This window comes from Triticum urartu, chromosome 7, assembly GCF_003073215.2.
Source record: "Triticum urartu cultivar G1812 chromosome 7, Tu2.1, whole genome shotgun sequence".
In the NCBI taxonomy this organism is placed as follows: domain Eukaryota; kingdom Viridiplantae; phylum Streptophyta; class Magnoliopsida; order Poales; family Poaceae; genus Triticum; species Triticum urartu.
This window is the reverse complement of record NC_053028.1, coordinates 616325670-616397758: the sequence shown is the minus strand read 5'-3', so window position 1 is coordinate 616397758 and position 72089 is coordinate 616325670. Positions and strand designations below refer to the sequence as shown.

At 45.4% G+C, this 72089-nt stretch overlaps 1 protein-coding gene, 1 long non-coding RNA gene and 1 pseudogene across 2 annotated transcripts; 1 reads left to right on the top strand and 2 right to left on the bottom strand.

Annotated features, from left to right (window-relative positions):
* Positions 1–36117: 36117 nt before the first annotated feature.
* Positions 36118–37064, bottom strand: LOC125518115. The gene is made up of 3 exons (XR_007287951.1): positions 37025–37064; positions 36451–36512; positions 36118–36345 (listed from the first exon to the last, which is right to left on the bottom strand). It is a non-coding gene; the product is annotated as an uncharacterized LOC125518115 (long non-coding RNA).
* A 19073-nt stretch (positions 37065–56137) lies between these two features.
* On the top strand, positions 56138–60794 carry LOC125518111 (putative cysteine-rich receptor-like protein kinase 20). The gene is made up of 8 exons (XM_048683048.1): positions 56138–56724; positions 57072–57127; positions 57852–57937; positions 58940–59121; positions 59234–59435; positions 59633–59870; positions 59987–60140; positions 60282–60794. The coding sequence occupies exons 1-8, from the start codon at positions 56278–56280 to the stop codon at positions 60618–60620; spliced, it is 1704 nt and encodes a 567-aa protein (XP_048539005.1). The 5' UTR covers positions 56138–56277; the 3' UTR covers positions 60621–60794.
* Positions 60795–61592: 798 nt separating this feature from the next.
* On the bottom strand, positions 61593–64081 carry LOC125519184 (annotated as a pseudogene).
* Positions 64082–72089: the final 8008 nt, after the last annotated feature.

Sequence of the window (72089 nt, the reverse complement as noted above, 5' to 3'; positions counted from 1 at the left end):
TCTCAAGGATACTATCTACCAGATTTGTGGACGCCGAGATGAGCACTGGGAGATGATCAACAACAGGAAGGATGGATCAATTGCAACTTTTATTCAGGAGTTAAACCAGCACATTCGACGTCAGGAGATCCAGATGTGCGCCGACATGATAGATCTGAAGAAGGCGAGGATAAGAATCACGGAACTGGAGGAAGAACTCAAGGCTACACGTGAAGATTATGAAGAGGAAATCGAAGTACTAGTGGATAAGAATGCCGACCTAACAATGAAGCTAGCAATATTCATGGGAGGCCCTACACCAGTAGAAGAAGACGAAGAACCCAAGGAGATTCGCCCGGAAGACTACATCATCATCGACGACACCGACTCGGATCCAGATGATAGCGATGATGACTATGTTGATGAAGCTGGAGCAGATATCATGGAGTCTGCAACCGAAGAATATTTCTAGTAGACCACCCCATCAGTAGTAGTAGTCCACCATGTAAATATAATAGTCCGAGCACTTATGCGATAGTTAGATCGATTGTATGTGCTTGTTTGATTGAATGAAGTGAATTGTTTGCTTTTGCCTCATGTGCATATGGGTAGTGTTTTCTCTCTAGACCCCTCTCTATTCTTAAATCTCATCTTTTCTAAACCTGCAGATGCCTCCGAGACGTGACCCCGGATTTACCTTCCCACCGGAGCTCACTCAGTTGATCCAGTAGCAGAACACATTGATGCAGTTGCTAGTCCAAAATCAGAATCAGGGGAACAACAACAACAACCCACCACCACCACCTGTTGATCACTTAGCCCATTTTCTTAGGCTAAATCCGCCGGTGCTTTCCAGTAGAACCGAGCCTATAGTAGCAGATGATTGGCTCCGCAAGACAACAAGGGAGTTGACCACGGCAGGATGCACAGATGTGGAAAAGCTGAAGTTTGCCGCACATCAGCTTGACGGACCCGCAGCATCATGGTGGGAGAATTTCACCGCCACTTTCCCTATCAACACTGTCACATGGGACCAGTTCCAGCAGGCTTTCCGTACTGCCCATGTTTCAGCAGGAGCTATGGCCATGAAGAAGCGTGAGTTTCGCAACTTGCGCCAAGGAGGACGAACAGTTGGCCAGTATGTGGAGGACTTTAGTAAGCTAGCACGTTATGCCCCAGATGACGTTGCTACGGATGCAGCTAAGCAGGAGAAGTTTCTGGAAGGACTGAATGATGAGTTGAGTATGCAGTTGATGGTAGCAACCTTCAAACAACTACTAGGAGTTGGTAGATCATGCTCTTATGATTGAAGGGAAGCAGCAGCAGATTGAGAATCGCAAGAGGAAGTATGGACAAAGGAAGTACAATTCCGGAGCTCATCAAAAGCCATGTTTTACCCCTAGACTGGGAGGACATTTTCAGCATACCCATGGAGGAGGTAGCTCGCACAATCATAATGGCCCCAAGAATGGTAATGGGAATGGAGGAAGCAACGGCCAGAACCGTACCAACCCATCAACCCCAGCCAAGAGAGACCTGAGCCAAGTCACTTGCTTTAAGTGCCAGAAGACCGGACATTATGCCAATGAATGTCCTGAATCTCAGAATGGAAATGGCAATGGAAGCTTGGGGCCGTGGAGGAGGTTGAAGAGCAGCCGGATGCAGTAATCGGTAAGTTTTTGGTTAAGTCATTTACTGCAATCGTACTTTTCGATACTGGTGCATCGCATTCATACATATCAAGGGGATTTGTGGATAAGTATAACCTGCCCACCAAAGTTCTTAGAACACCCATGTTAGTGAGCTCACCAGGAGCGGAGTATATGGCTAGTAAGGGATGTTTTCAAGTGCCATTGAGTATAGGTAGGCATGTGTTTCCCTCGGATTTAATCATTTTGGAATCACAAGGTTTGGATGTAATTCTGGGTATGGATTGGCTATCGATGTATGGAGGGAACATCGATTGCACCAGTAAGTCAATTTTGCATACCACCCCAGAAGGGAGAAGGATCAAGTATGTATCCCGGCATGTGCCAAAGAGGACTCAAGTAAATTCGTTAACAGGAGTTGTGCAGGAGGAAGTACCGGTAGTGAAGGATTTCCCTGATGTATTTCCAAAGGAGTTGCCAGGCATGCCACCGAATAGAGATATTGAGTTTTTGATTGAGCTTTTGCCAGGCACAGGACCAATATCTAAGAGACCATATAGGATGCCCGCAAAGGATTTGGAAGAGATTAAGAAGCAGATTAAGGAGTTACTGGATAAAGGATATATCCGCCCAAGTTCTTCGCCTTGGGGATCGCCAGTACTTCTAGTGGAGAAAAAGGATGGATCATTAAGGATGGTTGTTGATTATCGAGGATTGAATGAAGTAACCATCAAGAACAAGTACCCACTACCGATGATCAATGATCTGTTTGATCGATTGCAAGGAGATAAGGTATTTTCCAAGATCGACCTGCGATCAGGATACCATCAGTTGAAGATTCGAGAACAGGATATACCTAAGACGGCTTTTACCACCAGGTATGGGCTGTACGAGTATACCGTTATGTCATTTGGTCTGACTAATGCACCTGCATATTTTATGAACATGATGAACAAAGTGTTTATGGAGTTTTTGGATAAGTTCGTCGTAGTGTTCATTGATGATATCCTGGTTTACTCAAAAAATGAAGAGGAGCATAAGGAGCATTTGCGTTTGGTACTTGGTAAACTCAGAGAACATCGGTTATATGCCAAGTTTAGCAAATGTGAATTTTGGTTGAAGGAAGTTGGATTTCTCGGACACGTTATATCCGGAGAAGGTATAGCAGTAGATCCCACCAAGGTTGACACTGTGACAAATTGGGACGCGCCAACAACAGTTGGAGAGATCCGGAGTTTTCTTGGACTTGCAGGATACTACTGGAGATTCATTGAAAATTTCTCGAAGATTGCGAAGCCTATGACGAATTTGTTGAAGAAGGATACCAAGTTCATATGGACCGAGGAATGTGAGGCCAGTTTCCAGGAGTTGAAAAAACGTTTGGTTACATCACCAGTGTTGATTTTGCCAGATCAGACCAAGGATTATGAGGTGTATTGCGACGCTTCACGTCGAGGACTTAGAGCAGTGTTATGCAGGAAGGAAGAGTTGTTTCATATGCCTCACGACAGCTTAAGCCTCATGAGTTAAATTATGCTACGCATGATTTGGAGTTAGCAGCCGTAGTGCATGCGTTGAAGACTTGGAGACATTTTCTCATTGGAAACCATTGTGAGGTGTACACGGATCACAAGAGTTTGAAGTATATTTTCACGCAGAAAGAGTTGAATCTTAGGCAAAGGAGATGGTTGGAGCTCATTAAGGATTATGATATGAGATTGCATTATCACCCCGGAAAGGCTAACGTAGTAGCCGATGCACTGAGCAGTAAAAGTCATGTCAACACCCTAATGACGGGAGAATTACCAGGGGAGTTAGCCGAAAATCTTCATGAGCTATATTTGGAGATAGTCCCGAGAGGCTATGTAGCAGCATTGGAGATTCAGTCTACTTTGATGGATAAGATCATAGAAGCTCAAAGGACTGACAAGGAGATCGCTTCTATTAAGGAGAAAATGAGCAAAGGAAAAGCTAAAGGATTTCGTGAGGATGAGCACGATACCTTATGGTTTGAAGACCGTGTTTATGTGCCCAACGACCCGGAGATCAGGAAGTTGATTCTGCAAGGGGCCCATGATTCACCATATTCGATTCTGTCGGCGTTTTGGGAACGGGGGTCCCCAGACTTGCCTGCCTGCGGCCTGTGGCGTGGCTCAGGTGGGGGACCAGTGCGGCCCATCTTCATCAGCCCAAGCTCAAGACCCTCGCGAGGTGCCAAGCCTCGCGGGGCGGACGACAGGAAGCTTCCTCAAGAGCGGCCTCATCAGGCAGGCTGGCGAGGAGGCGGAGAGATCAATGCAAGGGTACCTCGCGAGGATCCAATGACGCAAGCCATGACGATCAAGGCCAGGCGGGCGCTGACCTGCGCAGGGTCCTTGTTTCCCCTTTGGTGCAAAGGGGGTAAGCACAGGCCAAGGTATCAGGCAAAGGTTACCATTCCGGTGCAACAAGACCAAGACCAGCCGGATGGCCGGACGGAGGTCACCGTGGAGCCCAAGACGGCGTCATCACCAGTGCTTTTGGCAGCCGAAGACCACCTTTGGTCAGGATAACTTGTACTAGATGTTCCCCTTCAAAATGGCCAATTGTTGGCGCCCTTCCTGCTCAATTATTCGGGGAGAGGCCCAGGGCCTCTATAAATAGAGCTAGCCTCCACAAAGGAAGAGAGGAGAGAAGAAGGAGGGGAAAACCCAGTAGAGACTAAGTAGAACACACCGCACCAGCTCAAGAACACCCCTCGCGAGGTTGTTCTTCCCCTGTACTGTCCATCATCAGCCCCAGAGGCAATCCACCACACCACACACTGGAGTAGGGTAGTACACCACAACGGTGGCCCGAACCAGTATAAACCTCGTGTCTCTTGTGTTGTTCATCGTTTTCATCTTAGTTCACACGAGAGGATCAGACGTAGATCGGTAGGGGAGAGATCTCTGCGCGCACCCCAGTGTTCGAACCTCAAGGGTCTGCCGGAACCCGAAATCTGACATTTGGCCTGCCAGGTAGGGGTGCGCCGGAGTTCCCTCCCGACGGCCCGCTCTCCATCAACACCGTGTTTCATCCTCATGGCGGACAACGCTCCGCCCGCTCTGGCAGCGGACGCCAGCGCTGGGGCCAGGGGGATCCAGGCCTTGGCCCCCGCCTTGCGACAGGTGCAGTGGCCGCGCAAGTTCAAGCCCGAGATGCCGCCGCGCTACGGCGGCGCGACGAACCCGCTAGTTTTCCTGCTGGCGTATGAGGACGCCGTCCTCAAGGCCGGGGGCGACGACCAGGTGATAGCCAACTGGTTGCCCATGGCCCTCACCGGTGTCCCGCGCATGTGGCTCCTCCACCTACCGACAGCTTCTGTGACCTCTTGGGAGGAGCTACGCGACCTCTTCCTCGCCCGTTTCGTCGCGCCAACGCCACCCGTCGTCGCGGCTCTCCTGGGTGGTTCCCAAGCACCACCCTCGAGCCACCACGTCAAGCCATTCACCCATCAGATCAGCGCTGCATCCAAGCGCCAAGAGGGCCCCCGGGGCTGGGCGGCGCCCGAGGCCGATCTGACTTTCGGCGTGGATGATCACCCTTTCAACCCCTCCGGTTCGGGCGCACTCCCGATGCTGTGCACCCCCACCATCTGCCAAGTGGCCGTCAACAGGACCCTCATCGAAGGTGGTGTCGGCCTCAACATGCTCTCGGTGGAGGCCTTCAGCCTCCTTCACGTGCCACCGGAGCGGCTCCAGCCTAGCAGGCCCTTCTCAGGCGTCAGAGCCGGTTCCACCGCCTCCTTGGGGCAGATCCGCCTCCCAGTGACCTTCGGCACCTACGACAACTTCCGGACAGAGCTGATCGACTTCGACATCCCCCCCATTGGCCTCCCCTACAACACCATCCTCGGCTACCCGGCCTTGGCCCAGTTCATGGTGGCAACTCACCGGCGTACAACCTCATGAAGATGCCCGGGAGCAGCGGCGTCCTCACCGTGCCAGGAGACGCGAGGGATGCGCTGCAGGTGCTCCAACTCGCCTTCAAGGCAGCCGCGGTGGCACAACCCACCAGCACCGATGCCCTTGAGCCCAAGGGGGCTGCGCCGGCTAAAAAGAAGCAACTGTTCACCCAGGACAAGGCGGAAACAAAGCAAGTATCGGTCGACGAGGACGGGTCCACCGGCGCCACCTTCACCATAGGGGCCACCCTCGAGCCCGAACAGGAGAAGGCCCTGATCGGATTCCTGCGTGCGAACAAGAAGGTGTTCGCGTGGGAACCTGATCAGTTAGCAGGAGTCCCGAGAGGTGTGATCGAGCATCACCTCAACGTGTGCCCCAACGTACGCCCCGTGAAGCAGAAGGCAAGGAGGCAGTCTACTGAGAAACAGGCTTTCATCGTTCAAGAGACCCGGAAACTGGAAGCGGCAGGGGTTATCCGCGAGGTCCGCTACCCCGATTGGCTGGCTAATCCTGTTGTCGTGCCAAAGAAGGGGGGAAGGAGCGCATATGTGTCGACTTCACCAACCTTAACAAAGCCTGCCCGCATGACCCATTTCCGCTCCCCCGCATTGACCAGATAGTCGACTCCACCGCAGAGTGTGACCTATTGTGCTTCCTGGATGCCTTCTCGGGCTATCACCAGATCAAGATGGCGGTGGAAGACGTGGAGAAGACTGCTTTCCTAACCCCGTGTGGGGTGTACTGCTATACGTGCATACCATTTGGGTTGCGCAATGCAGGCGCAACCTTTCAGCGGCTGATGCACATTGCTTTAGGCCGGCAGCTCGGGAGGAACGCTGAGGCTTACGTCGATGACATCGTGGTGAAGTCTCGGGAGGCAAAAACCCTGATACAGGACCTGGAGGAAACCTTCGCGAGCCTCAACGAAGTGGATCTACGGCTCAACCCGGAGAAATGCGTGTTTGGAGTCCCCTCGGGCAAGCTCCTGGGCTTCCTAGTATCCCACAGAGGCATAGAGGCCAACCCGGAGAAGGTCAAGGCGGTCGAGGACATGAGCCCGCCGAAGACCCTCAGGGAGATGCAGAAGCTCACCGGGTGTGTAACCGCGCTAGGGCGCTTCATATCCAAGCTAGGGGAGCGAGCACTGCCCTTCTTCAAGCTTATGAAGAAGAAAGGCCCCTTCGAATGGACTAAAGAGGCCGACAAGGCGTTCCAAGAACTCAAGAGGTACCTTACCAGCCCATCAGTGATGGTAGCCCCTCACCCTCAGGAGCCCCAGGTGCTCTACCTGGCGGCCACGCCCTACTCCACTAGCGCAGCTCTGGTGGCGGTCAGGGAGGAGCGCCGGGCCAAGGCCGCATCGACTGACCAGGCTAAAGCAGAGCGAGGCCAGGAGGGCCTCGCGAGGACCGCGACCACAACCAGAGAGGGGCAGCCGCAGCAGGAGGGCGCACCCGGGGCAGGGGAGGCCCCTTCAAACGATCAAGAGCTGGGGGCTCCGTTGCCTCAGGAGACGCCTCGACCCCTGGAGGACGCAAGCTGCGTCAGCACCCTCAACCTCGTCGAGCACCCCGTGTATTTTGTCAGCATAGTGCTACGGGACGCGAGGGCGTGGTACCCCATGCCTCAAAAGCTCCTCCTCGCGCTATTGGTGGCCTCACGCAAGCTACGGCACTACTTCCAAGGCCACCCCATCAAGGTCGTCTCGGCATACCCCTTGGAGAGGGTACTCAGGAGCCCCAACTCAGCTGGAAGGGTCGCTGAATGGAACATCGAACTAAGAGCATTTCAGCTGGAATTCAGTATGACCAGGGTCATCAAGGGAGCCGCACTTGCGGATTTCGTGGCAGAATGGGCAGAAGCACCGGGTCTTGAGGCAGGCGAAGACCGGTCACTTTCCCAGGAAGCGAAGCGCCGGACGGCTGGGTCATGTACTTCGATGGGGCGTTCTCCCGACATGGCGCGGGAGCTGGCGCGGTGCTCGTATCCCCCACTCAGGACAAACTCTATTACGCCGTGCAACTCTGCTTCTAGCACGGAGAGAAGGTCTCCAACAATATAGCAGAGTACGAAGGCCTGATAGCACGCTTGAAAGCCGCGATCGCCTTAGGGGTAAAGCGCCTCACCATCAAGGGCGATTCACAGCTCCTCGTCAACTTCTCCAACAAGGTATACGAGCCAAAGGATGAGCACATGGAAGCTTACCTCGCTGAAGTCCGCAGGTTGGAGAAACAGTTCTGGGGGCTGGAGCTGCAGCATGTGCCTCGCGGCACCAATCAGGAGGCCGACGACATTGCCAAGAGGGCGTCTAGGCGGCTGCCACAGGAACCTGGCGTCTTCGAGGAGCTGCTCTTCAAGCCCTCGGCGGTGCCGTCGCTATCGGGCACAACGCAACCAAGGGAGGAGCCTCCTCAGCCGCCTGCCTCGGGAGCTCCGGTCTGCGGCCCGGCCTCAGGGGCACGCCTGCTCCTGGCGTTGGAGCCTCAGGAGGGATGTTGGATCCCAGAGCTCAAGGACTACCTGATGCAAGGGATTCTGCCGGAGAACAAGGAGGAGGCGGAGCGTGTGGCACGGCAGGCCACGGCTTATTGCATCCAGGATGGCGAGCTCTATAGGAAGCGGCCAAATGACGTGTCCCTACGTTGCATTTCCAGGGAGCAAGGAAAGGAACTGCTGGCAGACATACACAGCGAAGACTGAGGGCACCACTCGTCGTCGCGAACCCTCGTCGGCAAGGCGTTCCCCAGCGGGTTCTACTGGCCCACAACACTCAATGACGCCGTTGAGCTGGTGAAGGCTTGCGAGGCCTGCCAGTTTCACGCTAAACAGATCCATCAGCTTGCGGGGGGTCTGCAGACCATACCCCTCTCATGGTCGTTCGCAGTGTGGGGGTGGACATTCTGGGCCCGTTCCCTCGGGTGCCAGGGGGCTATCGCTACCTCTACGTCGCTGTGGACAAGTTCACCAAGTGGGCCGAGGTGGAAGCTGTCCGCACAATCCCGGCAGGTTCGGCAGTCAAGTTCATCAAGGGCCTCATGAGCCGGTTTGGGGTGCCTAACCGCATCATCACTGACAACGGTTCGCAATTCACCAGTAATCTCTTCAAAACGTATTGTGCTAACCTTGGAACGCAGATATGCTACACTTCGGTAGCACACCCCCGGAGCAATGGCTAGGCTAAACGAGCCAACGCCGAGGTCCTGAGGGGCCTCAAGGCCAGGACCTTCAAGAAGAAGCTGGAGGCCTGTGGCAGGGGCTGGTTCGACGAGCTCCAGTCCGTGCTGTGGTCAATCTGCACGACAGCGACCAAGCCGACAGGCGAGACCCCGTTCTTCCTCGTCTATGGAGCAGAGGCTGTTCTCCCTCACGCGGTCAGGTGTCGCTCCGCACAGGTCCTGGCATTCGACGAGGCTCAGCAGGACGCCATGCGGGGGACGGATCTCATGCTGGGGGAGGAACACCATCGGGAAGCCGCACTGTGGGCGGCAAGGTATCAACAGGCGCTACGACGATACCACTGCCGCAACATCCGCACCAGGACCCTTGAGGTAGGAGATCTCGTGCTCAGACGGGTTCTCTCCAGGGAGGGGCTGCACAAGCTCTCTCCCATGTGGGAGGGCCCGTTCAAGGTTGTTCATGTTTCCAGGCCTGGCTCCGCACGCTTGGAGACTCCGGAGGGAGTACCCATCCAGAACGCATGGAACATTCAACATCTCCGGAGGTTCTACCCCTGAGCGAGGCCTAGCGCCTAAGAAAGGCCCGGTGCCTGTGAAGAAGGCCAATGCATGTGAAGCTATCGCGTTTTGGGAAAGGCCCGGTGCTTGTGAAGAAGGCCAATGCCTGTGAAGCTATCGCGTTTTGGGAAAGGCCCGGTGCCTGTGAAGAAGGCCAATGCCTGTTAAGCTATCGCGTTTTGGGAAAGGCCCGATGCCTGTAAAGAAGGCAAACGCCTGTGAAGCTCGCCGCCCGTGACACTCTCACCTAATAATGAGCGGGGCTATACACGCCCCAGAGTCTCCGGAGTGCCGCCCTTGGGCCTTGGGAGCTCCCGCCCACGCCCAATGGCAGCACTTAGCTCCGCGCTGGTGAGAAGACGTCGAAGACTAGAATAGGTGCCGGACGCGGCTTTTTCATTTGCTTCCTGCAGTTGGCGTGTTTATTCCCGTTTGAAGTCTTATTGGAGTTGTTGGCGTTCCTGGCTTGTGACTCTCTGTCTTTTTCATCCACTCGCCTCGTTTTCTCTCGCACAAGTCTCGCGAGGGATGTTCGCGGGCGCCCTCATGAGCGTCTTCTGCCCCAATCGTCTAGAGCTTTCCTGTCTGAGTCCTCTGCGGGAGCACCCCTCCCAGTCCATGCCTCACGGGCATCGCGACACAAACGCAGGACCTAGGCTGATCGCCCCCGCTGCCGGGACCAAAGGTTACCCCTCTAACTAATCCTTGCAGGGCATGAAGCGCATGGCGAGGCCTCAGCCTCCGGAGGCGAGGGCCGCATCAAGCTCCACCAAGCTCAAATGACTCCCACACATGGACACGTAGCACGGAAACATAGCGCAGAATGGCAAAAGCAACGCGACACTTGACAGCCACAGTTCTAACACGCCCCCACGGGGCCCTGTACTTCCTTCTTCTTACGCAGGAAAGGAAGGAAACAAAATGGACATGACATGTCCAACACCAACCTACAGCAAAAGCTCGAGCTGCTCCTGGGGTTCAGGCGGACGCCTCCTCTCGCTTCACAAGGGCATGGCGGCGGGTGGACCCGCTGCCTTCACCCAGGCGGGTGCGACGGCGCGGGGGCTGGTCGCGGCCACCGCTGGAGGAGCTGCTGCCTGAGGGAGAGTCGCTGAAACTTGGCGAGCCCCGAGCACCGCCGCCGGCACGCCTGGCGCTGTCTTCATCCTAGTCGGTGCCGGGGCTGGGCAGGCGGCCGCGGTCACCATCTTTGGGGCAGCACCCAGCGCGGCGACCATCTTCTCCAAATACCCTCACGTAGAGGGTGGCGTCACCATCGAACTTGAAGTGCAGGGTGCACTGCTGACCCAGGCCGCGTGTGCGAGCAAACGTTTGCCAGCCGCGAGTCAGGGCCCCATTTCCGGAAGGGGAGACCTCCAGCGAAGACCAGAAGGCCCTGCTGCAGCAACCGTCCGCCTGGAGCCAGAAGCCGCACCGAGCGCTGGCCGGCAGCTCACCTACAAAGAAGCGGGGGAACTGGAGCCAGGTGCTGGTCGGGTCCGCCGACCACACGACGAACTCCGACAACACCTCCACCGAGCGAAAGCGCGGCCTGGGGGGCGCGTGGTCACGACATGCCTCCCCTCGGTAGCCGAGCGCTCACCACCGCGCAGGGAACCGCCTCCGTGGCCACGGGAAGCCGCTGCGGGGACCGCAGGATGCTTTCGAGGACGACCCCGGCCGCGCCTGGCCGGGGGGAGTCGGGCCCTGCCTGGCAAGCCTTTCCCTTCTCTGCGGCCGAGAATCTCTTCGGAGCCATGAGAACGGCGAGTGGCCAAGAAGAAGAAGGGAGTAGCAGAAATAGGTGAACTGAGGAAGCTCACACGGCCCCGTACTTATAGTCGGGGAAGGCCAACCACCAAGCACCATGACCTCAGGTAATCATGACCCATATCTCTGCATGCAGGGACCGTCGAGTCGTGTGGTTGCCGAGGCGTCGTGGGAAGCACAGACGCCCACGCCCAATCAACCGCCACGCGGCGCCCAAGGCCGCAGGTTGTTAGGGCCCGCGACGCTTCGTGCTTGCCCCTTCGCTTCTCTGCTAAGCCAAGCCCGCGCGCGCCTTGTGCCCGGGGGCTACTGTCGGCGTTCTGGGAACGGGGGTCCCCAGACTTGCCTGCCTGCGGCCTGCGGCGTGGCTCGGGTGGGGGCCCAGCGCGGCCCATCTTCATCAGCCAAAGCTCAAGACCCTCGCGAGGGGCCAAGCCTCATGAGGCGGACGACAGGAAACTTCCTCAAGAGCGGCCTAATCAGGCAGGCTCGCGAGGAGGCGGAGAGATCAATGCAAGGGTACCTCGTGAGGATCCCATGACGCAAGCCATGACGATCAAGGCCAGGCGGGCGCTAGGCGGGCGCTGGCCTGCGCAGGGTCCTTGTTTCCCCTTTGGTGCAAAGGGGGCAAGCACAGGCCAAGGTATCAGGCAAAGGTTACCATTCCGGTGCAACAAGACCAAGACCAGCCGGATGGCCGGACGGAGGTCACCGTGGAGCCCAAGACGGCGTCATCACCAGTGCTTTTGGCAGCCGAAGACCACCTTTGGTCAGGATAACTTGTACTAGATGTTCCCCTTCAAAATGGCCAATTGTTGGCGCCCTTCCCGCTCAATTATTCGGGGAGAGGCCCAGGGCCTCTATAAATAGAGCTAGCCTCCACAAAGGGAAGAGAGGAGAGAAGAAGGAGGGAAAACCCAGTAGAGACTAAGTAGAACACACCGCACCAGCTCAAGAACACCCCTCGCGAGGCTCTTCTTCCCTTGTACTCTCCATCATCAGCCCCAGAGGCAATCCACCACACCACACACTGGAGTAGGGTATTACACCACAACGGTGGCCCGAACCAGTATAAACCTCGTGTCTCTTGTGTTGTTCATCATTTTCATCTTAGTTCACACGAGAGGATCGGACGTAGATCGGTAGGGGAGAGATCTCCTCGCGCACCCAAGTGTTCGAACCTCAAGGGTCTGCCGGAACTCGAAATCCGATAGATTCACCCAGGAAATACCAAGATGTATTTGGATTTGAAGGATACTTTCTGGTGGACCGGAATGAAGAAGGATATTGCGGAGTATGTAGCAGTTTGTGACGCATGTCAGAGAGTAAAGGCAGAGCATCAGAAGCCAGCATGATTGCTACAGCCATTGCCGATACCCGAATGGAAGTGGGATAAGTTAGGCATGGATTTTATTACAGGATTGCCCAGAACTTGTTCAGGCTATGACTCGATTTGGGTTGTAGTCGATCGTTTGACAAAGGTAGCTCATTTCATTCCAGTGAAGACTACTTACACTAGTGCCAAGTTGGCAAAGATATACATGACCAGGCTCATATGTCTGCATGGAGTTCCAAGGAGCATTGTATCAGATAGAGGAACCCAATTTACCTCAAAGTTTTGGAATCAGTTGCATGAAACTTTGGGTACCAGGCTAGAGTTCAATACAACTTTCCATCCGCAGACAGATGGACAGACCGAGAGAGTCAATCAGATTTTGGAGGATATGCTGAGAGCTTGTGCGCTAGATTATGGATCTAGTTGGGACGACAATTTGCCATACGCAGAGTTCTCTTATAACAACAGTTATCAATCCAGTTTGAAGATGGCCCCTTTCAAAGCCTTGTACGGAAGGAGGTGCAGGACCCCATTGTCGTGGGATGAAGTTGGAGACCGCCAGTTGTTTGGACCGGATTTGATTAAAGAGTCTGAACAGAAGGTGAAATTGATTCACGATAGGCTCAAGGTAGCCCAGTCCAGGTAGAAGAGCTACACAGATTCTAAACGCAAGGAGACAGTTTACGAAGTCGGAGACCGAGTCTATCTTCGAGTATCTCCACTTCGAGGAGTTAAGCGCTTTGGAGTTAAGGGAAAGTTAGCGCCACGTTTTTGTGGGACCATACAAAGTTTTGGAACGTATGGGAGAAGTAGCTTATAAGTTGGAATTGCCCGAAGGATTGTCAGGAGTTCACGACGTGTTCCACGTTCCACAGTTGAAGAAGTGCCACGCAGAGATGGCTGATATACCGCTGAGAGATACAGTGCCGCTAGAAGCGATTCAGTTGGACAGTGATTTGACCTACGAGGAGAAACCAGTTAAGATTCTCGAGTATGCCAGCCGAGTCACCCGCAGCAAGGTTATCAAGTTTTGCAAAGTTCAATAGATCCACCACACGAAGGATGAAGCCACCTGGGAACGAGAGGAAGAATTGCTGAAGGACCACCCTCACCTATTTTCTAGCCAACCCGAATCTCGAGGGCGAGATTCATCTTAAGGGGGGTAGGTTTGTAACATCCCAAATTATCAATTTGGAATGTTATACAATAGATCATCTTTGCATATCATATTTTATTGCATTTTGGTTGATCCTAGAAATTTCACGCAACTCAAGGACCCTCGGAGAGAGTTGGGGATTTCGTTATTTTCATATTTGAGTTTTCTCAAATTTTGAAAATAGGATCATTTGATTTTATTTATTTTATCTTCAATTATTTCTATTATAAAAACATGAGAGAGGGAATAAAATGACTTTCCCAAAATAAAGAAATATTGAGGATTTAATAAAAAAAATCAAATAAGAGTTTATTTTGGTTTTATTTGCTATTTTATTTGAATTTAGGAAAAATGCGCGTTTTTCAAAATTGTATTTAGGCCCCAAATAAATGTTCATCCTGTGCGGCTTGATTTTAGAAGCCGGGGAAGATTTTTGGAGTCCGTTTAGTATTTCTTTTCTTTTTTCTAAGCATAATTATTTAAAAAAAAGTCTGAACTGACCTACGGGCCGTATCCGGCCAGGACTCCCTGGCCGGGGCTTTATATAGCGCGCCCCGGGTGCCCAAGTAGCCCAAGCCGCCGCCCCAACCTTAACCCTAAGTCGCCCGCTGCCGCCCCGCCAACGCCGGAGCCCGCCGCTGACGAGGTCGACCCCGTCGCCGCCGGTTTTTTTAGAAAACCGTTGGTTTTCACTGATTTATTTTTGGTTTTTTTAGTTTCATTTTTTAGATAGATTGGGTTTTTCTCGGTTTAGTTAATTAGCGAGCGTTCGCTCGTTCCTTCCTTTTTACGAACGCGTTCATCGTTTAGATCCAGATAACGAATGTTCGTTCATTAATCTGTTCGTCGTTTTTCTTTTTCTTGGATTTATTCCGTGATTTTTCTGATCGCGATTTCTGATCCGATTTTCGTTCTAGTTTAACTTTTTGCTCGTTTTCGGAATCAGGCGATTCAAGCGCCTAGAGTTTCGTCTTGAAACCCTCTTTCCGTTTAACCAACTAAAACCAGTTTGTGCCTCTATAAAATTTGACCTAGATCCAGATTAGTAAACAAAGTTTGTTTGTTTTGCCGTTTGTCTTTCGTTGCTTCGTTCGATTTGATTCTTTTTGCCAACCGGAGTTCTTAAGTTGAACTTTCTGGTTAGATCTCTTATTTGAGTTTTACCTGTGCATTAGTTTAATACTTATTGTATGCTTGTTTGTTTGCGATAGAGTACCCAGAGTGCGCCGCTTGCTACTTCGAATTGCTAGGTTTTGCGGATCATCAGCAAGGCAAGTAACACTTTGATCATACTTCCTATTACCTAGTTTTTGTTGAATTAGATCAATCCTCACACACTGCATGACTAGGATCTAATTAAATTGTGGGTTTGGGAAGTAGATGAGGTAGCACCTATTACTTGTTATTATCAAACCTTGGGAGTTACTTCTACGCGTTGCTTATATTGCTATGCTATGCTAGTAGACGTGGGCAGCCACAAGTTACTATGGGCTCTAGCATAGTTGATTAAGTCGTGCGAACTCTTAAAGTGGTAGACTAGCAGATGTAGGGGAAAGTAGGTGTAATGGTCTACCCGATCGTAAGGTGCTAGCGCTTCTGAAAGACTATGTCTCGGTCATCCGTTTCTCAAACACCATGTAGTGCAAGAATCCCAACGGAGGAGATCGAGTCTTGTGGGGAAAAGTGTGCAAACCTCTGCAGAGTGTATAAACTAATCATGGTTAGCCATGTCCCCGGTTATGGACATCTTGAGTATCTAGTACTTGGATTATCATGTGAATCTCATCATGTTACTCTAATTAATTTTGTTGGGTTTTTAATGATGATGCTTAATTGGGATTGAGAGGGTGTCTACACTCTCAATGTTTAACAACCACCATGATAGTTAAATAAAATGTATTCCTTTGCAGTAGGGAAAAATTGGCTTTACGGCAAACTGTAACCATAGAGCTTTCCACCAGCCAAATATGCATGTAGTATAGCCTTATTCTTTCATTGCTCTCTATGTGTTACCTTGCCAGCATATTCCATGTGCTGACCCGTTTTGGGCTGCAACGTTCATGTAGCAGACTTTTCAGACGACGAGTAAGGTGCCTTTAGGTCGTGGTTCTATACTCAGTGATGCCGTTGGAGTTGATGGACTCATTTATCTTCCAAGCCTTCCACTGTTATTGTTATTAGATGGCCTTAAGCCATATTTATTGTAATAAGTTCTCTTTTGAGACACTCGATGTAATAAGTGTGTGATTGCTACTCTGTTATAAATCCTTCAAGTACTGTGTGGTGTCGGGATTATTGATCCAGGGATGACACTGGAGCACAGAGGTTGGACCGTTTGAGGTCTGGTCGCTACAAACTAGCATCAACTACAAGGAGTAATTAACACTACTAGCAACCTACTAGCACCAATCCCGGACTAGAAGACAAGAATTGGATACAAGAGATGAACTAGGGTTTTGAGAGGAGATGGTGCTGATGAAGATGTTGATGGAGATTGCCCTCTCCCGTTTAGAGGAGCGTTGGTGATGACGATGGCGATGATTTCCCCCTCCCGGGGGGAAGTTTCCCCGGCAGAACAGCTCTGCCGGAGCCCTAGATTGGATCTGCCAAGGTTCCACCTCGTGGCGGCGGAGTTTCGTCCGAGGAGATGGCTTTTGATTTTTTTTCTCATCGAAAGACTTCATATAGTAGAAGATGGACATCGGAGGGCCACCAGGGGGCCCACCAGGTAGGGGGCGCACCCAGGGGGAAGGGCGCGCCCCCACCCTCGTGGGCAGGGTGTGGCCCCCCTGGTGAACTTCTTGCGCTCGGTATTTTTATATATTCTGAAAACGTCTTCCGTGAAGTTTCAGGACTTTTGGAGCTGTGCAGAATAGGTCTCTAATATTTGCTCCTTTTCCAGCCCAGAATCCCAGCTGCCGGCATTCTCCCTCTTTATGTAAACCTTGTAAAATAAGAGAGAATAGGCATAAGTATTGTGACATAATGTGTAATAACAGCCCATAATGCAATAAATATCGATATAAAAGCATGATGCAAAATGGACGTATCAACTCCCCTAAGCTTAGACCTCGCTTGTCCTCAAGCGAAAGTCGAAATCGAAAAATATGTCCACATGTTTAGAGATAGAGGTGTCGATAAAAATAAAATACGGACATGAGGGCATCATGATCATTCTTAGAACAACGACTTATATAATTCTTGTCATATGATTTCTTATGCTAGAGTAATAATTCAATCACAATTTCAAGTATGAATCGTAAACTTCATTGAAAACTAACAAACTATAATCTCAGTCATTGGAGCAATTGCAATTTATCATAACATAGGAAAGAGTCAATGTATAAGAGCTTTTCAGCAAGTCCACATACTCAACTATCATATAGTCTTTCACAATTGCTGACACTCACGCAATACTTATGGGTATGGAGTTTTAATCGGACACAAAGAAATATAGGGGCTTATAGTTTTGCCTCCCAATGTTTTACCTCAAGGGTAATGTCAACAATAATAGTTCATGAAAACTCACATCCAATTAGCCATATATACCAGGATCTTTCCAACATACCGTGCTTGCCAAAGGATAAAATGTAAAAAGGAAGGGTGAAGATCACCATGACTCTTATACAAGGTAGGATATAAAAGTAAAAGATAGGCCCTTCGCAAAGGGAAGCAGAGGTTGTCATGCACTTTTACGGTTGGATGCATAAAATCTTAATGCGAAAGAACGTCACTTTATTTGCCACTTGTGATATGGACCTTTATTATGCAGTCTGTCGCTTTTATTTCTTCCATATCACACGATCGTATAAAGCTTATTTTCTCCCACACTAATAAGTCATACATATTTAGAGAGCAATTTTTATTGCTTGCACCGATGACAACTTACTTGGAGGATCTTACTCAATCCATAGGTAGGTATGGTGGACTCTCATGGCAAAACTGGTTTAAGGGTATTTGGAAGCACACGTAGTATCTCTACTCGGTGCGATGAATTTGGCTAGCATGAGGGGGAAACGCAAGCTCAACCATGTTGGATGATCCATGACAATATAATTTATCTTAGATGTAAGAAAACATAACCCATTACGTTGTCTTCCTTGTTCAACGTCAACTCTTTAGCATGTCATATTTTAATGAGTGCACACAATCATAAAAGATGTCCAAGATAGTATATTTATATGTGAAGACCTCTCTTTCTTTATTACTTCCTATTAATTGCAACGATGACCAAAACTATGTTTGTCAACTCTCAACAACTTTTATTCATCATACTTTTTCTATGTGAGCTCATTACTCTCCATAAGATCCATATGATCTCTTTGTTTCCTTTTTATTCTTTTTCTTTTCTTTTATTCACTTAGGATCATGGCAAAATAATCAAGCCCTTGACTCAACACTAATCTTTATTATATATAGCTCACGGACTCGATTACATAGAGAAATTATAAAGCAAAACTCACAACTAGATCATACTAAGAACTTTTATTCTACTAGATCAAGATATTACCAAAAGGACCGAACTAAGAAAAACGGTAACGATAAAAGTGATGGTGATACGATACCGGGGCACTCCCCCAAGCTTGGTAGTTGCCAAGGGGAGTGCCCATACCCATGTGATTATGCCTCCTTTGTTGGTGAAGTAGGTGGAGTTGTTGATGATTGCGTAGGCTTCTTCCTTAATTTGCGCTTGAGGACAGAATTTTGGTCCCTTAGGTCCTCGATCTCCTGTTCCAGGCTCAGTATCTTTTTGCATAGTTCCTGCTTGTTTTCCTGCAAGAGGCGAAAAGGGATAAACTCGATCTTAGGTTTATTTACTCTATCCGGGAGGCTTGACTTTTTGAACTCCACATGCATGTCCCCAGGTTGAGGTAGTGGGACTTCATCTTCATTTGAGCTCATCTCCTCCTTTCCCTTGGGTTCATAGTCCTCTTCTTCTTCCGTAGTCCAACCACAATTCTCCACATCCCCATAGACCTTAGGATCTGCAAAGTAATCAGCCACATAGCTTTCTCCTTCTGAATCCTGGGACGACATGTTGCTCTGTCTGTAGTAGGACAGCTCAAAACAAAGACAAGAGATATTTGTGTGATATGGGAGTCAAAACCTCCGGGAGATTATATAATGAATTTTTACCGACCAAAATACGTAACATGTAAGAAAACGGAGACCGGAAAGCGCACGAGGTGCCCACGAGGTAGGGGGCGCGCCCAGTAGGGTAGGGCGCGCCCTCCACCCTCGTGGAGGCCTCGTGTCCTTCCTGGACTGCTTCTTATTTTTCTATTTTTCTAAATATTCCAAAACGGAGAAATATTGCCTTAAATACTGTTTTGGAGTCGGTTTACTTACCGTACCACATACCTATTCCTTTTCGGAGTCTGAAACATTCCGGAAAGTGTCCCATATGTATTCATCTAGGGTTATGGTTTCAATAACATTGGTTTCAACATTTATGGGATTACCAGAGATATAATATTTGATTCTTTGACCGTTCACCACCTTCGGATTTGTGCCTTCGAAGTTGTTGATTTTTATGGCACCGGAACGATAGTCCTCCTTGATAACGTAAGGACCTTCCCATTTAGAGAGAAGTTTTCCTGCAAAAAATCTTAAATGAGAGTTGTATAGCAATACATAATCACCTACATTAAACTCACACTTTTGTATCCTTTTACCATGCCATCTTTTACCTTTTTCTTTAAACAATGATACGTCTCCAACGTATCTATAATTTTTGATTGCTCCATGCTATATTATCTACTATTTTCGACATTATTGGGCTTTATTATCCACTTTTATATTATTTTTGGGACTAACCTATTAACCAGAGGCCCAGCCCAGAATTGCTGTTTTTGCCTGTTTTAGGGTTTAGAAGAAAAGGAGTATCAAATGGAGTCCAACCGGAATGAAACCTTCGGGAACGTGATTTTCTCAATGAACAAGACCAGAGAGACTTGGACCCTGCGTCAAGAAAAGAAACAGGAGGCCACGAGGTAGGGGGGCGCGCCCACCCCCACCAGGCGCGCCCTCCACCCTCGTGGGCCCCCTGTTGCTCCACCGACGTATTCCTTCCTCCTATATATACCTACGTACCCCCAAACGATCAGATACGGAGCCAAAAACCTAATTCCACCGCCGCAAATTTTTGTATCCACGAGATCCCATCTTGGGGCCTGTTCCGAAGCTCCGCCGGAGGGGGCTTCTACATCAACACCATAGCCCCTCTGATGAAGTGTGAGTAGTTTACCTCAGACCTACGGGTCCATAGTTAGTTGCCAGATGGCTTCTTCTCTCTTTTTGGATCTCAATACAATGTTCTCCCCCTCTCTTGTGGAGAACCATTCGATGTAATCTTATTTTTGCGGTGTGTTTGTTGAGACCGATGAATTGTGGGTTTATGATCAAGTCTATCTATGAATAATATTTGAATCTTCTCTGAATTCTTTTATGTATGATTGGTTATCTTTGCAAGTCTCTTCGAATTATCAGTTTGGTTTGGCCTACTAGATTGATCTTTCTTGCAATGGGAGAAGTGCTTAGCTTTGGGTTCAATCTTGTGGTGTCCTTTCCCGGTGACAATAAGGGCAGCAAGGCACGTATTGTATTGTTTCCATCGAGGATAACAAGATGGGGTTTTCTTCATATTGCATGAGTCTATCCCTCTACATCATGTCATCTTGCTTAAGGCGTTACTCTGTTTTAACTTAATACTCTAGATGCATGCTAGATAGCGGTCGATGAGTGGAGTAATAGTAGTAGATGCAGGCAGGAGTCGGTCTACTTGTCTCGGACGTGATGCCTATATACATGATCATACCTAGATATTCTCATAACTATGCTCAATTCTGTTAATTTCTCAATAGTAATTTGTTCACCCACCGTAGAATACTTATGCTCTCGAGAGAAGCCACTAGTGAAACCTATGGCCCCCGGGTCTATCTTTATCATATTGATCTCCTACTACTTAGTTATTTCCTTTGCTATTTACTTTGCCTTTATTTTACTTTGCATCTTTATCATAAAAATACCAAAAATATTATCTTATCATATCTATCAGATCTCACTCTCGTAAGTGGCCTTATAGGGATTTGACAACCCCTATTTGCGTTGGTTGCGAGGATTTATTTGTTTTATGCAGGTGCGAGGGACTCGCACGTAGCCTCCTACTGGATTGATACCTTGGTTCTCAAAAACTGAGGGAAATACTTACGCTAATTTGCTGCATCATCCCTTCCTCTTCGGGGAAAACCAACGCAGTGCTCAAGAGGTAGCAAGAAGGATTTCTGGCGCCGTTGCCGGGGAGGTCTACGCAAAAGTCAACATACCAAGTACCCATCACATACCATTATCTCCCACATTACATTATTTGCCAGTTGCCTCTCGTTTTCCTCTCCCCCACTTCACCCTTGCCGTTTTATTCACCCTCTCTCTCTCTATCTTCCCTCTCTATTTGCCTCTTTTTGTCTGCTTGCTTTTTGTTTGCTTGTGTGTTAGTTTGCTTGCTTGTCATGATGGCTCAAGATAATACTAAATTGTGTGACTTCACCAATACCAACAACAATGATTTTATTAGCGATCTGATTGCTCCTCTTACTGATGCTGAATCTTGTGAAATTAATACTGCTTTGCTAAATCATGTCATGAAAGATCCGTTTTACGGCCTTCCTAGTGAAGATGCCGCTACCCATCTAAATAGCTTCATTGATTTGTGTGACATGCAAAAGAAGAAATACGTGGATAACAATATTGTTAAATTGAAGCTATTTCCTTTTTCACTTAGAGATCGTGCTAAAGCTTGGTTTTCATCTTTGCCTAAAAATAGTATCGATTCATGAAACAAGTGCAACGATGCTTTTATCTCTAAGTATTTTCCTCCCGCTAAGATCATCTCTCTTAGAAACGATATTATGAATCTTAAGCAACTTGATCATGAACATGTTGCACAAGCTTGGGAGAGAATGAAACCAATGATACGTAATTGCCCTACTCATGCTTTAAATTTGTGGATGATTGTTCAAAATTTTTATGCCAGATTGAATTTTGCTTCTAGAAATCTTTTAGATTCGGCCGTGGGGGCACTTCTATGGAAATCACTTTAGGAGAAGCTACTAAACTCCTAGATAATATTATGGTTAATTATTCTCAATGGCACACTGAAAGATCTACTAATAAAAAGGTGCATGTGATAGAAGAAATTAATTTTTTGAGCGGAAAGATGGATGAACTTATGAAATTATTTGCTAATAAGGGTGTTTCTTCTGATCCTAATGATATGCCCTTGTCTACTTTGATTTAGAATAATAATGAATCTATGGATGTGGATTTTGTTGGTAGGAACAATTTTGGTAACAACGCGTATAGAGGAAATTTTAATCCTAGGCCTTATCCTAGTAATCCCTCTAATAATTATGGTAATTCCTACAACAATTCTTATGGAAATTATAATAAGATTCCCTCTGATTTTGAATCTAATATTAAAGAATTTATTACTTCGCAAAAGAATTTTAATGCTATGATTGAAGAAAAATTGCTTAAGATTGATGATTTGGCTAGGAACATTGATAGAATTTCTCTTGATGTTGATTCTTTGAAACGTAGATCTATTCCACCTAAGCATGATATCAATGAGTCTCTCAAAGCCATGAGAATTTTGATTGATGAGTGCAAAGAAAGAACCGCTAGGATGCGTGCTAAGAAAGATGCCTTTATAAGAGCGTGTTCTTCTAGTTCCTATGAAAATAAAGATGAAGATCTAAAAGTTATTGATGTGTCCCCTATTAAATCTTTGTTTTTTAATATGAATCTTGATAATGATGGGACTGAATATGATCCACCTTTACCTAGAAGGCGTTCCAAGAATTCGGAATTTGTTGATCTTGATGCTAAATTTGATAAAAGTGGGATTGAAGAAATTAAAACCCTAGATGTTGCTAAACCCACTATTATGGATTTCAAGGAATTTAACTATGAAAATTGATCTTTGATTGATTGTATTTCCTTGTTGCAATCCATGCTAAATTCTCCTCATGCTTATAGTCAAAATAAAGCGTTTACTAAACATATCAATGATGCGTTGATGCAATCTTATGAAGAAAAACTTGAATTGGAAGTTTCTATCCCTAGAAAACTTTATGATGAGTGGGAACTAACTATTAAAATTAAAATTAAAGATCATGAATCCTATGCTTTATGTGATTTGGGTGCTAGTGTTTCCACGATTCCGAAGACTTTGTGTGATTTGTTAGGATTCCGTGATTTTGATGATTGCTCTCTAAACTTGCACCTTGCGGATTCCACTATTAAGAAACCTATGGGAATAATTAATGATGTTCTTATTATGTGCCCGTAGATTTTATTGTTCTTGACATAGATTGTAATCCTGCATGTCCTATTATTCTTGGTAGACCTTTCCTTAGAACGATTGGTGCAATTATTGATATGAAGGAAGGACATATTAGATTCAAATTTCCATTAAGGAAAGGCATGGAACACTTTCCTAGAAAGAAAATTAAATTACCTTATGAATCTATTATGAGAGCCACTTATGGATTGCCTACCAAAGATGGCAATACCTAGATCTATTCACTACAGGAATCAGCTACTTTGCCGTCTGCCACGGCGGACGGCAAAGGCATGAACGGCGGACGGCAAAAGGCTCCGGCAAAGTAGGCTTCGGTAAACAGCTACTTTGCCGTCTGCTACTGATGGCAAAGTCTTTGCCGTCCGCCGCAGACGGCAAAGAGAGCGCGGCAGACGGCAAAGAAGGCGGACGGCAATAATTGCGCTGTCAGTCCGTTAAGTGGCTAACGGCAGGCCTTTGCCGTCCGCCGCTGACGGCAAACTTTCTAGTGTCTTTGCCGTCCGCCGTATGATGTCATCTACACGTCACTACATGGCAGGTTCTTTGCCGTCTGCCACTGATGGCAAAGTCTTTGCCGTCTGCCACTGTAGGCAAACTGACCAAACGGGTCAGCTCCCAGGAAGCATAGCTGGATGCCACGTGTCTTCTTTGCCGTCCGCGGCAGACGGCAAAGAGCCCGTTGCCGTCGGTGGCAGACGGCAAAGAGCCTGCATATTGGCTCTTTTATCTGTTTTTTATTAAATCCAACAATTTTCATCACAAATATAGATGACATATATAGATATATTTCAAAAGGCCATTACAGAGCAAACATATAAGATATCCAACACATAACTTCATCATCCAACCATATATATTACATGCATAGTTCCATCATACATAACAAGTTCAACATAGAGGCATCCAACCATATATAGTACAATAGTTTCATCCAACGATACATGCATAGTTCAACGATACAAAAGAAACAGAGAAAGGGATAAGGAGCACTCCATCTATGCAAGCTTTCGTCAAGTGAATGAACTCTGCAAAATGAAAAATAAGAAAGTTAGAACAAGAAGAGTAGAACAAGAAGAAGAGTAGAACAAGAAGAAGACTAGAGCAAGAAGAGTAGAACAAGAAGAAGACTAGAACAAGAAGAGTATGTCATTTATGAGCTAACTTACGTGAAATGGATCATATATGAGCTAACTAAGTTGAAATGGGTCGTTTATGAGCTAGCTAAGGTGAAATGGATCATTTATGAGCTAACTTAGTTGAAATGGGTCGTTTATGAGCTAACTAAGGTCAAATGGATCGTTTTTCAGGTAACTAAGGTGAAATGGATCTTTTTTAGCTAACTTAGATGAAATGGATCATTTATGAGCTAACTTAGTTGAAATGGATCGTTTTTTAGCTAACTTAGGTGAAATAGATCATTTATGAGCTAATTTAGTTGAAATGGATCTTTTTGAGCTAACTTAGGTGAAATGGATCATGTAAGAGCTAATTTAGGTGAAATGGATCGTTTTTTAGGTAACCTAGGTGAAATGGATCGTTTATGAGCTAAATTAGTTGAAATGGATCGTTTATGAGATAACCTAGGTAAGATTGGTCATTTTGGAGTTAACCTAGGTGAAATGGGTCATTTTAAAGCTAACGTAGGTAAAATGGATCATTTAGGAGCTAATCTAGGTAAAATGGGTCATTTTTTAGCTAACTTGGATGAACTGGATCATTTATAAGCTAACCTAGGTAAAGTGGGTCATTTTAGAGCTAACTTAGGTAAAATGGATCGTCTATAAGCTAACTAAGCTAATTATGCAATTTTTGACATAAGTAAGCTAAGTACAGATCGTTTTAGAGCTAACTTAGGTAAAATGGATGGTTTTGGAGGTCAGTAAGCTTATTAAGTCATTTTGGAGGTGAAGAAGCTAAGTCTAGGTCATTATGGTAAGCATTGGAGGAAATAAAGCTAAGTCTAGGTCTTTATGCATGTGTTAAGCAAAACACTAGATAAACTTACCAAGATGTAGGAGGTGTAGGAGCGGGGTGGCTCGTGTCGGTAGCTGGAGAAGGATCGTGCGATGCTTGTCTGGAGTTACGCTGCACCAAAGATCATTTCCAATGTCTTGTTAGCATGATGACACTCAAATGTTAAGACTAGCAAGTAATGTCCATTCAATAAAACTCACCGTGGTCCCAGGAGCAATCACTGGCATCGGCGGAGCGGTCTGACCTGTCTTCTCGCACACAGACTGCACATTTGGTTTTGACGACTCAGTCATACTAGTTAGTAATGAGACAAACACTACATGAATGTTTTGGCTAATCTGCAGAAGAAACTTACCACAAGGAGCTCGTACATGGCCCTTGCCTGCATGTCATTCCGTGCCCTCTCCTCCTCCATCGTCTTTGTTGTCCTCTCCTCCAACTCACGCTGCCTCTCCACCGCCTCCGCCAGAAGTTTCTCCGTTCTATCTCTCTCACTCTGTATAGCAGCCTGCAACACCACTCACATGACCATTTGTAATCATTGATGGAAGCGCACACAATGTAATGGAGAAAGATAACTGAGTACGTATCACTAACCTTGATGGCGAGTTGCACTGGCCGTTCATGAGGCCTTATCTCAGGAGCGGAGCTCAACTGGCGCGCCTTGATCTCCGGGAGAGTGCTAGGACAATGGATAAGTCCATCTCCAATGGCTATGGAGCCATGGGACCTCCCGCCACCAGATATCATCAACAGCTCTGGATCAATGGGACCCTGGCTCGGGTTAAAGTCCTCCCCTTTCCTCGCCTTCCCCTCATCTCTATATCTCACGAGCTTGTTGTGGGAGGAGATGTTGGTGAAGTTGTTTGCATCATCGAGGTCAGACTGAGAGAAAGCCTTGACTTTCTTGAAAGAGGCAGTGTGGGCCATGGCATACAGGTCGTACACCTCTGGCACCTTATCCGCCTTATTGTAGCGTGCCTGAAAGAGAGAAACAATGAAAATTAGTAATTAAAGGGCTCAAGCTAGCATGATGAATGAATTGCATGAATCATGAAGCAAACCACATACCCAGTTGCGCCCGAACTGATATAAGTTGGAGCTGCCTTGATGGTGTGGCACACCTTCCATTTGGGCACGTTTTTCCTTGGCCTCGTTGTGGAGGGCTAGCCATCGTTGTGAGCACCACTCATCGACCAACACCTCCCAACAATCCATCCGATCCGCACACCATCTCGGAGGCGCCTAAGTTAGCAAATAGAAACTTGAGCGCTACGGCTAAGAATTACTAAATGAAGGAACTTAAGTAGAGAAGGCCTTAAGAATTACCTTCATGTACTGCTCGTTACTCAGGAACTTATCGCGGCACGCCGGCTTGGTCTTCTTGATACCACGCAAGGCGTAGTAGTCTCGAACAGCCTGCACCCGAGCCTCGTGCCGTAAGTTCTGGAGTAGGCGCTTGCAGACGTTCTCGATAACATGTGCCGCGTCCTCCTCGTATCCCTCCTCACACCTGTAGAATGTCTGCAATCAAATGAGACAATATTGATTAGTACAATTAATAACTAGCTAGTTGAAGATTTTTAAATGTGTAAAGGAGAAATTACCCAGAACTTTCTGATCACCATGTCTGCCCTCGTGTTGCACACGACACCGTCGATAATCTCATCCGGCGGGGCCGGGGCAGCCACGTAGTGCTCCCAGCTCAATCCAAGCTCTGGAAGCCGACCCTCACCAGGCAACGTGACAAACCCCAGGAAGTTTTGCCGGCAAAGAACTCCAAGGACGGAGTTGGGCCGGCGGACACTACGATGGTGGTCCCAACCCCTGCAGCATGACAAGGCCAACGCATTAGTTATTTGAAAAAACGTGAATGCACAAGGTACAAAAATATTAAATGCACTTACGTACCTCTCCCCATCAGGGAAAATCAACCACCTCTGCTCGCGGGTCACCGGCACGGACGGGAGCCGTGTAGCACCACGCTGGTAGACGGTGCCCCCCTCCTCCTCAAGATCAGTCGGCTCCCCGCCATCATCAGCATGGCCACTCGTCTCCTCGGGCTGATCCGGCCAGGTACCCCATCCGGACGTGTGCTCCTCCGGGGTCACGTGGGCCGAACTCTCGTGGGCCGAAGGCCAGTCGACCCGAGGCTCGTGGGCCCAAGACCCGTGGACCGGAGGCTCGTGGACCGGAGTCCGTGTAGCCTCCTCCTCGGACGAGTCCACCCTAGCAGTCACGTGCTCGGGTGAAACGGCTGGGGGTGGCAGCGAGGAAGGCGCCGTAGCAGTCACCCTACCTCCTCTCCCACGACCACGTGCCCCACCTCCTCTCTTCCTACCTCGTCCCCTGCTGGGCACCGCGGTCGACGAAGAAGGGCCCGGCGGTGTGGCCATACTGTCCAGCAACGCTCGGCGGAGAGGTGCGTCTGGAATGGAAGACCTCAGACCACGCTCCCGACCAGCGCCCACCATCTTTCAACACCTGCCATGACAAACAGTAAATGAAATTAGTACAACATAAAAAAAGACCGACATGAATAATAATATGTGTATCACTTAAGTGTATCATCATCAAGTACAACATAAAAAAATGTAATACCTGACACTACTAATAATCTCGATCAGTATCATCAATAAATGCATAATCATCATCATCACTATAATCAATGACGGGCTCATAGGGTTCATTGGCATCAACATGTGCAAGGCCACCTTGACGTAATCGGTCAAGCATTGACAGGTCATCCGCAGTAGTAACCTCTTCTTGTTCCGGCTCTTCTTGTTCCTCCTCTGGGGTGATGTCGGATTCATTGTCGCTGTCTACTTCAATGTTTTGGGGTGAAGTATAGCGGTTCTTGAAACGCTTTTTGGAAAGACGTGTCTCTTGGAAGAATTCTCCTTCATATGTGTCTGGGTTAATGTGAGGTTCATAATCCTGTTCCTTTGGGGGAGAAAGTCTAGCACGTGGCGGCACTTCATAAACGACATCCCACCCTTTCAGATTTGGATTAGTTTGGCAGGCCCACGGTAGATAGAATACTTGGGTCGCCTGTTGAGCCATAATATAGACATCAGGAACATCTAAATGAGTGCTTTGGTTGATTTCAACTAGCCCTACATGTTCATGAGTCCTTCTAGTCTCCTTCGGCTGAAACCAATAACATTTGAAGACTACGACATTCGGTGGATTTTCACCATAGAACAGAAGTTCATAAATTGCTTCAACTCTCCCATAATACTCGGTACCTCCTTCGCCGATAGCAGATACACAACAATTTGTTTACTTTCAGTCGGCCATAGATAGCTCTTTGCCATAGGTACGAAAGCGATACCCGTTGATGTCGTACTTGTCAAATGAACGGACCTTATAGTCAAAACCATTAGCGACTTGTCTCAATTCAGCGTCCATAGACTCTGAATTAGCCTACAAGTTTAATATGAAAGGATTGTTGCATTATGCACAAATTAGCGAATGATATGAAATTGTCTAATAGAAATTACCGTTTGTTTGAACCAAGAGATGAAACCGGGATAGCCACCTCCTTGCTTTGCGAGAAGCTCATACTCTTCGACGGAATCCTTTTGGATCTCCGCTCCATACGAGAATATGGTGACGTATCGACTGTATGACATATCCAGGAATAAGAGTAGTTCAAAGGAAATAGAAGTTGCGAAACAATGTACCGAGAACTTACTCGATGTACGGCCGCACTTCTATCAGGTTGTTGAAGATATACAATGAAATGGTCCACCATTCTTTGTTATCCAAAGATACTGGATGTGAAACACTAGCTGGTGCGAGATTCCCTTTGAATAGGCTGAGGTTGGATCCACCCTTTTTAGGCTCGTCAGCATTGTACCGAGGCTTCGGATTATGCAAATGACGATTTTTGGCTTCGTAGTGCGCTGTTACGAAGTTTGCCGCCTCCTCTGTGATGAATGCCTCAGCCATCGATGCTTCAATTCTACGTTTGTTTTTACATTTTTCTCGAAGTGTCTTCTGCATCCTCTCAGTTGGGTAGCACCAACGATTTTGCACGGCCCCCCCCAATCTTGCCTCGGTCGAGAGATGCAAAATCAAATGCTGCATTGGATTAAAGAAGCCCGGTGGAAAGATCTTCTCTAACTTGCAGATCAACTCCGGCGCCAACTCTTCCATTTCTTCTAGCATGCCAGGCGATAGTTCTTTCGCACAAAGAACACGGAAGAAATAGCTGAGTTCTGCCAGTACTAGCCATTCATCCTCAGGGATGAAGCCACGCAACATCACTGGCATTACCCGCTCAATCCATATGTGCCAATCATGACTCTTGAGACCAAATATCTTCAGTTTATCAAGATTCGCTCCCCTCTTTAGATTCGCTGCATACCCATCGGGGAACATCAACTGCTGTTGCACCCACAAGAGAATTTCCCTCATAGCTGGCCTTCCAAGATTGAACCATGCCTTTGGCTTCGTCCAGTTCTGCTTTCCTTTCGGTTCTTTCATGTTTTGTAACGGCCTATCACATAGCGCCTCCAGATCGACTCTAGCCTTAGTATTATCCTTTGACTTCCCATCTATGCCGAACAATGTACCAAAAAGTGCCTCGGCGATATTCTTCTCAGTGTGCATCACGTCGATGTTGTGTGGGTAAAGGAGGTCTTTGAAGTAAGGCAGATCCCATAAGCATGTTTTGTGAGTCCACGCATGCTTAGTATTATACCCCTTGAAGTACCCTGGACGTTGTGGATATGGCTCGAGAGCGTTTAACTGATCCAGGGTCTGTTGGCCTGTCAATGCAGGTGGTGCAGAGTTTTTGACAACTCTACCCCTGATGAAGTTCTTCTTGTCTTTCCTGAACTTATGGCGAGGATCCAGGAACTGTCTATGCATGTCGAAGCAAGAAAACTTGCGACCGGCCTGAAGCCAACGAAACTCAAGAGCTCCCTTGCATGTGGGGCACGGGAACCTTCCATGCACACACCAGCCAACGAATAGCGCATACGCCGGCAAGTCATGCGTCGAGTACATGTACCAGACGCGCATTATGAAGTTTCGTTTGCTAAAGGCGTCGTATGTCTTGAACCCATTATCCCAGGCTTCTTGCAATTCGTCCTTAAGCGGCTGCATGTACACATTCATATTTTTGCCCGGATAATTGGGTCCTGGAATTATCAACGTCAGGAAAATGTTCTTTCTTTGCATAATCTGTCCGGGGGGGAGATTGAGTGGAAAGACAAATACGGGCCAACAACTGTATTGGGCTGCCGTCATACCAAACACACTGAACCCATCTGTGCTGATGCCGACTCGAGGATGCCTCGGATCTGCCGCTTTGTCAGCATGTAATTCATCAAACTTTTTCCACGCAACACCATCCGATGTGTGTACCATCATCAGATTCCCATCTGCATCTAGTTCGGTTCTTCTACCTGTTTTGTGCCATGTCATCTATCTGGCCGTCTCTTCGACCATGAAAAGACGTTGAAGTCTTGGTACGATTGGCATATACCGAAGAACACTAACGGGGATTCTGGTCTGTGTCTTCTCACCCATACCGTTGTCTACCACAATATACCTGGAAGACTTGCAAATGGGACAATAGTTCAAGTCCGCATAGTCAAGCCTAAATAAGGCACATCCTTTCTCACAGGCATGTATCTTCTCATAGGGCATCTTCAGTGCATGGAGGATTTTGTCCGACTGGTACAGGTTTGCAGGCATTACATGGCCTTTGGGTAGAAAGCGTCCAAATACTGTCATAATTGCGTCATAGCATTCTCTGCCCAAGTTAAACTGAGCCTTCAGAGCCATTACTTGTGAGATGGCATCCAACTGACAAAGCTCAGTGTGCTCGTGGAGCGGACATTTCGAAGACTCCAACATTTCATTGAAGGCCTTTGCAGATTCCTCCATCTCCTCGTCCGAATCCCGAGCATCATCATAGCCTTGCACCATGTTTTCCATCCCGGTACCATGCTCGTCGGTGCGACGACGATCCACCTCAGCTCGGTCACGTTGGGCAGACTCACCATGAAATGTCCACACCGTATAATCGGGCGTAAAACCACTCTTCTGCAGGTGTTTGCCCATTTCAGCCTCTGTCTTGTTTTCCCAATTGCCGCACCGGAAACAGGGGCACCAGGTTTTCTTTTGGCCATTTGCAAATGCGGCTTGCACAAACCCCTTAGTTTTTGTGAACCATTCAGCGCTCCATTTGTTCTGACCAGTGTGACCGGTATACATCCAAGCACGGTCACTCATCTTGACTTTCAGAGCTACTGGACACACAACAATTATATATGTAATTCACCATGTATATATTCATCAGTTGATCTACTTTGTCAATTTTATTACGTCCATGCAACCTACACTCTAATTGGTAATGATAGGTCCTAATCCCACTCGTGTATGTGTAGATTGGGTTTATTTTCCCATGCTATGCTCCGGATCCGACGCAAAATTTCGGCAGCACCTCCCCGCTGTTCTCCTGATACACGTCTCTGCAATAAACAGAGAGGATGTGTACCCGGAGAACAACAGGGGAGGCACTGACGAAATATATGCGTCGGATCCGGAGCAAAGCATATGGAAAAACGAACCCAATCTACACATACTCGGGCTGTCCATGGATAGCATTGGACAATTCGAAAGAATCAAGGTTATAAATATGCAAATGCATGCATATTTATAACTATGACGCTTTCGAACGGGAGACACATATTGGTTACGCATACTGATGATTCAAGACACATATATAGCTAGCTATCAAGTTTCATCGGAATAGATCAAATAATTAATGGGGGAGGAGGACTTGTCATTTGTGCTCACCCACGAACGAAGGGGCAGAACTCGTCAAACGCACGGCGAGGTCGTCGAACACCAAACCTCGCAGCGATGAAACAACTGCACATTTAAAACTACACGATCAACACAATTATATATGATGTTTTTCATAACAAAATCGAAAAATATATGACCTAACTAATAATTCACAAATATATGACCCCGTCGGCCTCTGGAAGGCCAAAGAACACCTTTTCGGGAGGTGTCGGTGGTCGGGGTGTCCTGTCGGTGTCGGGGTGCCGTGTCGGGGTCGGGGTGCTGTTTCGGGGTCGGGGGGTCGGGGTGTCGTGTCGATGTCGGGGTAGTGTCGTGTCGGTGTCGGGGTGTTGTTTCGGGGTCGGGGTGTGGTGTCGGGTTAGGCTCGGGGTCGGGGTGTCGGGTCAGGCTCGGGGTCGGGCAACCAAAAAAGTAACCACAACGGACAAACGACGGGCTGTCGGGTCGGGGTCGATGGTGTTCGAGGTCAGGCTAGCGGAAGATAACAAGTGGCTAGAACAACCCACGGTGTCAAAACAAGGCGGTCCGGACGAGTCAGGGAAGATAACCCGAGATCGTGGAGCCGGTACGGGAGTCGGCGGTCGGCCAACGATTCCTACCCCTAATACGCGGTGTCAGGAGTCAGAAGGTCTCGCCGGGACGGTTCGGAACGGAGAAGGTACATGCGGGGCGGATGGGTCGTGTCGGCAGGATGCCGGGGTGCGGGGTGCTGCAACGTAAGCGGACCGTGGTCGCACTGGTCGTAGGGGTTGGTCAGCGGTCCGGGGTCGGGGTCGGGGGGTCGAGAGGGGTCGGCCAGAGTCTCGCGGTACGGGTTGGATGGGTGCCATGTCGGGGTGCCGGGTCGGGGTCGGGACATGGGTAACGTTGTGGGCTCGGGGTCGGAGGAGGATGGTCATGGAGATCGGGGAGTCAGGGTCGGGTCGGCCTTGGGGGGTCGGCACGAAAAAGAACATAGGTGTCGGCGGTTCAGGCACAGGTTCGGGTTCGGGGTCGGGGTCGGGGTGTCGGGGTCGGGGTCGGAGTCGGGGTGTCGGGGTCGGGGTCTCGGGGTCGGGGTGTCGTGTCAGGGTGCCGGGTCGGGGTCAGGGTACCGTGTCGGGTCGGGTTTTTTTCCTTTTCTTCTTCTTCCTCTTTTTTCCTTTTCTTCCTTTTTTTCCTTCTTCTTCTTCTTCTTCTTCTTCTTCCTCCTTTCCTTTTTCCTCTTCTTCTTCTCCTCCTCTCCTCTTTTTTCTTCTTCTTCTTCCTCTTCTTCTTTTTTCTTCTCCTCCTCTTCTTCTTCTTCTTCTTCTTCTTCTTCTTCTCCTGATCTCTTCTTTTTCTCTTTTTCTTCTTTCCTAAAACTAAACTAAACCTAAACCTAAAACTAAAAAAACAGAAAAAGAAAAAAACTAAATCTAAACCTAAAACTAAACTAAAACTAAACCTATAAACCTAAAAAAACTAATCCCAAACCTAAAACTAAATCTAAATTAAACATAAACCTAAAACTAAAAAAACAGAAAAAAGGAAAAAAAGGAAGAGAAGCTCACCTGCAGGGTGGAGGAAGGGGGCGGTGCGGCCTGGGCGGCGGAGGAGCCGGGGCGGGGCGGGGCCGGCCTGGGGCGGCGGCGCCGGGCCCGGCCGGGGCGGCGGGGCGGAGGGTGCCGGCGCCCAAGACCGCAGGCGGCGGGGGCGGCGGGGGCGACGGGGCGGGGGGCGCTGGGGCGGCAGCGGGGGCGCTGGGGCGGCGGCGGGGCGTGGTGCGACGGGGTGGCGAGAGGTGGGAGAGAAAGAGAGAGAGGGGGGTGTGGGGCGCGGCCCCGTTAACGTTACGTGGGGCCTCCCTCTTTGCCGTCCGTGGCACTTTGCCGTCCGCCTTCTTGCTCTTTGTCGTCCGCTAGCGGACGGCAAAGAGGGGGCCCGTTAGATTTTTGTTTTTTTACAGTTCGTCAGTGGGGCCCCTCCCTCTTTGCCGTCTGCTAGCCGACGGCAAAGAATCTTTGCCGTCCGCTAGCCGACGGCAAAGAACTGGCTGATGGCAAACTTGGTCTTTGCCATCAGCCAGTTCTTTGCCGTCTGCTTTTTGGAAGCTGATGGCAAGGAGCTTCTTTGCCGTCCGCTAGCGGACGGCAAAGAACTGGCAGATGGCAAACTAGCTGATTCCAGTAGTGATTCTTGCTTATTATGCCTAGCTAGGGGCGTTAAACGATAGCGCTTGTTGGGAGGCAACCCAATTTTATTTTTATTACTTGCTTTTTGCTCCTGTTTAGTAATAAATAATTTATCTATCCTCTGTTTTGGTTGTGTTTTCTGTGTTTAATTAGTGTTTGTGCCAAGTAGAACCGTTGGGAAGACTTGGGGAAAGTCATGTTGAACTTGCTGTAAAAAACAGAAACTTAAGCGCTCACGAGAACTGCTGTCATTTTTATTTGGAAAGTGATATTTAGTTAATTCTTTTTGAAGATGATTAATAGATAAATTCCTCACGTCCAGCAATTTATAGAATTTTTGGGGTTCCATATCTTGCGCTAGCTACAGATTACTACAGACTGTTCTGTTTTTTACAGATTCTGTTTTTCTTGTGTTGTTTGCTTATTTTGATGAATCTATGGCTAGTAAAATAGTTTATAAACCATAGAGAAGTTGTAATACAGTAGGTATAACACCAATATAAATAAAGAATGAGTTCATTACAATACCTTGAAGTGGTCTTTTATTTTCTTTCGCTAACGGAGCTCACGAGATTTTCTACTTTATGTTTTGTGTTGTGAAGTTTTCAAGTTTTGGTTAAGATTTGATGGATTATGGAACAAGGAGTGGAAAGAGCCTAAGCTTGGGGATGCCCATGGCACTCCCAAGATAATCTAAGGACACCTAAAAGCCAAAGCTTGGGGATGCCCCGGAAGGCATCCCCTCTTTCGTCTACTTCTGTCGGTAACTTTACTTGGAGCTATATTTTTATTCGCCAGATGATATGTGTTTTGCTTGGAGCGTCTTGTATGATTTGAGTATTTGCTTGTTAGTTTACCACAATCATCCTTGATGTACACACCTTTTGAGAGAGCCATACATGATTTGGAATTTGTTAGAATACTCTATGTGCTTCGCTTATATCTTTTGAGTTATATAATTTTGCTCTAGTACTTCACTTATATCTTTTAGAGCACGGTGGTGGATTTGTTTTATAGAAACTATTGATCTCTCATGCTTCACTTAGATTATTTTGAGAGTCTTAATAGCATGGTAATTTGCTTAAAATCGTAATATGCTTGGTATACAAGATTAATAATATAACTTTCTTATGAGTGTGTTGAATACTATCACTACTAGGAAAAAGGCTACTAGCAGCACGGGTAAAATGGCTACTAGCAGCGCGGGTACCCGCGCTACTAGTATCGCGCTACAGCTAATAGTTAGTTGTAGCGTGGGTGCACCCGCGCTACTACTAAAAAGTTAGTAGTAGCGCTGGTGCACACCCGCGCTACTACTATTTGAACCCGCACTACTACTATCAAAATAGTAGTAGCGCTTCTAGTATACTAGGCGCTACTACTATGCTAGATAGTAGTAGCGTGTAGTTTTCCCCAGCGCTACTACTAACAAATTATAAATTAAAAAAAGAAAAATTACGTGCATTATTCATAGATAGAAATCAGGGACACGTCCAGTGCAAAATAAATTAAACACACACAACCGAAGGTGGCTACCTTCCCTAGTGTTCCACCACCAGCCTAAACAGACCACTTCTCTACATGTATCTACCAAGGCTCGGAGTTGAGACGCCGGAGGACCCGAATCCTCCCTCACCCCGAAAGATGGCGCTGAGGTCCTCTACCTCGGTGACATCCGGCATCATGATCACATGGACGATCATCCATGCGGCGCGGTTGCTGTGCTTCACGTCGAAGTCCACCTCTAAGTGGTTGAAGAGCACGACGCCCACTAGGATGTCGTAGTCAGTGTCAATCACCCCTACGGCCACGTCGGGAAAGTGAAAACTTGTTAGTACGCATCAGAGTTCAAATCCGGTAGGGTATTTTCTTTCTTTTTAGCACATGCACATGCATCAATAGTAACAGCCAGAGGCTAGTCCTTACTTTTTGCTCGAGACATGAAGAAGGCCAGGTCCCCTCTTTGTTGCACGAATGAATCAAAGGAAGACACTGCCACAAGACATGAAGAAGGCCGGGTACCCTCCTTCTGTAAATAGCTCAAGTGCCTAAAGTTGCAAGGAATCTTAATACAATGAACTCATAGTAATGCATAATAACAAGAAAAAAGAAGAAAATCATGAATCCTAAAGAAAAAGATCATTATGTGAGTCAAGATAATGTGGGTAAAAGTATTCATTAATAAGAAAATTGGGCTGAGATTTCTCAAGTGACATTTGTTTCACCAACAACGATTAGTGACAAGGCATGTAAGATTTACCTGCGCAGCATCAGCATACCCTCTGGTCCTTGCAAGAACTTGAAGACCAAGGTTCTAGCTTTCTCCCCACTGACTAGCACAAGTGCAATAGCACCGTCACTGTACATTAACCCAAGATCTGCTTTTCATAGGAACAGTAAAAGCTCTACTTAACCCAAGATCTGCAATTTTCAGTATCATCTTCTCCTTGTCAACCAATAGATTTTGGGCTTTAAATCCCTATGATATCAAAGAGGAACAATCGTAAATCACATTAGCAACAATTGCAATATGTTGTATGGGCCGATAAATACAGCAACATAAATCAGAAAACAAAGGTCTGACCGATGAAGGACACCATGGCCATGGCAGTGTGCAATTCCTTTGCATAACTGATACAAAAAACTCTACAAGAAAGTAAAGAAAGTTGTCTATTAGCCCAAAACAGACCTATCAAAATTAAACTGGGCTCTGCCATCTTCTATCCAATGAAAATTAATGATAGCATCCTCAAAAAAAGGCATGAAGATGAATTGATTCCAAAGCTAACAACAAATTAATCTGTACTTGAGTGCATGCAAAATAGAGAACGCCAGCAGCAGTCAACATTGAGTTTCAACCATTATACTAGCACTACTTAGTTCCTAATTTAGTCTCCTGCAACTAGGCTAGAGTAGTAGAGTTTGCATATTTTTTGACGAATTCAAACCGGCTACAAATTCACATTGTAGTTCGCTCTGATTGCATATCAATGTTCTGCACGTTTCCGATGCAAAACTCAGAGTTCAGAATGGGCATATACAAGGAAGTGCCAAGTCCTCAGATTGATGGATAGGAGACTCAGCCGATGTAGCATCGGCAGAAAGCCAAGTGAGTAGGGCAAGGGCAAATCAGCCTCAAAACTAATTAAAATCGCTACCTTGACGACCTGAGTTGGGAGCGGCTTATGGGCGGGCCCACGGCAGTAGGCCTTGAACCTGTACATATCCTTGCAATTTGACTCAAAAATAAAAACAGGGCAGCTTAATTTCAGTCGCCACAACCAAATTTTTCAAAAAATTTGCCACCCTTTTCTTCTACATCGTAGCGCAGAAATCTACCGATGTGTATGCGCATGCTTGACAATTTTTGAATAAACTGAGCACAAGCATACAATCTCCTAGTATAATCAGTACACCCACGCGAGATTCAAAGCTATGAACAGAGGACAGCCACATCTAGAACATGAGAGATCACTCAGGAAACTCCCTAGAATTCTGTGCAATTTGTGCAACCGTGGACAAAGTACATGCCCAGAGGGCGGGCAGCGGGGTAGATCTCGGCTAAGCTTACCCGGTCGAGCTCCCGGAGGAGGGAGAGGCCGGCGACAGTGAAGTAGGCGAGGGTGAGGTGGTTGACCTCCTGCATGGCGTAGCCGTCAGGGAGCTCGGATGAAATGAGCTCCAGGAACGTCGCGTGGCGCGCGCATGCGAACCCGGCCGGCTCCTCCTGGTCCCCCATCTCCGGCGGTCATCGGCCGTGGAAAGTGAAGGCCTCTCTCTCCTCATCGCCGCCGATTGGTCTGACCGATGCAGGGGCACGAATCCGGGCGCGCTTGGGACTTTGGGAGGGGGCTGAGATGAGGTGACAGTCCCTCGGGGCCGCCGCACTGCCCCACCTCCATGCCGCGGCGAGGAGCAGCCCGGGCTGGCCGTCGTGATGGGCCTTGTCGGCTGGGCGGTGGAGGATCTCGGCATGGATCAGAGAAATGGAGAGATCCCATCGACAAAGGAGATGAGAGGAGGGGGAGGGGATGTGAATCAGGGGGGGGGGGGGTGCGGGAGTGGGTGGACTGGGACGGTTGACGGGATGGGGGATGGGACTGAAATGCTAGCGGTAGCGCAGGGTATCTCACCGGCGCTACAGATATTCACTTAGCAATGGCGATGGTTTAAAACCCACGCTACTACTACGGTCTATCCGCGAGGCACGGTCGAGAATATTTACTAATAGCGTGTTATTTTTTGCCACGCGCTACTAGTAAATAGTACCAGTAGCGCGGGTCATTATAGCACGCTACTAGTAAATAGTAGTAGCGTGGGTAAATAAAGAGCGCTACTAGTAAGCGTCTGTGTATAAGCTTTTCTCTAGTAGTGTATGATAAGTTTGATACTTGATATTTGTTTTGAGATATAAAGATGGTGATATTAAAGTCATGCTAGTTGAGTAGTTGTGAATTTGAGAAATACTTGTGTTGAAGTTTGTGATTCCCGTAGCATGCACGTATGGTGAACCGTTATGTGATGAAGTCGGAGCATGATTTATTTTTTGATTGCCTTCCTTATGAGTGGCGGTCGGGGACGAGCGATGGTCTTTTCCTACCAATCTATCCCCCTAGGAGCATGCGCGTAATAGTTTGCTTTGGTAACTTGTAGATTTTTGCAATAAGTATATGAGTTCTTTATAACTAATGTTGAGTCCATGGATTATACGGACTCTCACCCTTCCACCTTTGCTAGCCTCTCTAATACCGCGCACCTTTCGCCGGTATCATACACCCACCATATACCTTCCTCAAAACAGCCACCATACCTACCTATTATGGCATTTCCATAGCCATTCCGAGATATATTGCCATGCAACTTTCCACCGTTCCGTTTATTATGACACAATCCATCATTGTCATATTGCTTAGCATGATCATGTAGTTGACATTGTATTTGTGGAAAAGCCACCATTCATAATTCTTTCATACATGTCACTCATGCATCATTGCATATCCTGGTACACCACCGGAGGCATTCATATAGAGACATATTTTGTTCTAAGTATCGAGTTGTAATTGTTGAGTTGTAAGAAAAATAAAAGTGTGATGATCATCATTATTAGAGCATTGTCCCAGTGAGCAAAGGATGATGGAGACTATGATTCCCCCATAAGTCGGATGAGACTCCGGAAAAAAATAAATAAATAAAAGAGGCCAAAGAAGCCCAAATAAAAAAAGAGGCCATAAAAAAGGAGAAGGCCCAAATAAAAAATACAAAAAATACAAAAATGAGAGAAAAAGAGAGAAGGGACAATGCTACTATCCTTTTACCACACTTGTGCTTCAAAGTAGCACCATGATCTTCATGATAGAGAGTCTCCTATGTTGTCACTTTCATATACTAGTGGGAATCTTTCATTATAGAACTTGGCTTGTATATTCCAATGATGGGCTTCCTCAAATTGCCCTAGGTCTTCATGAGCAAGCAAGTTGGATGCACACCCACTTAGTTTCTTTTTGAGCTTTCATATACTTATAGCTCTAGTGCATCCGTTGCATGGCAATCCCTACTCACTCACATTGATATCTATTGATGGGCATCTCCATAGCCCGTTGATACGCCTAGTTGATGTGAGACTATCTTCCCTTTTTGTCTTCTCCACAACCACCACTCTATTCCACATATAGTGCTATATCCATGGCTCACGCTCATGTATTGCGTGAAGATTGAAAACGTTTTGAGAATGTCAAAAGTATGAAACAATTGCTTGGCTTGTCATCGGGGTTGTGCATGATTTAAATATTTTATGTGGTGAAGATAGAGCATAGCCAGACTATATGATTTTGTAGGGATAACTTTCTTTAGCCATGTTATTTTGAGAAGACATAATTGCTTTGCTAGTATGCTTGAAGTATTATTATTTTTATGTCAATATGAACTTTTTTCTTGAATCTTTCGGATCTGAATATTCATACCACAATTAAGAAGAATTACATTAAAATTATGCCAAGTAGCACTCCGCATCAAAAATTCTGTTTTTATCATTTACCTACTCGAGGACGAGCAGGAATTAAGCTTGGGGATGCTTGATACGTCTCCAACGTATCTATAATTTTTTATTGCTCCGTGCTATATTATCTACTGTTTTCGACATTGTTGGGCTTTATTATCCACTTTTATATTGTTTTTGGGACTAACCTATTAACTGGAGGCCCAGCCCAGAATTGCTGTTTTTTGCCTGTTTTAGGGTTTTGAAGAAAAGGAATATCAAACGGAGTCCAAACGGAATGAAACCTTCGGGAACATGATTTTCTCAACGAACAAGACTAGAGAGACTTGGACCCTATGTCAAGAAAAGAAACAGGAGGCCACGAGGTAGGGGGCGCGCCCACCAGGCGCGCCCTCCACCCTCGTTGGCCCCCTGTTGCTCCACCGACGTACTCCTTCCTCCTATATATACCTATGTACCCCCAAACAATCAGATACGGAGCCAAAAACCTAATTCCACCGCCGCAACTTTCTGTATCCACGAGATCCCATCTTGGGGCCTGTTCTGGAGCTCCGCCGGAGGGGGCATCGACCACAGAGGGCTTATACATCAACACCATAGCCCCTCCGATGAAGTGTGAGTAGTTTACCTCAGACCTACGGGTCCATAGTTAGTAGCCAGATGGCTTCTTCTCTCTTTTTGGATCTCAATACAATGTTCTCCCCCTCTCTTGTGGAGAACCATTCGATGTAATCTTCTTTTTGCGGTGTGTTTGTTGAGACCGATGAATTGTGGGTTTATGATCAAGTCTATCTATGAATAATATTTGAATCTTCTCTGAATTCTTTTATGTATGATTGGTTATCTTTGCAAGTCTCTTCGAATTATCAGTTTGGTTTAGCCTACTAGATTGATCTTTCTTGCAATGGGAGAAGTGCTTAGCTTTGGGTTCAATCTTGCGGTGTCCTTTCCCGGTGACAATAAGGGCAGCAAGGCACGTATTGTATTGTTTCCATTGAGGATAACAAGATGGGGTTTTCTTCATATTGCATGAGTCTATCCCTCTACATCATGTCATCTTGCTTAAGGCGTTACTCTGTTTTAACTTAATACTCTAGATGCATGCTGGATAGAGGTCGATGAGTGGAGTAATAGTAGTAGATGTAGGTAGGAGTCGGTCTACTTGTCTCGGACGTGATGCCTATATACATGATCTTACCTAGATATTCTCATAACTATGCTCAATTCTGTCAATTGCTCAACAGTAATTTGTTCACCCACCGTAGAATACTTATGCTCTCGAGAGAAGCCACTAGTGAAACCTATGGCCCCCGGGTCTATCTTTATCATATTGATCTCCTACTACTTAGTTATTTCCTTTGCTATTTACTTTGCCTTTATTTTACTTTGCATCTTTATCATAAAAATACCAAAAATATTATCTTATCATATCTATCAGATCTCACTCTCGTAAGTGGCCTTATAGGGATTGGCAACCCCTATTTGCGTTGGTTGCGAGGATTTATTTGTTTTGTGCAGGTGCGAGGGACTCGCGCGTAGCCTTCTACTGGATTGATACCTTAGTTCTCAAAAACTGAGGGAAATACTTACGCTACTTTGCTGCATCATCCCTTCCTCTTCGGGGAAAACCAACGCAGTGCTCAAGAGGTAGCAAACAACTTGGCATTTTCGTAGGCTTGGGTTCTCCATTCATCGAGTGAGCTAATATCAAATAACCTCTTCTCACCGGCAAGTTTGAAATCATAATTGAGCTCTTTAATAGCCCAATAAGCCTTATGTTCTAGTTCGAGAGGTAAATGACATGCTTTTCCATAAACCATTTTATACGGAGACATATACCCATAGGATTTTTATATGCAGTTCTATAGGCCCATAATGCATCATCAAGTTTCTTGGACCAATTCTTTCTAGACCTATTGACAGTCTTTTGCAAAATTAATTTTAGATCTCTATTACTCAATTCTACTTGACCACTAGACTGAAGGTGATAAGGGGATGCAATTCTATGATTAACATCATACTTAGCAAGCATTTTACGGAAAGCACCATGAATAAAATGTGAACGACCATCAGTCATTAAATAACTAGGGACTCCAACTGTTGGAAAAATAACTTCTTTAAGCATTTTAATAGAAGTGTTATGATCAGCACTACTAGTTGGAATAGCTTCTACCCACTTAGTAACATAATCAACAGCAACTAAAATATGTGTATATCCATTAGAGGAAGGAAAAGGTCCCATATAGTCAAAGCCCCAAACATCAAATGGTTCAATAACGAGTGAATAGTTCATAGGCATTTCTTGACGTCTACTAATATTACCAATTCTTTGACATTCATCACAAGATAAGACAAACTTACGGGCATCCTTGAAGAGAGTAGGCCATTAAAAACCAGATTGCAATACCTTATGTGCAGTTCTATCTCCAGCATGGTGTCCTCCATAAGCTTTGGAGTGGCACTTGTGTAGGATCTGTTCCTGTTCATGCTCAGGTACACAACGTCTAATAAGACCATCTACTCCTTCTTTATAAAGATGTGGGTCATCCCAAAAGTAATGCCTCAAATCATAGAAGAACTTTTTCTTTTGCTGGTACGTGAAACTAGGTGGTATAAACTTAGCAACAATATACCATGGAGCAGTATGAGAAGGAGTAGATGGTGTTATTAGACGTTGTAACATGACAAGCTATCATCAATAGGAAGTGGGTCATCAAGCACATTTTCTAACCTAGACAAGTTGTGTGCAATGGGGTTCTCAGCTCCCTTTCTATCAACAATATGTAAGTCAAATTCTTGTAGCAAGAGAACCCATCTAATAAGTCTATGTTTAGCATCTTTCTTTTCCATAAGATATTTAATAGCAGCATGATCAGTGTGAATAGTTACTTTAGAATCAACAATATAAGGTCCGAACTTATCACAAGCAAATACAACTGCTAAGAATTCTTTTTCAGTAGTAGCATAATTTCTTTGAGCATTGTCTAGGGTTTTACTAGCATATTGAATAATGTTTAATTTCTTATCAACTCTTTGCCCTAGAACAACACCTACAACATAATCACTAGCATCACACATAATTTTAAAGGGTAAATTCCAATCAGGTGGCTGAACAATAGGTGCAGAGATCAATGCTTTGTTAAGTATTTCAAATGCTTCTACACAATCATCATCAAAGACAAATGGTATATCTTTTTGTAATAAATTAGTCAGAGGCCGAGAAATTTTTGAGAAGTCCTTAATGAACCTCCTATAAAATTCGGCGTGACCAAGGAAACTTCTTATACCTTTGATGTCCTTGGGGCATGGCATCTTTTCAATAGCATCAACCTTGGCTTTATCAACTTCAATACCTCTTTCAGAAACTTTATGCCCCAAGACAATACCTTCATTAACCATAAAGTGGCACTTTTCCCAATTCAAGACAAGATTAGTTTCTTCACATCTCTGCAAAACTCGATCAAGGTTGCTCAAGCAATCATCAAAAGAAGATCCATAGATGGAGAAATCGTCCATGAAAACCTCACAAATCTTTTCATAAAAGTCAGAGAATATAGCCAGCATGCATCTTTGAAAGGTAGCAGGTGCATTACATAAACCAAAAGGCATATGTCTATAAGCAAAAGTACCAAAAGGGCAAGTAAAAGTAGTCTTTGATTGATCTTTGGCTGACACAGGTATTTGAGAGAAACCAGAATAACCATCTAGAAAGCAAAAATGTGTATGTTTGGATAATCTTTCTAGCATTTGATCGATAAAAGGTAAGGGGTAATGATCCTTTTTAGTGGCCTTATTTAATTTGCGGAAATCAATTACCATCCTATAATCTGTAATAATTCTTTGAGGAATCAATTCATCTTTATCATTAGGAACGACAGTAATACCTCCCTTCTTAGGGGCACAATGGACAGGACTTACCCACTAACTATCAGCAACGGGATAAATTATACCTGCCTCAAGGAGCTTTAGTATTTCCTTTCTTACCACTTCCTTCATTTTAGGATTCAGCCGTCGTTGATGATCACGAACTAGTTTAGCATCTTCTTCCAAATTTATTTTATGTTGACATAGAGTGGGACTAATGCCCTTAAGATCATCAAGAGTATACCCAATAGCAGCACGGTGCTTCTTCAGAGTTTTCAATAATCTCTCTTCCTCATGCTCTGAAAGGTTAGCACTAATAATAACAGGATATATCTTTTTCTCATCAAGATAAGCATATTTAAGAGTATCAGGCAACGGTTTAAGCTCAAACACGGGATCACCCTTGGGTGGAGGAGGATCCCCTAGGATTTCAACAGGCAAATTGTGTTTCAGAATAGGTTCCTGTTTAAATAATACTTCATCTATTTCCCTTCTTTCATTCATAAACATATCATTTTCATGGTCTAGCAAATATTGTTCTAGAGGATCACTAGGAGGTACGGCAATAGAAGCAAGAACAATAATTTCAACCTTACTAGGTAATTCTTCTTCACGGTGTTGTCTACTAAATTTAGAGAAATTAAATTCATGAGACATATCATCTAAACTATAGTAACAACATCCTTTTTGCAATCTATCTTAGCATTAACAGTGTTTAAGAAGGGTCTACCAAATATAATGGGACAAAAGCTATCTTGTGGGGAATCAAGAACAAGAAAATCAGCAGGATATTTAGTTTTCCCACACAAGACTTCAACATCCCTAACAATTCCCATTGGTGAAATAGTATCTCTATTGGCAAGTTTAATTGTGACATCAATATCTTCTAACTCAACAGGTGCAATATCATGCATAATTTCTCTATATAGGCCAATAGGTATTGCACTAGCACTGGCACCCATGTCACATAAACCATGATAACAATGATCTCCTATTTTAACAGAAATAACAGGCATGCCTACCGTAGGTCTAGGTTTATCTTCAGCACAAGGTTTAGCAATTCTAGCAGTTTCATCACAGAAATAAATAACATGCCCATCAATATTATCAGCCAAGAGATCTTTAACAATAGCAATATCATGTTCAACTTTAATTTTCTCAGAAGGTGTATAAGTTTTAATATTGCTTTTACGAACCACGGTTGAAGCTTTAGCATGATCCTTTATCCTGACAGGGAAAGGTGGTTTCTCAACATAAGAAGTAGGAACAATAGGATCATTATAAGTGATAGTCTTTTCTTCAACTTTAATAGGTGCAGCTACTTTTACTTCTATGTGAGGATGATATTTAAACCACTTCTCCTTGGGGAGATCAACATAAGTAGCAAAAGATTCACAGAAAGAAGCTACTATCTTAGAGTCAAGTCCATATTTAGTGCTAAATTTACGGAAAACATCGGTATCCATAAAACATTTAACACAATCAAACCTAGGTGTCATACCTGACTCCTTACCTTTGTCGAGGTCCCAATCTCCAGAGTTGCGTTTAATTCTTTCCAATAAATCCCATTTGAATTCAATAGTCTTCATCATAAAAGAGCCAGCACAAGAAGTATCAAGCATGGTGCGATTGCTATCAGAAAGCCGAGCATAAAAATTTTGAATAATCATTTCTCTTGAGAGCTCATGATTGGGGCATGAATATAACATTGATTTAAGCCTCCCCAAGCTTGAGCGATGCTTTTTCCTTCGCGAGGCCAAAAATTATATATATAATTGCGATCACGATGAACAAGATGCATAGGATAAAACTTCTGATGAAATTCCAATTTCAATCATTTGTAGTTCCATGACCCCGTATCATCACATAGCCTATACCATGTCGATGCATCTTCCTTCAAAGATAAAGGGAAGACCTTCTTCTTAACAACATCTCCGGGTACACCTGCAAGCTTAAATAATCCACAAACTTCATCCACATATATTAAGTGCTCATCAGGATGCTTTGTTCCATCTCCTACAAAAGGATTAGCTAGCAGTTTTTCTATCATACCCGAAGGAATTTCGAAGCAGACATTTTCATTTTCAGTAGGTTCAGTAGGTTGAGGAGCAACTCTTTGCTCTACTGGTCGGGGTGAAGATACCCCGAACAAGCCCCTCAGAGGATTAGTTTCCATAGTAACAAGTGACAGTAAATTTCAGCACACTATATAATTTTTTTCCTTACCAAATTCCACCTACCAAAGGCGCTTCACTGCCTGGCAACGGCACCAGAAAAGAGTCTTGATGACCCACAAGTATAGGGGATCTATCGTAGTCCTTTCGATAAGTAAGAGTGTCGAACCCAACGAGGAGCAGAAGGAAATGATAAGCGGTTTCCAGCAAGGTATTCTCTGCAAGTACTGAAATAAGTGGTAACAGATAGTTTTGTGATAGGATAATTTGTAATGAGCAACAAGTAACAAAAGTAAATAAAGTTCAGCAAGGTGGCCCAATCCTTTTTGTAGCAAAGGACAAGCCTGGACAAACTCTTATATAGAGAAAAGCGCTCCCGAGGACACATGGGAATATCGTCAAGCTAGTTTTCATCACGTTCATATGATTCGCGTTCGGTACTTTGATAATTTGGTATGTGGGTGGACCGGTGCTTGGGTACTGTCCTTACTTGGACAAGCATCCCACTTATGATTAACCTCTATTGCAAGCATCCGCAACTACATCAAAAGTATTAAGGTAAACCTAACCATAGCAGGAAACATATGGATCCAAATCAGCCCCTTACGAAGCAACACATAAACTAGGGCTTAAGCTTCTGTCACTCTAGCAACCCATCATCTACTTATTACTTCCCAATGCCTTCCTCTAGGCCCAAATAATGGTGAAGTGTTATGTAGTCGACGTTCACATAACACCACTAGAGGAGAGACAACATACATTTCATCAAAATATCGAATGAATACCAAATTAACATGACTACTAATAGCAAGACTTCTCCCATGTCCTCAGGAACAAACGTAACTACTCACAAAGCATAATCATGTTCATAATCGGAGGGGTATTAATATGCATATAGGATCTGAACATATGATCTTCCACCAAATAAACCAACTAGCATCAACTACAAGGAGTAATTAACACTACTAGCAACCTACTAGCCCCAATCCCGGACATTAAGACAAGAATTGGATACAAGAGATGAACTAGTGTTTTGAGAGGAGATGGTGCCGATGAAGATGTTGATGGAGATTGCCCTCTCCCGTTGAGAGGAGCGTTGGTGATGACGATGGCGATGATTTCCCCCTCCCGGAGGGAAGTTTCCCCTGCAGAACAGCTCTGCCAGCGCCCTAGATTGGTTCCGCCAAGGTTCCGCCTCGTGGCGGCGGAGTTTTGTCCGAGGAGATGGCTTCTGGGTTTTTTTCTCATCGAAAGACTTCATATAGCAGAAGATGGACATCGGAGGGCCACCAGGGGGCCCATGAGGTAGGGGGCGCGCCTAGGGGGGTAGGGTGCGCCCCCACCCTCGTGGGCAGGGTGTGGCCCCCCTGGTGAACTTCTTGCACTCGGTATTTTTTATATATTCTGAAAACGTCTTCCGTGAAGTTTCAGGACTTTTGGAGCTGTGCAGAATAGGTCTCTAATATTTGCTCCTTTTCCAGCCCAAAATCCCAGCTGCCGGCATTCTCACTCTTTATGTAAACCTTGTAAAGTAAGAGAGAATAGGCATAAGTATTGTGACATAATGTGTAATAACAGCCCCGAATGCAATAAATATCGATATAAAAGCATGATGCAAAATGGACGTATCAGTCTTTCTCTAGGAACGTATTAAAACAAAGAGCTAAAGCGCGAGCTATTAATCCACAACATAATTTGCAAAGAAAATTTAGACTATGTTCATGATAATTAAGTTCATCTAATTAAATTATTCAATGAACTCCCATTCAGATAGACATCCCTCTAGTCATCTAAGTGATACATGATCCGAATCAACTAGGCCGTGTCCGATCATCACGTGAGACAGACTAGTCATCAACCGTGAACATCTCCATGTTGATCGTATCTACTATACGACTCATGTTCGACCTTTCGGTATCTCGTGTTCCGAGGCCATGTCTGTACATGCTAGGCTCGTCAAGTCAACCTAAGTGTTTTGCATGTGTAAATCTGGCTTACGCACATTGTATTCAAATGTTAGAATCTATCACACCCGATCATCACGTGGTACTTCAAAACAATGAGCCTTCGCAACGCCGCACAGTTAGGGGGAACACTTTCTTGAAATTTTAGTGAGGGATCATCTTATTTATACTACCGTTGTTCTAAGCAAATAAGATGTAAACATGACAAACATCACATGCAAATCATAAAGTGACATGATATGGCCAATATCATCTTGCACCTTTGATCTCCATCTTTGAGGCGCGGCATGAACACCATCGTCACCGGCATGACACCATGATCTCCATCATCGTGTCCTCATGAAGTTGCCTCGCTAACTATTACTTCTACTACTATGGCTAACGGTTAGCAATAAAGTAAAGTAATTACATGGCATTTTCATTGACACGCAGGTCATAAATAAATTAAGACAACTCCTATGGCTCTTGCCGGTTGTCATACTCATCGACATGCAAGTCATGATTCCTATTACAAGAACATGATCAATCTTATACATTGCATATATCATTCATCACATCCTTTTGGCCATATCACATCACATAGCATACCCTGCAAAAACAAGTTAGACGTCCTCTAATTGTTGTTGCATGTTTTACGTGGCTGCTATGGGTTTCTAGCAAGAACGTTTCTTACCTACGCAAAACCACAATGGTGATATGCCAATTGCTATTTACCCTTCATAAGGACCCTTTTCATCGAATCCGATCCGACTAAAGTGGGAGAGACAGACACCCGCCAGCCACCTTATGCATCAAGTGCATGTCAGTCGGTGGAACTAGTCTCACGTAAGCGTACGTGTAAGGTCGGTCCGGACCAATTCATCCCACAATGCCGCCAGATCAAGATAAGACTAGTAACGGTAAGCAAATTGAACAAATCATCGCCCACAACTTCTTTGTGTTCTACTCGTGCATAGAATCTACGCATAGACCTAGCTCATGATGCCACTGTTGGGGAACGTAGCAATAATTCAAAAAAATTCCTACGTGTCACCAAGATCAATCTAGGAGATACTAGAAACGAGAGAGAGGCAGTGCATCTTCATACCCTTGAAGATCGCTAAGCGGAAGCATTACAAGAACGCGGTTTGTGGAGTCATACACGCAGCGATTCAGATCGTGGTCGATTCCAATCTAAGCGCCGAACAACGGCGCCTCCGTGTTCAACACACGTACAGCTCGGGGACATCTCCTCCTTCTTGATCCAGCAAGGGGAGAGGAGAAGTTGAGGGAGAACTCTGACAGCACGACGGCGTGGTGGTGATGGAGCTCGTGGTTCTCCGGCAGGGCTTCGCCAAGCGCTACGGAGGAGGAGGAGGTGTTGGAGAGGGGAAGGGTGCAGCTGCCCTCTCTCTCCCTCACTATATATAGGGGGAAGGGGGGAGGAGGAGGCGCCCTAGGGTTTCCCTAGGGTAGGGGCGACGGCCACAGGGGAAACCCTAGATGGATTTGGGTGCCCCCACCCCTAGGAAACTTGCCCCCCAAGCCGGGAGGGGTGGCTGCCCTAGGGGAGGTGCCCCCACCTCTCCAGGTTACGTGAGATGGGGTGGGAGGGGCGCTCAGCCCCTTAGTGGGCTGATGTGCCCCCTCCCCTTGGCCCATAAGGCCCCCCAACGCTTGCCAGGGCCTCCAAAACCCCTTTCGGACACGCTGGTCGTCACCCGGTACCCCGGAACAATTCCGAACTCCAATACCCTTCGTCCAATATCTCGATCTTCACCTCTGGACCATTCCGAAACTCCTCGTCACGTCCGGGATCTCATCTAGGACTCTGAACAACCTTCGGTAACCACATATACTATTTCCCATAACAACTCTAGCGTCACTGAACCTTAAGTGTGTAGACCCTATGGGTTCGGGAACCATGCAAACATGACCGAGACATCTCTCCGGCCAATAACCAATAGCGGGATCTGGATACCCATATTGGCTCCCACATGTTCCACGATGATCTCATCGGATGAACCATGATGTCGGGGATTCAATCAATCCTGTATACAATTCCCTTTGTCTATCGGTATGTTACTTGCCCAAGATTCGATCGTCGGTATCCCCATACCTCGTTCAATCTTGTTACTGGCAAGTCTCTTTACTCATTCTGTAACGCATGATCCCGTGGCTAACTCCTTAGTCACATTGAGCTCATTATGATGATGCATTACCGAGTGGGCCCAGAGATACCTCTCCATCATACGGAGTGACAAATCCCAGTCTCGATTCGTGCCAACCCAACAGACACTTTCGGAGATACCTGTAGTGCACCTTTATGGCCACCTAGTTACGTTGTGATGTTTGATACACCCAAAGCATTCCTACGGTATCCGGGAGTTGCACAATCTCATGGTCTAAGGAAATGGTACTTGACATTAGAAAAGCTTTAGCAAACGAACTACACGATCTTGTGCTATGCTTAATATTGGGTCTTGTCCATCACATCATTATCCTAATGATGTGATCCCGTTATCAATGACATCCAATGTCCATGGTCAGGAAACCATGACCATCTATTGATCAACGAGCTAGTCAACTAGAGGCTTACTAGGGACATATTACGATCTATGTATACACACATGTATTACGGTTTCCGGTTAATACAATTATAGCATGAACAATAGACAATTATCACGAACAAGGAAATATAATAATAACCATTTTATTATTGCCTCTAGGGCATATTTCCAACACACATTTCTTCTGAATGTCGAAACAAAAGAGTTCTCTTTGTGAATGAACAAGGTGAATGGGAATCTGAGAGTGAGCATGTAGATAATGGAGCATCGGATGATCATGAGGATGAAGAGGGCGAGAAGAGTGGTTGTGATATTCAGGCCGACATGGGAGATTGCTTTGTTTCCCATCGTGTTCTTAGTGTTAATGCAGCTAGAGAAGAGAAAGGGCAGCGACATAATATTTTTCACACCCGTGGCACCATCAAGGACAAGGTTTGCAGAATTATTGTTGACAATGGCAGTTGCAAAAATATTGCAAGTTCAGATTTGATAGAGAAATTGGGCTAAAACAAAGAAGGCACCCAAGTCCATATAAGATGCAATGGCTCAGTGATTGTGGTACACTTCAAGTAAGCAACATAGTCACCATTCAGTTTTCCATTGGGAAGTATCAAGATCAAGTGGAATGTGATGTGGTGCCAATGCAAGCATGCCAATTGTTGTTGGGAAGACCTTTGTTGTATGATCGTGATGTGCAAATCAGCAGCAGCCGTACTAATCGTCTCTCGTTCCAATATGAGGGAGAGCGCATATCTTTGCTCCCTTTGACACCCGAAGAAATATTGATGGATGATCTAAAGAAAGAGAGAGTGAGCGAGAAACACTTGAGTGACATCCACCAACATAGTGAGTGAGAGAATCCAAAGCCAAATAAAACCCCACAGCTTAAATTGACCAAGACATGGGAAAAACAGGGATTAGTTATGATGGCTAGGAAAAGGGATATGAGAGAGTTGAGAGAACCCAATTCCATGTTCTTTGTACTTTTGTACAAGGACAATTTTCTTTCTACTAATGAATTATCCTCTACCACTCCTAGTGTTGTTGCTGAAATTTTGCAGGGGTATGAAGATGTGTTCCCCGAGGAGATACCACTGGGGCTGCCACCACAAAGAGGCATTGAACACCAAATTGATTTGGTCCAGGAGCCCATTGCCGAACCGACCACCATACCGCACAAACCTGGAGGAAACCAAGGAGATTCAGCGACAAGTTGAGGGCCTACTAAACAAAGTTATGTAAGGGAAAGTCTCTCTCCTTGTGCTGTGTACCCGTTTCTTTTAGTACCAAAGAAAGATGGAATTTCTCGAATGTGTTGTGATTGTAGGCCTATTAACAACATCACCGTGAGGTATAGGCACCCCATACCTAGCTTGATGATATGCTTGATGAACTTAGTGGCGCCACCATCTTTTCTAAAATTGACTTGCGAAGTGGCTACCATCAAATTAGAATGAGAGAGGGTGATGAATGGAAAACTGCTTTCAAAACAAAATCTGGTTTGTATGAGTGGTTAGTTATGCATTTGGATTGATAAATGCACCTAGTACCTTTCATGAGATTAATGAATCATGTGCTTAGAATGTTCATTGGCAAGTTTGTGGTTGTTTACTTTGATGACATCCTGATTTATAGCAAAACTTTGGATGAACATGTTGAACACATCCGGTGTGTGCTTGTGTCCTAAGAGAGGAGAAATTATATGCTAACAAGGAAAAGTGCACATTTTGCATAGAAAAGTTGTGTTTCTTGGCTTTGTTGTTTCAGGTCAAAGGTGTGGAGGTAGATGAGGAGAAGGTCAAAGCCATCCGTGAGTGGATGCCTCCACAAAATGTAAGCCAAGTACGAAGCTTTCTTGGCCTTGCTGGTTTCTACCGCCTGGTTTGTGAAGGATTTCAGCACCATTGCTGCCCCAATGAATGAGCTAACCAAGAAAGATTTCCCTTCAAGTGGAAATGCACAAGAGAAGGCCTTCCAAGAGCTGAAAGAAAAATTGACATCTACACCATTGCTTGCACTACCCAACTTTGGTAAGACTTTTGAAATTGAATGTGATGCAAGTGGTGTGGGTATTGGAGGCGTACTAATGCAAGAAGGTAGGCCTATTGCATATTTTAGTGAGAAACTAAGTGGTCCAACTCTAAATTATTCAGTTTATGACAGAATTATATGCACTTCTTGTGAGATCTTTGAAAACATGGCAACATTATTTGTGGCCTAAAGAATTTGTGATACATTCCGACCATGAATCTTTAAAGCACCTTAGAGGTCAACAAAAACTGAACCGTAGACATGCAAAATGGAGTGAATTCATAGAATCTTTTCCCTATATTGTCAAGTACAAGAAAGGAAAACATAATGTTGTTGCCGATGCTTTGTCTAGACGCCATATTTTACTCTCACAACTTGATACTAAAATTCTTGGGTTGCAAAGCATTAAAGAATTGTATGTCCATGACCCATGTTTTGCTGAACCACACTCAAAATGTAGTGAGGGGAAAGGTTGGGAAAAGTTTCACTTGCATGATGGATTCTTGTTTCGAGCTAACAAATTGTGCATCCCAGATTGCTCTGTTCACTTGTTGCTTTTGTAGGAGGCTCATGCTGGTGGTCTCATGAGACATTTTGGAGCAAAAAAACTGAGAGTGTGCTGATCGGCCATTTGTTTTGGCCAAGGATGAGGCGTGATGTTGAGCGCTATGTGCTATGTTGTGAGATCTGCGGCAAAGCTAAGTCACGTTTAAACCCTCATGGACTTTATACGCCTTTATCAATTCCTAGCACACCTTGGGAAGATATTTCTATGGATTTTGTTCTTGGATTACCACATACTAAGAGAGAGAGTGATTCCGTTTTTGTGGTGGTTGATAGGTTTAGCAAGATGACTCATTTTATCCCGTGTCATAAGAGCGATGATGCTTCACACATTGCTGATTTGTTTTTCAGGGAAGTCATGCAGCTACATGGAGTACCATGCACTATTGTTTCAGATCGTGACACCAAGTTTCTGAGCTATTTTTGGAAAATGTTGTGGGCAAAGCTAGGAACAAAGCTTCTCTTTTCCACTACATGCCACCCACAAACAGATGGACAAACCGAAGTTGTCAACCGCACACTATTCAGGATGCTGAGAGCAGTTTTAAAGAAAAATTTGAAGATGTGGGAAGAGTGTCTCCCCGACGCGGAGTTTGCATACAACAGGGCGGTACATTCGACCACTAAATTTTGTCCTTTTGAAATTGTTTATGGTTTCAATCCTGCTGCTCCCATAGATCTTTTGCCTTTACCATTGCAGGAGCGAACAAATCTTGATGCAAGTAAGCGTGCTGACTTCGTGAAGAAAATTCATGAGAAGACCAAAGAAAATATTGAGAAGATGACTCAACAATATGCAAAACGAGCAAACAAGGGAAGAAAGAAGCTGTTGTTTGAAGAAGGTGATCTTGTGTGGGTGCACCTGCGGAAGGATCGTTTCCCGGATCAACGCAAATGCAAGTTGCAGCCATGTGGAGATGGTCCATTCAAAGTGCTTGCGAAGATAAGTGATAATGCCTACAAGATTGACCTTTCGATGGATTATGGTGTTAGTTCAACTTTCAATGTGTACGACCTCTCTTCATACTTTGGACCATCAGAGTCGAGGATGACTCCTTTTGAGGAGGGGGAGGATGATGAGGACACCACAACCATCGATAAGTCTCCAACAATTATAGGTCCAATCACAAGAAGTCATGCCAAACTAATAAGTGACCAGGTGAAAGCTAACTTAAGTTTACCTTATAACCTTGATGACACAACTATGATTTCATCCCCATTGTTGTTGGTTGAACTTAGGTATCACATGGAAGAAACCCAACAACCTATGAGCTCTTGAAGCAACCAGTTTGGAGGAACAAGTTTGGAGGAAACAAGTTTCAAGTGAAGCTGATGTTGTCATTTTTTACCTCTAATGTTTTGGTGTGCCACACCCATGTGGTGGAGAGACGGGGCTATAGGAGTACATCAACAGAAGCTACATCAAATTATCTTTCCAATGCAAAAAACCTCACATCATTTGGAGTTGTGAGTCAAAAGTTGTAGTCATTCTCGTGGAAGGTGTCCAGGCTGTCAAGGCTTTGCGAATTTTTGAGGAGCTCTCCAACAACTCCCAAAGTTGACTGCTTATTCCCCCAAGAAATCCATGCAAACCTGTTTATTTTTTAAACCATTTTCACACCTACCCAAGGAGGGTTGTCCCTGCTATAAAACCCCATCTCCCCCATCCTCTTGAAAAACCTTTTGTCAAATCATTGAGCTACAAGCTTATGCAGCAAGACTGCTAGAGAGACCCGAAAGATCTTGCTACCTTTGCTCTTGTGAGTTCATTCGGATTCGCGAGAAGGAGCCTCTGGTTCCCCCTAGTTCGTGCTCTACGGTTCCGGCCGTTTTGTGTGGATTAGTCCCGGTTTGTGATTCTGCGATTGTTCGGACATCGGGTTGGAGTTCTTGTAACTTCGGTCAGCCATCCCCAATGTACGGGTTGCATCCAACCTTGGCAGGTATAAAGCTAGTTATCCCGGCTGCTTGCAGCTAGTTATCCCTCCCGATTCGATCCTACAACGTGAAGATCGGGCCACCCTCGGGCGTGAACTCGTTCATAGGGTTCCCACCTATCACGTCGCCTCTGAGCTTTGAACCATGGTGGAGGAGAGCATATCCCTGGCAATATGGTGCGCCATCGGACCGGATTAGGAGCAGGGGGTGATGGGAGGTATTGCAACGGTGTTGTATATATGGGCGTGCTCGCATTTTCCTAACTATTTCAGACCATTAGGGTTCAAGTCCCAACTTACACTAGTGCTCACATCTATCTGGATTTATTTCAAGTCTTCTAGTGATGCACGTTCGGTGAAAGGAGACGTTACTGTTGACTACGAAAGCGTTTGTGGCGGCTTCGGCAATCACAATATGATGTGCCGGTTCAGCGCTCGGAGGTGCTTATAGAGGTCGTATTCAAGAAGAAAAAAGGGGGAGATGCGTTGCAGCAACCGAGCTTCACTGCTCTTTATATTTGAACACTTTGAAATTCGGGTTTTTGAAGTTTTAAAAAATATGAAATTTTCCCGAGGATACATATACACATTCCGATTGCACGTGTCAAGTTTCGGTAAAAATCTCACTTTGTTTTGGGCTATAGGAAAATAAATAAATTTCTGACAGTATATAGGATAAAAGGGTGCCATTTCTGTCAGAAATTTCTCTTTTTTGTATTTCCTAAAATACAAATCATTTCTTTTCCAGATTTTTATCAGGCCTTAGGAATATGTGTATGTATCCACGTATTTGTTTTGAGATTATTTTCAATACCAAAAGTGTGTTTTTTAAAATTTTCAAATACTAAGAGCAGTGGAGCTCGGTAGCTGCAATCACTTTTTAGGAAAAAAAATGCTTATAGGCAATGGCGGAGCTATGTTGTAAGCTACAGGGGCCATGCCCCCCCCCCAGCTTTTGTAAAATATGTGAAGGAAAAAAAATTTGGAGAGAAAGATGAGAAAAAGTAGAGTTTTTTGCCCCTCCCCCCTCCCCCAAAATGTCTATATTTATGTTTGGCCCCCTCAAAAGAAGTTGCCTAGCTCCGTCAGTACTTATAGGGCTATGGTCTATGGGTGTGTTCATACGAGTGAGTGAGTTTATGTATGCCTATGGGTTAAATAAAAAACGTGTGCGAGGGCTTGCCGGCCTGGGGAGTCAGAAGTGTGACACCACATCGGTAAATCCCAGTCAGTCAAAGTCTGCGTCCACATACAAGCTCACCAAATATAACCATGCTGTCAATGGCGGCAACGACCACGAGGCTGCAGCGCACGGGAGGGGAAAGCAGCAGCGATGGCGAGCCCATGGGGCAGCCCCTCGAGCAGCCTGTGGGTCACGCTGGGTCAGGCCTCCAACGTGGCGCAGCTAGTCGGCGTGGACGCGCTCGGGCTAATCTCCATGGTCGTGCAGGCCGCCCTGGCTGCGCGCCGCCACCGGGACGCCTGCATGCAGCTCGCGCAGCACGTCGAGCTCGTCGGCGGCTTGCTGAAGGAGCCGGAGCTCGCCGATCTGATGCGGCGGGAGGCCACCAGGCGGCCGCTGGAGCAGCTCCGCAGCGCGCTGCGGCGGTGCTACGCGCTCGTGACCGCGTGCCAGGACTGCAGCTACCTCCGCCGCCTGCTCCTCGGCGCACGGATGGGCAACGAGCTCCGCGCCGCGCAGCACGAGATCGACATGTTCATCCGCCTCATCCCGCTCATCGCCCTCGTCGACAATTCTACAAACACTCATCGTGTCCAGGTACCCATGTTTCTGGGATTATGGGGGAAACACCGATTTAGAGGGACACACTTGATTATAATTCGACTGAACTGATCCGCGACTGTTCCAGACTTCCAGTGATCATGAGCATAGTTGCCTCTGAATTGGAGTCCAATCGCAATTTTCTACTGCACAAATAAAGAACTTGATATGAACTCTATCTGAATTTAGTGGGCAGGAGTACTTATACTTGTGCGTGGTTAATACAGTACCTTTTTTTAAGGAAAATGAGTGCATTATTCATTATCACAAGATGTAAAATGGCGACCTCTCATTCATAAAAGTCCGATGGTTTACTATTTGCCGTTTTCGCTATCCTTGTCCAGGAAGCTGCGGAGCAGGTCGACGGTATATTCATAGAAGGTTCAAACCACCGTGTCAGGTTAGATAATGTTCAACATGTAGTAGATTACTTGGTAAATGATCCTTCGTATATTCGATCCATAATTATCATGTTTGTTCACACAGTGGCTTTGTAGAAGGTGAACCACGTTGGAATTGGATGCTGACAGATGAAAACTATTTTCTCCATCCAGAAATACATGCACATTTTATAACATATTTTTAGCAGTTACAAAATCAGGAAGATAAAAAAGTGCTTAGTTTTGGTCAAAACTCGAATTTGGATAGTCAAAATATGCTTTATATATCTGAAAATGAAGGGAGAAGTTGATTGTTGACCGTATTCGGTTCGTCCATTTGGGCTTTAGATATATAACTGGGTGAAAGCTTGTTTCAAGATAGTGACTACTCCCTCCATTCTAAAATAGATGACCCAACTTTATACTAACTTTAGTACAAAGTTGAGTCATCTATTTTGGAACGGAGGGAGTACATGTTTGCAGGTACATGTTACAACGTCTGAAAGGTAGGATGCATATCAGATCAATCAACTTGAAATCAAAATGTGGGCTTTATTTTTTTACGAGAAAATATAATAATTTATTTAACTATGGTTGATGTTTCAACAAATTTCTACCTTATATTAGCATGATTATTTTCTTTCTTAAATATTTTGATAATCATGCATGAGTTCTTTAGCTATACACTCTAAACCAGCAACTTCCCTATTTTCAAGACTAATGATGAGATTTACCTGTTTTCAGGTTTGCAGCAAGAGTTTTAGATATTACTGAGATACGTGTCCAAGGAGCTCGCAAACTCTGCAATGTTCGGGAACATCCGTCACTAGGTAAGAAGTAATTGTTTCTTTGAGTTTCCTAATGGTAGTAGTCGTTAACTTAAGTACTTCCTTCGTTCCTTTTTACTCCACATATAAGATTTGTGTCGAGTCAAACTTCACCAACTTTGACCAAATTTGTATAAAAGAATATCAACATCTACAATATCAAATATACATAATATAAACTACATTTCATAATGAATCTAAAGATATCCCTTTGGCCTTGTAAATGTTGATACTTTTTTCTATAACTTTGGTCAAAGTGAAGATATTTTGACTTCAGACGAAAGTTATATGCAGACTAAAAAGAAACGGAAGGAGTATCAGACTAAGAGGCTAAAGTTTTACGATGGTGTTATGTGCTTCACGGATTACGAAATTGCTTTGCTTTGCTATGCCCATGAGGCATCGTAATATCTGTGTTCATATTTTTGGATATTATGCAACAAGAATTAAAAAATGTCTGTATGATTGTTCTGATGAACCATGAGTGAACTCTGGATCACCACATGATTCGTTGTGGTCAACTGAAATTAATAAACACATTCCATGGAAGTCTAACTAACTAACTACAATTTTTTTTGAAATTTTGAAAATACAGATCTACGCTTCAAAAGTTCTTAGATACATACATAACTCATTTAGTAGTACCCCCTCTGTCCCATAATATAAGAGTGTTTTTCACACTACACTAGTGTCAAAAACGCTCTTATATTATGGGACCGAGGGAGTAGATGACATTATAAAGGAAGGACTTTAATGATAGACCCAACACAATATTATCCATGAAATCTTCTATTAAATTTCAGTTTATTTTCAAGTTTCACAAGCTAGAGCTGCTACAAATGATAATTCGATGATCTGCGTGACAAAGGAACTGGAGTATTTTCACATCATATTTGTATTCTGTTTCTTAACAGCATATTTGTATTATGTATTTATGTTAGTCATATCAGTATTGACTAAGTTTGTAACTCCATTAGTGACAAGGATGGATTTTTCATGACACAGGAATTGTAGGCACGCAAGAACAGAAAACCCTCGACAACAAAGAACTAGTGAAGCTTTGTATGCTCACGTTAGAAAATTACCCAGGATTCACAGAGTTCAGCTACTTTCAAATCATGGATGCTACAGATAAATTCTCAGAGAAGAGATATCTTGGGTCTGGTGGATTTGCAACAGCATACAAGGTATTTGTAAACCAATAGAAAGAAACTAACTAATTATGTAAATGCCTATGAATCTATGATCTGCATCTTTCCAATGAGAATGTTGTCTAAACTCTATTTGTAACCATTGCAGGGTCAGTTGCCCCAAGGATTTGTGGTTGGCATCAAAAGATTCGATCACCGTGCAACATTATCTGATTTCAGCAATGAATTGCAGCTTGCTAGGCTTCAGTATACCAATATAATAAGGTTACTGGGGTGGTGCATCCATGGAAAAGAAAGGATTCTGATCTACAAGTTCATGCAGAATGGTTCCTTGGACTGTCACATATTTGGTATATTTTCCCTATCATCTGATTTATTTCATAGGACGTGCTTCTGACTAAATATGTGAACAAACTTATGTACAGTTAATGATGTGCTACGTTCTTGTTTTCTGTTGTAATTGCTTTAAACTGTGATGATTTGATTTAGAGCAGAATATATATAAAAATTATGTTATCTAAAGGCTTGCTGTTTCAATATTCCACAGACAGGATAAAAGGACCGTTGCTAGATTGGTCTAAGAGACTCAAAATAATCAAGGGGTTGGTAGAGGGGCTTGTTTACCTGCACAAACACTCAATGTTACATATTGTCCATAGGGACTTGAAACCAAATAACATTCTCTTGGAATATGACATGACCCCAAAGATTTCTGATTTTGGATCAGCTAAAACACTGTGTTCAGACATAACAGAAGAGCACACAAGCAGGGTGGTGGCCACTAGGTATATGAAGCTGCCTGCTTCCTGGTTTTTTCAATCATTACAGGTTCCATTATTTTGTGTTCAAACGTGCTAATTTTGCAGTTTTGGTCTCTGCTTCCCCCCCCCCTATTTTTCAGTGGTTACATTGCTCCAGAGTATGCATCTCGAGGAGTTTACTCACTGAAGACAGATGTCTTCAGCTTTGGCATCTTGGTTCTGGAGACCATTAGCGGACGAAAGAACACTGTACTCGACAAGCGAGGGGATACTGTTGGCGATCTTGTACGAGATGTAAGTGAAGATAAATGGATTTCAAGCAGCATCTCTCACAATTCTATGCGCATGATTGTTTGTGCTAATACTTAATCTATGAGTATGGATTCACATTGCAATTCTGTAAACATCGAATTAATCTACCGGAAAACATTTCAGGCCTGGCATATGTGGAAGGACCAAAGGTTGCGTGAGCTTGTGGATCCGTCTCTAGGGAACGGATACGACATCGCCGAGATAACGCGATGTGCTCAGGTGGCACTGCTCTGTTCTCAGGAAGATCCAGCAGATCGGCCCACCATGACTGACATAGCTGCAATGCTGAGCTCTGAAAGCATGAGGCTACCAGTGGAGCCTAAGCGGCCTTACGTGCTGAGTGAAGGGGGTGCTGGTGAAGTTACATACATAAACCAATCAAGCCGGACAATAGACATAACCATAACGAGTTCAGCCACAGTGCTGACTAGAGTTCGAATCATCGTAGACCCGGAGGTTTGATGTGACGAAAAATGTCCAATGCCATATATAGTTGGAAGATGTCGAAGGATCATGGAGCTTTCCTCGTCCAGAATTCAGAGTGTGTACAGACAACAGATACCCATATCAGTTCTGTAAGTAGAAGTAAATATGTTTTTTTCCTTACCAAAGGCTTCTAAAATCATTTGATGTACTTCTCTAAATCTTGTCCAATCGCTCCTGGTCGACTGTGTTACACCAAGCAGCACAATCCATCGATGATCATCTCGCTTACTGTCAGCTGCCTGAACTCTGAACAAACCGACGCCTCACTAGAGTAGTGATGCCAAATAGTTGTAACAGCAAAAGACAGCTTCGTCCAGACTTAACTTTAATCCTGAATGATCATCATTAATGTAACTGCGCCAATGAATCAAACTTGTGCCAAAGCTCATGCAACTTACTAACCATATTTCACAAGGCATAATAGAAAGGAAATGCAAGCGCACCCTCAAGAACATATTGTGTTTATATTTCAAGCACAGGTGTCTGGACTATTCATTTTCTCAACCACACATCTAAAGCTGTGTCGTTGTGTATTAGAAGAAGAATGTCAAAGAAGGCGCAAAGTACAAACTAAACCAGAACAGAGCATATAGACCACAAAACAAATAAAAACACCGTTTGTCTAGCTTATTCTTAGTCAATACAAATAGCAGTGTTACAGATGTTGCAAATACATGTCGAAGAAATAACCTAATCGACACTGTAAGGAATCCGCTGACAGGGTGTGCCTCAGCTGAGAGCTCATTCCGAATATGAACTTCTTCACACGTTTCTTCCATCAGGATTTATGATATATGTGCTTGTTAGAGCCTCGTGTCTCCTGTACATGCGTGAAGCATAGTGAGGTAAAGCATATGAATATGATATGATGGATATGCTCAAATATTTTTTTCCCCGAAGGAACAGAAGAGTAACTAGCTGAGAAATTCAAATCTGCAGTTAATAAGCTTACCCTTCGCAAGTGTCTCCATCGATGTGTATGACAGGGATATTGCGGATGAGATGATAATCCTCCCCGGATTCAGCCGTGCATCTCCTGCTCAACTTAGGGCAGTCCTGAATTACAATTTTCTTAAGACAGGTGAAATCTCGAATGAAGCTCGGCAGCTTCTCAACCCCTTTGCAATCGCGAATCAGGACATGCTGAAGAGATGACACACAAGATTTGAAGCTCTCTGGAAAGCCCATGAGCTTTGGAAGCTCAACGAGAGTAAGCACATGTAGGCTTCCCAGCCCACTCAAGGCTTCTACTGGTTCCATCAGATCAAGCTCTTGGCAGTTACTAATCACCAACTTCTCAAGCACACAGAGCTGCTTCATGGAAGAGGGGAGAGAAGCGAGCTTTGGGCAGTTGAAGATGAGCAACTCTCGGAGAGCAGTGAGGCTACCAAATCCTTCTGTGAGTGATATTAACTCAGTGCAGCCGCTCAGATATAGGAATGCCATGGAAGACCAACCACAAAACCCACTTTTTATTAAATTCTTTTGTTTTGACGTGAGGACCAAGAACGTAAGGTTGACAAGTTCATCCATACGTCCTGGTAGCTCCTCAAATTGGCTGCACCGGCCGGCCAAGATGAACTGTTTGTAGATTCACCAATCTGCATAAGGAATTCGGTAGGATTCTGATTTTCTTGTTCCATTGTAGATCTAGGCACCTCAGATGCCTCAAATTTGCAACTGAACTCGGTAGCTCTTCAAATTCAACAGAAGAGAAAATCAAGACACGCAGGAGTGTGAAAGTAGAGAATAGGTCCTCGAGGAAGGCTTTGCTCACGGTGCCATAATTGTATCTGCTTGCACAAGTTCTCACCTTACGTGCCCTTTTCAGCTGCTTAGGAAATTTCAGATCCACCTGAAAAGTCCTTGCGGTCCCACACTAGATGCCGAACTGTTTCAGACACTGCAACCTTTTCACAACTAACAATAGCACACTCATTTCTGGACACCGATATTGCTAGATCATGAACGAGATCATGCATTTTACATTTCTGAATGCTGCCATCGTAAAGAATATATTGGTCTTGTAAAAGGGATCTGTCAAGAAGTTCATGGAAGTATTTTGCTCCATTAGTTAACGCCTCGTGGCTTTCACTGCCCCCGTGCAACAACCCCAATGCCATCCAGAACATAACAAGGTGATTTGTAAACATATGGTAGTCCTTCGGAAAAGTTGATAGGCAAGAGAAAGACGCTCGCAGATGAGGTGGAAGTTCATCATAACTCAATTTTAATGCTGTCAAAATACCATTTATGCTTCCCTCAATGTTCCACAGTTTGTCTTCGTTGATGCGCCGCCATTCTTCAACATTTCGACTATTACACAACAGGGAACCCAGTGTCTTTGCTGCCAAAGGAACACCACAACATTTTTTAACAATGGAGTTCCCCAGTTTTAGCAAATCGGGGTCTTTTTCACTGCCATCTCTGAATGCGCACTGAACAAATACTTCCATACACTCATCATGTGGTAATTTTGCAACGTCATATTGTTCCAGGGTCTTCACCAGGGATGCAACATTTGAACTGCGCGTAGTGACTACAATCACACTTCCACTACCACCACTGGAAAGCAGGCTTCTCAACTCTTCCCAGTCAGAAACTTTATCATTCCACATGTCATCAAGTACAAGGAAAAATCTCTTCTCCTGTAAAATCCCACGCAACTTGCGATGTAACATTTCCAGGTTTAGTTCTTTGTTGCTTTCACCGCTACCAGATTGTATTATGTCATCTAAGATCTTGTGAAGATCAAATACATCAGAGACACATGCCCATAACTTCCTTTCAAACTTCTTGCTAGTCCGTGCATCATTGTATACCAACTTGGCCAATGCAGTTTTTCCTATGCCTCCCAAACCAACTATAGGAAGCACAGACAAAGAATTTGAGTTTGCAGCAGTCAATATAACTCTGACAATATTGTCTTTAGCGTCATCTCTTCCAATAATATATTTTTCATTAATAAAGGAATGTGTTTCCCTGTTACTGCACCTGGATACATGGCTATCAATTAGATGGCCTGTTAATCCAAATTTTGATCTGTTGGATGCTATGTCATCAAGTTTTTCACGGACATCTCTTATCATGTGGCTCAATTTGAATGGAAAAGCAAGCATGTGGGTCATTCGAGCGAAGAATCCTGTATGAACCTTTTGCTCTAGAGCTCGGGTGGCCACGCCATCCAGAACATCATCTATGTCGTAGACTGCATCCTTCAAATTGTCTAACCACTCTTTAAGAGCATAAGAAGTTGACTGTTTGCCCTCGGCATCTTCAAGAACACCACAGATGGAACTCAGTGACCTTTCCAACTTTCCAAGCTCTTTCTTGATATTCCAGGACGACTTGAACTCATTAACGGCCCATTCACTGCCAGAAGATGTGGCCTTTCGGAGAACTGAGATTGCAAGGCTTGATATAATCACCTCTGCCATATTGGATATCTGGGCAATAAAGCACAAAGGAGCTGCACATAGAATATCATCAGATTTGCTTTACTATTTTTCTCTGTATACTGCATTTAATATTCACAGTAAAAAAAAACTGTCATTTCATACATAGTTAGCTAGAACATAACATATATCTCTCCTTGATGCCTCTGCAAAACAAAATGATACTTGCACACTTTTGGGAGGCACATGCCACAAAAGGAAAAAGTGCACAAATTTTTTGCAACTGCAGACAGAGGTGAAACACATTTTTTATATATAAAAAAGGACATCATCCCTGATTTCACTAAAGAAACCATTGAGCATGACAATAGTTCAGGGCTTCAGGCCACAAAAGATGGTAAAATGCAACTGAACTGAAGAACATAACCATCCTCCATACAGCACTACGACTTGGAATAAAACAACGACACTAGAAGGCCAGGACTACACACAAACACAAGCATACATCAACCACCACTGGCGACCATGGAAACCATCGTCCTTGGAAATATGTCCTGTTCCCTCGCTTGTCTGTATCCCTGTAAGACACCTCCTAAGCCACTGGTTTCTGTAATGGCCTAAAAGACACTAGTAGGATCATCAGGTATGGTTTGTGTTGACATACGAATAGTATCTTTGTCTTTCACAGCCCAAGAGAGTTGCTGCAGACCTGCACCTCCCAAATAGCTCAAAAAATTGTTTTGAGGGTGGAGAATGACATTTCCAGCCTTCGCTAGGATGATCAGGATATGTAGGAGTTAAAGCAAAGCCAAAAGGCGCACCAAGAAGCACGCCATCACCATTTATATCATGCTAATAGGCATCGACAAAGGAGTTGATCATATAATTCGTTGCTTGGACAAAAGCAACACTTGATGTCTCTCTCCTGGTTTCTAACCCAATATAGTACGTTACCCTTTTTAAATAAAGAGTAGGTTACCCTTGGCTGAACTTGTAATACTTAGGCTGGTCACAATGGACGAGAACATAAGCTAGTAACTTACACACTTCCCTAGACTATGTTACTACCTCTATAGTGGGTAGGAACATCTATGTAGTGTCATGCAACGATGTATTTATTAGGTTATAGACTCATTGTTTCTTGGAGTGTGTGATGTACCGGTAACTTAGCTAGTTACCACAAGCACCTCTCTCTTCATTAAATATGTGCCACATAAGCAAAGTTGTATTGGAGTGTGTGATGTTACTCCTAAGTTCCTCCCCATTGTGACCAGCCTTATGTGTAGAGAAAGCCATACAAAGACCTAAATGCAAAAGTAACTGAAACTCTGGTTGTCTGAAGAAATGAAGATGGGTGCAGAAAACTTTTAGCATATAAAGATCTACAACCCACTTTTCAAACCAACTTGCCTCAGTCATCAGTCAGAAGATAAGCACTCCCAATTCATCCACATCATAGTTTCAAAAAAAAATCATCCACATCATTATGTCTGCATACCAAACGACTAATAAGTTACTACCCCGTCTCATAATGTATGGGACGGAGGGAGTAATTTCCAATGGTCTTTGATCTTTTTGCCAAAGAAGTTTGTCCCGATGAATATTTATTTCATTTCTACCTAGTTACCTACATTTGGCAAACTAAGAATCGCCCTCCTGAAAGTGGAGAGTTATACTTACTAGTTGTCAAACCCGTTTCGTCGACCACCGGCGATGCCTCGGACGCGGCGACTCCTACGCGCCAATGTCACGCCATGGATGGAAGTTCATGGAAGTATAGATGCCGTTAGGGCCACCGCCGGCCGGCTAGCTATGCCGCAAGAGCCGGCACCGCATCCGGCTGAGTGCCCCCACCAGGCCTCCACGGCTCCACCCATCGGCCGCAGCGCGCGCAGAGCCGAGTCTCCGCCCGCCGGACAGGTTCGGTGTTCGGGAGGTCCTCCATCCGCCAGATCCGAATCAGATGGAGGGAGCCGCTCCGACGACGCCGGCGGCGAGGGAAGGGGAGGGTGGAGGGTAGCAAGGTTTTGGTTAGGGCATCTCCAGCCGTTGGTCCTCCTAGGACGCATAAAAATCGCCTCCTGGGGGCGAGCCGGCGATACACTCGGCGCTGGGGCGGTTTTGCGCCCAGTCGTCGCCCCCAGCTCGCCCCCAGGCGCTGAAATTGGCCCAATTTCGGCGAATAAAGGACCCATATGGGCGAGAATAGGCCCATATTTGGCGTGGTTTCGCCGTGTCTCGGCGTTCAATTATCAACACAATTATTTCTTATCACATATTTCATCACAGAAAAATCAAATACTTCAACAAAATAGTACAACAACAAATAGTTCAATACAAATTATATAGTTCAACAAATAAAAACTCGTATTTCATCACACAGCGTCCCCCTTGAGCCTCCATAGGTGCTCAATCAGATCTTTCTGCAGTTGATGATGCACCTGTGGGTCTCGAATCTCCTGACGCATACTGAGATAGACAGTCCAAGTTGCCGGTAGCTGGTGATCAACTTCGGCTAGAGGACCCTGCCTATAGTATGGTTCAGTGTCAAACACTGGGTCTTCTTGCTCGCTCTCGATGATCATGTTGTGCAAGATGACACAGCAAGTCATAATCTCCCACATTTGATCTTTGGGCCAGGTCTGAGCGGGGTACCGAACAACAGCAAATCGAGATTGGAGCACACCAAATGCCCGCTCGACATCCTTCCTGCAAGCCTCCTGAAACTTCGCAAACCAGGCGTTCTTGCCTCCTGCCACAGGGTTTGAGATCGTCTTCACAAATGTCGACCATCTCGGATAGATGCCGTCAGCTAGATAGTACCCCTTGTTGTATTGGTGCCCATTGATCTCGAAGTTCACTAGAGGAGAATGGTCCTCAACGAGCTTGGCAAAAATAGGAGAGCACTGCAGCACGTTGATGTCATTGTGAGTTCCTGGCATATCAAAGAAGGAGTGCCAAATCCAGAGGTCCTGTGTGGCTACCGCATCAAGCACCACACTGCAACCGCCTTTGGCGCCTTTGTACATCCCCTGCCAACCAAATGGGCAGTTCTTCCATTTCCAATGCATGCAGTCGATGCTTCCAAGCATCCCAGAAAATCCTCTTGCTGCATTCTGGGCTAGGATCCGAGCAGTGTCTTCTGCATTGGGTGTTCTCAAGTATTGTGGCCCAAACACTGCCACCACTGCCCGACAGAACTTGTAGAAACACTCTATGCTGGTGGACTTGGCCATGCGCCCATAGTCGTCGATTGAATCACTGGGAGCTCCATATGCAAGCATCCTCATCGCTGTCGTGCACTTCTGGATGGAGGTGAATCCAAGAGCGCCAGTGCAATCCATCTTGCACTTGAAGTAGTTGTCGAACTCCCGGATGGAATTCACAATCCTGAGGAAGAGCTTTCGGCTCATCCGATAATGGCGCCGAAATGTTCTCTCGCCATGAAGTGGAGCATTGGCGAAGTAGTCGGAGTAGAGCATGCAGTAGTCTTGGAGACGATGCCGGTTCTTTGCTTTCACTCGCCCCGACGCCGAGCCACCTCGCTGCGGATTTTCATTGCTCGCCAGCAGCTGGGCGAGGGCGGCGAGCACCATGAGATGCTCTTCTTCCTGGACGTCGGCCGCGGCTTCCTCCTCCAGCAGCGCGGCGAGCTCTTCCTCCTCATCCGAGTCCATCGCCGAGACAGGCAAAACGCCGAACCCCTTGCGCTCGGTGGGCGTGTACCCGCCGTTAAACCGCGCCTCCGCGGCCGGAAACGGCGGCCGGAAACGCCCAGCTGCTGTGGGAGGGGCTGCCGCGGCGAAGCGCTGCTATTTTCCGACGGGGAATGGCTATCTACCGGAGTAGGGCGACGGCCGTCGCCGGGATATAGCTAGTGGTGGCCGAGGGCGCGGGGGGTGCGAGGCGAGTCGGGGAAAGAAAACCTTGACTTTTCCCCTATCGGTGTGGGCCAAGCGTGCTTTTCCCTAGCGCCGGAGCCCCCAACAGCTCCCCAGCGCGCCGGGTTCGGCCTGTGACCGCCGGGCGGAAAAAAGGCCCGAACCAGCGATTTTTGGCGTCCTGGGGGCGCGACTGGGCCGTTTTTTCGGCGCCGGCGCCAAAAAGTGGCCTGGGGGACCTGCTGGGGGCCCGGCTGGAGATGCCCTTACAGTCGAAATTTCAAGATTCCCCGTGGTTACCGCGATTTTCGTTCCCTTCGTTAAATCCCCATACCAAGCAAAAAATATTAAATTGAATTTAAACGCTCAATTTATAATAAAGTATGTAGGATTTAATTAATGACATGAGAGTTGATGCTGACATGTTGATAGCAACCTAGTTCCTGTTTTGAAAGGTCTCTGATTCGAATGTTCGTTCATTCGCTTATTTAAATTCAAAATTCAATTATAAAATTCGTTTAAAATATTCTCGGTATTTCTCGATAACCATGATAACCACATTTATCAGTCTCTCTCGGTAAAATTCACTCATTCAATAACCAAAACCTTGGAAGGTAGTCCTATGACTTGGCTCTAGGCGATTGTGCACTTCCGTTCTCACAGTGAAGGAGAGCCTCTTGCCGCTCTACTCCCTTCATCCAAAAATACTTTATCGTAAAAATTGATAAAAATAAATGTATTTAAAACTAAAATACGTTTAGATACAACATTTTTCTTTTTTTTAGAGTGATACATCCATTTTGTTCAAAAAACAAGTATTATTTGTTATAAAAATGATAAAACAGATGTATTTAAACTAAAATACATCTAAACACATTAACTTTTTTGATAAGTATTTTCGGACGGAGGATGGGTTCTCTGCAATTTTCCTTTTCTTACCTGGCATTCATCAAAACTTTAGTTGTCTTACTTTTGTTTTCGAATCTTCCTCTTCATTGTGTTAAACATTATTGAATATTTTGCTAACATGCAAAGCTTTGTAACGGAAAAGGATCCGTTCGGACAAAAAGACAAAATAAATGTCCCAAAGTGCTTTAAAAAATTGCCTTCTTGCATTCTTCTTGTTTTATTTTCGGACCTACACGAACGTTTTTTCACCATCCAATTTTGGATGTTGGTAAAACATTCAACAATGTTTGTCTAAAAAAACTAGATTTTCTTTAAAATATACTTTTTCTAATTTTGCTTGTTGGTAAAACATTCAACAATGGTAGATATTCATCCCGTCTCGTTCAGTAAACGTCCCCCGGCTTTGAATAGGCGCGCACATTGGGGACACGGAGTGGCGGCGCCCTAGGCCGGCAAGTCACTTCAATGCCGGTGTCAGTGATATGTCACGTCCGCTCTAGAAAGGCGTCAATGCGAAGCGGCCGCTCTAGGGCGGCATGAATGCGGGCAGCTGACTTCGGGCAGGAAAGCGAGCGGGCGAGGGGGAGGGTTTTGGCTGGGCCATGTTTGTCGGACGCTTGCGTGGCAGCGGTCCGGACGCACACAGAGCTCCTTGCTTCTAGTTTTCGGAAAAAATGATACCCGGGCAGCCGAGCGGATCGATATAGGACCGCGTTGGATAACAAAACATGTCCGGACCGCACGGTTGCGGGCGGTTTGAGGGTCCATGTTGACAATGCACTTAGTTAGTCTAAAATCCGCCAGCCTCAGTTTTTTAAAGATGCTCATACGAATAGGATGTATGTACCTATGTGCGTTCACAAGGATGTGTGCGTATGCTTGTATTTTTTATTTTATTTTATTTTAGGATCAAACCAGCTACAACTTAAGTAACAATGGAAGAGCTATTACAGTCCTCTATGAGGATGCTCCTTAAGGAAGGAGGGACATCGTCAAAAATAAAGAGGTCTCCCTGTCTTCTTGCTAGAGCAGCAAGCTCATGTGCCAGTTTATTGCTGGATCTTCTCACACTACTGAAGGTCACTTCTTTGAAAACATTCATGAAGTGCCTCACTTCCATGACTAGGGGAAAAGAGCCGACAGATTACTTGCTCTGTTATTCAGCATTGAGATGACTGAAGCACAGTCTGATTCCACACAAACTGGCCCCCTATAGTATTTGCTTAATACTGAGAGTCCGTGTGCAACAGCAGCCATTTCAGCTTCTTCTGGGTCCTTGCATGCCTGCAGTCGCTGCCCACATGCTAATGCAACCACACCCTGGTGTGTTCTGACGATGGTTCCAGCCACAGTGTCGCCAGTATTGGTTAGGAACGCTGCATTAGAGTTTAATTTCCATATGCCTTCCGGTGGCGGTTCCCATTTGCTCCTCTCTGTATATGGGCTTCGTTGCCGTCCTTGCTGATAGGTCTGCTTCCAATTCCTCACGGGTACTATTATTTTGGTCGTTCCACAAGCACTGCTCCTGGGGCTTCTTGCCATTTCTAATCTCCGCGCGGCGCGCCTCAACAGAGCCAGGTTTCTGAAGGCCGACCAGGTGACCGTCCACCTCGTCTACAGTGGGTTCAGTTCCTATCAGATTCAATTCCTCATCTACAGTGTATGCTTGTATTTAAGCGTCTGGTCTATATAGATGCTTGCATTGCAAAGGCCGCAAGTGTATCTGGATCAATGACATCCCGAAAATAAAAGTGAGAATTTGGCTTTGTAACACTTGTGGGAATGCTCTCTCTCGGTGGTTACAAATAAATTCCTGTATTGGAGGGGGGAAATTCATCCAATCAAACATATTGGTAAAATTATTTGTGTTTTCTATGCTATCAAACTTTTTTTTCATTGAAATTCCTGTAGTTTTAATCGCACGGGATTCAAGAGGACATGGCAGTCTAATAATGTATTTTGCTTATTCATGTGTTTTCAGAATCTTGCAAACGAAAGAGGCCCTAAAAAGGAGGTCCAAATGGATTGTAAAATTTGGGACGCCCAAACGAGTGAACTATACTTTTCCTAGCAAGCAAGCTGTCAATGAAAGCAAAAACGTCTCAAAATGTTTTTTCTAGGGTTTCTTGAGAGATGCAATCAGGAGGCGACTTGCATCCCCTTGAGCAGCCGCGCTGTCAAGAGTTCCCCTAGCCTCAGTTGGCCGCTATGGTAGCAGGGATGAGGGAACCCATGAAGAAAATATGCCCTAGAGGCAATAATAAAGTTGTTATTTATATTCCCTTATATCATGACAAATGTTTATTATTCATGCTAGAATTGTATTAACCGGAAACTTAGTACAAGTGTGAATACATAGACAAACAAAGTGTCACTAGCTTGCATCTACTTGACTAGCTCGTTGAATCAATGATGGTTACGTTTCCTAACCATAGACATAAGTTGTCATTTGATTAACGAGATCACATCATTAGAGAATGATGTGATTGACTTGATCCATCCGTTAGCTTAGCACGATGATTGTTTAGTTTGTTGCTATTGCTTTCTCCATAACTATACATGTTCCTATGACTATGAGATCATGCAACTCCCGAATACCGAAGGAACACTTTGTGTGCTACCAAACGTCACAACGTAACTGGGTGATTATAGAGGTGCTCTACAGGTGTCTCCAATGTTGTTTGTTGAGTTGGCATGGATCAAGATTTGGATTTGTCACTCCGATTATCTAAGAGGTATCTCTGGGGCCCTCTCGGTAATGTACATCACAATAAGCCTTGCAAGCAATGTAGCTAATGAGTTAGTTACGGGATGTAAAATTACGGAACGAGTAAAGAGACTTGCCGGTAACGAGATTGAACTAGGTATTGGGATACCGACGATCGAATCTTAGGCAAGTAACATGCCGATGACAAAGGGAACATCGTATGTTGTTATGCGGTTTGACCGATAAAGATCTTCGTAGAATATGTAGGAACCAATATGAGCATCCAGGTTCCGCTATTGGTTATTGACCGGAGATGAGTCTCGGTCATGTCTACATAGTTCTCGAACCTGTAGGGTCCGCACGCTTAACGTTCGGTGACGATCGATATTATGAGTTTATGTGTTTTGATGTACTGAAGGTAATTTGGAGTCCCGGATTTGATCACGGACATGACGAGGAGTCTCGAAATGGTTGAGACATAAAGATCAATATATTGAACGGCTATATTGTTGGGGAACGTAGTAATTTCAAAAATTTCCCTACGCACACGCAA

Coding starts and splice junctions, on each gene's coding strand:
- LOC125518111 (XM_048683048.1), top strand. CDS start 56,278: ATGGCGAGCCCATGGGGCAGCCCCTCGAGCAGCCTGTGGGTCACGCTG. Junction 57,128..57,851: donor GGTTCAAACCACCGTGTCAG/GTTAGATAATGT, acceptor ACCTGTTTTCAG/GTTTGCAGCAAGAGTTTTAG. Junction 59,122..59,233: donor GATTTGCAACAGCATACAAG/GTATTTGTAAAC, acceptor TAACCATTGCAG/GGTCAGTTGCCCCAAGGATT.